The sequence below is a fragment of the Diceros bicornis genome, chromosome 16 (assembly GCF_020826845.1).
Source record: "Diceros bicornis minor isolate mBicDic1 chromosome 16, mDicBic1.mat.cur, whole genome shotgun sequence".
Classification (NCBI taxonomy): Eukaryota; Metazoa; Chordata; class Mammalia; order Perissodactyla; family Rhinocerotidae; genus Diceros; species Diceros bicornis.
Window position 1 is genome coordinate 12,462,054 of NC_080755.1, and position 72,089 is coordinate 12,534,142.

A 72,089-nucleotide genomic window follows, 5' to 3' on the forward strand; every position below is an offset into this window, starting at 1 on the left:
TATTTCCTTAATTTTGCTATCTTTGGGTTTAGTTTGCTCTTCTTTTTCTAGTTCCATAAGTTGCAAACTTAGGTTGTCGATTTGAGATTTTTCTTGTTTTTTATTAAAAAAAATTTTTTTTGGCATCAAGTTGGGGATCTGGACTTTCATCATATTTCTTTCTAGACAGTTTTTTGCAAGTATTCTGCAGCAAGTGAAGTTAAGTCAAGTAAATTAGAGTGTCTTTTACATTATTTTTCTCGTAGTATTAGCAATTCTTTACACTTGGTGGGCACTTGGCAGAGGTTTGTTGATTAGATTTCATTTGTTCATTCAGCAAATATTTTATTGAGCATCTACTGTGAGCCAGGCACTGTTTGTTTGTTTGTTTGTTTTTGGTATATTGAGGTATAATTGACATAAAACATTATATTAGTTTCAGGTGTATAACATAATGATTCAATTTTTGTATGTATTGTAAAATGAGCACCACAGTAAGTCTAGTTAACGTTCATAGCCGAACATAGTTACACATTTTTTTTCTTGTGATGAGAACTTTTAAGGTTTACTCTCTTAGCAACTTTCAAATATGCAATACAGTATTATTAACTATAGTGACCTGTACATTACATCCCCATGATTTGTTTATTTTATAACTGGATGTTTGAACATTTTGACCCCCTTCACCCATTTTGCCCACCCCCTGACTCTGGCAACCACTAATCTGTTCTCTGAATCTGTTAGCTCTGTATTTTTTGTTTTTGTTTTTAGATTCCACATATAAGTGAGATCATATAGTTTTTGTCTTTCTCTGTCTGACTTATTTCATTTAGCATAATGCCTTCAAGGTCCATCCCTGTTGTCGCAAATGTCAAGAGTTCATTCTTTTTTCTTTGCTGGGAAATCTTCACCCTGAGCATCTATTGCCAACCTTCCTCTCTTTCTCCACACCCCCAAAGCCCCAGTACATAGTGGTATATTCTAGTTGTAGGTTCTTGTAGTTCTTCTATGTGAGCTGTCGCCACGGCATGGCTACTGACAGACAAGTGGTGTGGTTCCGCCCCTGGGAACTGAACCCAGGCCACTGAAGCAAAGCGTGCTGAATTTTATCCACTAGGCCATTGGGGCTGGCTTGAATTCATTCTTTTTTTATGGCTGAATAATATCCCCTCGTACATGTATGCTTCATTTTCTTTATCCATTCATCTGTCGATGGACACTTAGGTTATTTCCATATCTTGGTTATTGTAAATAATGCTGCAATGAACATGGGGGTGCATATATCTTTTCAAGTTAGTATTTTCATTTTATTCAGATAAATAGCCAGAAGTGGAATTGCTGGATCATATGGTGGTTCCATTTTTAATTTTTTGAGGAACCTCTGTACTGTTTTCCATAGAGGCTGCACCGATTCACATTCCCACCAACAGTGCACAAGGGTTCCCTTTTCTCCACATCCTCATCAACACTTGTTATTTCTTGTCTTTTTGATAATAGCCACACTAAGAGGTATGAGCTGTTATCCCATTGTGGTTTGGATATGCATTTCTGATGGTTAGTGATGTTGAGCATTTTTTCATGTATCTGTTGGCCATTTGTATGTCTTCTTTGGAAAAGATGTCTATTTAGATCTTCTGCCCATTTTTTAATTGGGTTGTTTGTTTTTCTGTCTGTTGAGTTGTATGAGTGCTTTATATGTTTTGAATATTAACTCCTTATCAGATATATGATTTGCAAATATTTTCTCCCATTCAGTAGGTTGCCTTTGCATTTTGTTAATGGTTTCCTTTGCTGTATAGAAGCTTGTTAGTTTGACGTAGTCCCACTTGTTTATTTTTGCTTTTGTTGCCTTTGCTTTTGGTGTCAGATCCAAAAAATCACTGCCAAGGCCAATGTCAAGGAGTTTACCACCTATGTTTTCTTGTAGGAGTTTTATGGTTTCAGGTCTTACATTCAAGTCTTTAATCTATTTTGAGTTAATTTTTGTGTGTGATGTAAGATAGTGGTCCAATTTAATTCTTTTGCAGATGGCTGTCCAGTATTCCCAGCACCGTTTATTGAAAACACTCTCCTTTCCCCACAGTATTTTTTTGGCTCCTATGTGAAAAATTAATTGACCATATATGCATGGGTTTATTTCTGGGCTCTCTATTCTGTTCTGCTGGTCTATATGTCTGTCTTTATGCCAGTACCATACTGGTTTTGATTACTATAGCATTGTAATATAGTTTGAAATTAGGGAGTGTGATGCCTCCAGTTTTGTTTTTCTTTCTCAAGGTTGCTTTGGCTATTCAGGGTCTCTTGTGGTACCATGCAAATTTTAGGATTCTTTGTTCTATTTCTGTGAAAAATGCCATTAGAATTTTGATAGGGATTGCATTGAATCTGTAGATTGCTTTGGGTAATATGAACATTTTAACAATATTAATTCTTCCAATCCATGAGCATGGAATATCTTTCCATTTATTTGTGCTTTCTTCAATTTCTTTCTTTAACGTCTTATAATTTTCAGTGTACAAGTCTTTCACTGCCTTGGTTGAATTTATTCCTGAGTATTTTATTGTTTTGATGCAAATTTAGGTTGTTCATTTGAGATCTTTCTTGTTTTTTAATGTAAGCATTTATAGATATAAATTTCCCCCTCAGCACTGCCTTCACTTCATCCCATAAGTTTTGGTATGTTGTGTTTTCATTTTCATTTGTCTCTAAGTATTTTCTAATTTCCCTTGTGATTTCTTTTTTGATCCATTTGTTGTTTAGAAGTGCATTGTTGGGGCTGGCCCTGTGGCGTAGCAGTTAAGTGCTCCATTGCTGGTGGCCCGGGTTCGGATCCTGGGTGCATACCGATGCACCGCTTGTCAGGCCATGCTGTGGTGGCATCCCACATAAAGTAGAGGAAGATAGGCACAGATGTTAGCCCAGGGCCAGTCTTCCTCAGCACAAAGAGGAGGATTGGCATGGATGTTAGCTCAGGGCTGATCTTCCTCACAAAAAAAAAAAAGAATGTTGTTTAATTTCTGTAATATTGTGAATTTTCCAGTTTTCATTCTGTTATTGATTTCTAATTTCATCCCATTGTGGTCAGAGAAGATACTTTATGATATCTACCCTTTTAAATCTATTGAGACTTAATTTTTGGCCTCACGTATAGTCTATCCACATGCGCACTTGAAAAGAATGCGTATTTTGGTGTTGGGTAGAGTATTCTGTACATGTCTGTTAGATCTAGTTAGTCTATTGTGTTAAGTTCTCTATTTCCTTACTTATTTCTGTCTGGTTATTCTATCCATTATTGTGAGTGGAGTATTGAAGTCTTCAACTATTATTGTACAAGTATACATTTTTTTCTTTAAGTCTATCAGGTTTTGATTCATATATTTTGATGGTCTGTTATTAGGTGCATAAATGTTTATAATTATTACTTCTTCTTGCTATATTAAACTTTTAATTAATATATAATGTTCTTTTTTAGTTTCTTGTAAACTTTTTTGATTTAAAGTCTATTTTGTCTGATATTAGTATAGACACCCCTGCTTTTTTTGGTTGCTATTTGCGTGGAATATCATTTTCCATGCTTTTATTTTCAATCTATTTGTGTCTTTGGATCTCAAGTGAGTCTCTTGTAGACAGCATATTGTTGGATCATGTGCTTTTATCCATTATGCCAATCTCTGTCTTTTTTTTTTTTTTTTTTTTTTTTTTTGTGAGGAGATCAGCCCTGAGCTAACATCCGCCAATCCTCCTCTTTTTTTTTTTTTTTTTTTTTTTGCTGAGGAAGACGGCCCTGGGCTAACATCTGTGCCTATCTTCCTCCACTTTATATGGGACGCCGCCACAGCATGGCTTACCAAGCAGTGCGTCGGTGCGCGCCCGGGATCCGAACCAGCGAACCCCGGGCCGCCGCAGCGGAGCGCGCGCACTTAACCGCTTGCGCCACCGGGCCGGCCCCCAATCTCTGTCTTTTGATTGGAGAGTTTAATACATTTACATTTAAAGTAATTACTGATAAGGAGGGACTTATATCTGTCATTTTGCTGTTTGTTTTCTATATGCCTTATAGCTTTTTTGTCCCCCATTTCCAGAATTACTGTCTTCTTTTGTGTTTAGTTGACTTTTTATAGTGAAATATTTAAATTCTTTTCTCATTTGCTCTTGTGGATATTCTATAGCTATTTTCTTTGTAGTTACCATGATGTTACATTTAACATCTCTAAGTTATAACACTGTATTTTGAATTTATACCAGCTTAACTTCAATAACATACAAAAACTCTGTTCCATTATAGCTCTGTTCCCACCCCTTCGAGTTGTTGATATTACAAAATCACATCTTTACACACTGTGTGCTCAAAAACATAAACTAATAATTATTTTAAGTGCATTAGTGTCTTAAACTGAAGAAAACAATATTTGGAGTTACAAACCAAATTTACAATAATACTGACTTTTAGGCTAATAATTCTCTTTTTCCTTTATATGTATTAGTCTCTTAAATCATGTAGAAGACAAAAGTACAGTTACAAGCCATTGTTACAATAATACTAGCTTTTATAATTTTCCATATATTTACCTTTATTGAGATCTTTGTTTCTGCATTTGGCTTTGAGTTACTGTGTAGTGTCCTTTCAGTTCACCTTGCAGGACTCCCTTGAGCACTGCTTGCAGAGCAGGTCTAGTGGTAATGACTCCTTCAGCTTTTGTTTATCTAGAAATTTCTTCCTCACTTTTGAAGGACAGTTTTGCCAGATACAGAATTCTTGGTTGAGTATTTTTCTTTTAGCACTTTGACTATATCAGACCACTGTCTCCTGGCCTCCAAAGTTTCTGATTAGGAACCCACTGATAATCTTAGATGAAGATCCACTGATTGAGGATCCCTTGTATGTAATGTTTTGCTTCTCTCTTGCTGCTTTCATGATTTTCTCTTTGTCTTTTGAAAGTTTGATTGTAGTGTGTCTCAGTGTGGATCTCTTTGAGTTCATCTTACTTGTAGCTTGTTGAACATCTTGGATGTTTATTTATTTATTTATTTTTTGTGAGGAAGATTAGCCTAGAGCTAATATCCGATGCCAATCCTCCTCTCTTTTTTGCTGAGGAAGATTGGCCCTGGGCTAACATCTGTGCCCATCTTCCTCTACTTTATATGGGATGCCGCCACAGCATGGCTTGACAAGCTGTGCATCGGTGTGGTACCGGGATCTGAACCTGCAAACGCTGGGCTGTTGAAGTGGAGCGTGCGCACTTCACCGGGCCGGCCCCTCTTTGATGTTTATATTCGTGTCTTCAATAATATTCTCTCTGTCCCTTTCTCTCTCTCCTCCTTTTGGGAGTCCCAAAATGTGTATGTTGGTCTGCTTGATAGTGTACCACAAGTCCCTTGGGCTCTGCTCACATTTCTTCAATCTTTTTGTTTCTGTCACTCAGACTTGATCATTTCCATTGTCCTATCTTCAGGTTCACTGATTCTTTCTTCTGTCTGATCAAATCTGCCTTTGAATTCCTCTAGTGAATTTTTCATTTCAGTTATTATACTTTTCAGCTCCAGAATTTCTGTCTTTATTTTTTTAGTTTTTTTATCTATTGCTAGTCCCATTTTTTTGTAAGTCTTTTTGTTGACTTTCTCGACATCTTCCTTTAGTTTTTTTGAGCATCTTTAAGACAATTGTTTTAAAGTTTTTCTCTGGTATATCTGTCATCGGGGTTACAGGGACAGTTTCTGTTGACTTATTTTTTACCTTTAAATAGGCCATACTTTCCTGTTTCTTTGTATGACTTGTGATTTTTTTTGTTGAATACTGGACATTTGAATCTAATAATGTAGTAAGTCTGGAAATCAGATTCTTCCCCTTCCCGTGGGTTTGCTGTTGTTTTTGAACATCCTAGTCTTTAATGTCTGACTCCCAAAAGGGGAAAGAGAGAAAGGCAAAGGGATGAGAAAGGACACCAGCCCTTTAAATCCCCTTGAAGTCACTTTAGCCAGAAGGGGAGGGGCTTGCATCAATGCTAGGAGGTGCAACAACAATGGCTGCCCACGTCTTTGTCTGCACCTCTGTTCAGAAGCAGCAATCAGTAATTAGAGCACAGATCCTTGATGTTTGGAGGACAGGGTCCTTTTTGCCCACTCTGGCTCCTACAAGCTATGTGCAAGCTGCTCCAAGAACTGGTACATAGCTGTGTGCCACATGGCTAGGGGTGGGTAATAGATAGCTACTGCTGTGCTAGGAGCTGAGATTGACCAAAATTAACTGTAATTTACCATCCAAATCTTTTCCTGGAAGTTGCAAGTCTTCAGACTCCAAAATTCCAAAATAGCTGTATCAGACAGATTCTGCCAGTGCAGTTGTTTTATGGGTGAGGAGACAGATTCCTGGTGCCTCCTGCTCCGCCACCTTCCCAGAATCCTCTGGTATATATTTTTTTGTAATATTACTTCCAACCTTTCTCTCTCAGGTTTTAAATGCCTTTTGTTGACAGTGTATAGCTGGATTTAAGAAAGCACCAGTTTTGGAGTCTCTGTTTTGTATCTTGTGAGTTACCCCACTTAGTGATTATTGACATATTTAGAATCATTTTTATCATCTTATTTTGTGCTTCCATTTGCTCTGTTTTTTTTTTTTTCTGCTTTTCTCCTTTCTCACTTCCCCTCAAATGGTTTTAATTAGTTTTGTTTATTCTCTCCCCCTCTACTGGTTTGATACCTATATACTCTGTAATTTCAGTGGTTTTTCTTAAAATGTATAAATTTCTTAATAAATCTAAAGTTAATCAATATCTATCCTCCAGGTAAATAAGATAATTACTTTAATTCCATTATCCCCCTCCAATCTTAGAGAGAGAAAAGACAGATTGCTTATAAATGAATGACAGTCTGATGGAAGATTTCACATCAGCATCAACAGAATACAGCAATGAAATGATATCTTCTAAGAGCTGAGGTAAATTAACTGTTTACTTAAAAGTCAGTAACCATTTGAAATATAATTCAAGAGCAAAACTCAGATCCTTTCTGAAAGAACACTAAGTGGTGTACTTCAGTCAGAGGAAAACTGCAGAAGAAAGGAGTGGGGTGTCAGAAACAATGTAGATCAAAGAGATTGGTAAATTTTTATAAGCACTAACTATAAAATGTAATACTAAGAATAATTCTGTGAGATAGTTGGCTCCCCACTTTTACAGATGGAGAAAAGAAGAGTGGAGAAGTTAAGTTTCAAAGTGCGTGGAGTCATGCAGTTAAAGACTAGAGCTAGGAGAATGCCTTGTTGTTCAGAGATGGCACGAGACTCAAAAAGCAATACTAGCAGTCTATGTTCATTCTTTGAGCTAACTTTGACTCACAGAGGTCTATGTCTGTGAGTTTTAGAATGTATAAGAAAAATTCACTCAGTTATTATCCTTTGAATTAAGGAGAACATGGAGCAAGAAGACCCATTAAAGATAAATTGTGAAAGTTTATACTTGAAATCCCAATTGTACAGAATGATTTTTCAGTCACTTAGCAAGATTAAGTAAACTTTTATAAATATTAAATGACTGATGGTGATATGACCACGTTAAGAAACCAAAGGCAAAGAGAAAAGCCAAATTGAATCAACAAAATTACTCTTAGTAAATAACAAAGCTTAGAGTTCCTCTGTATTTGGGGATAAACTGTAAACAATAAAACACATGTGAGGGGCCGGCCCCCTGGCTTGGCGGTTAAGTGCGTGGGCTCCGCTACTGGCGGCCTGGGTTCGGATCCCCAGCGTGCACTGACGCACCGCCCCTGGCCGTGCTGGGGCCGAGTCCCACATGCAGCAACTAGGGGGAGGTGCAACTATGACACACAGCTATCTGCTGGGGCTTTGGGGAAAAAAAAGGAGGAGGATTGGTAATAGATGTTAGCTTAGGGCTGACCTTCCTCAAAAAAAACAAAAAAACCCCACACATGTGATGTTGTATTTTTTGTGTGTGTAATTTTATTTTATTTATTTATTTATTTTTTTGTGAGGAGATCAGCCCTGTGCTAACATCTGCCAATCCTCCTCTTTTTTTGCTGAGGAAGACTGGCCCTAGGCTAACATCTGTGCCCATCTTCCTCCACTTTATATGGGATGCCGTCACAGCATGGCTTGCCAAGCAGTGCATCGGTGCGCGGCCCGGATCCGAACTGGCGAACCCCGGGCCACTGCAGCAGAGCATGCGCACTTAACCGCTTGCGCCACCGGGCCGGCCTGATGTTGTATTTTTAAAAAACATCACCTGATTTGTTCTTTAACCAGGCTTACATGCTACAATGTAATCTTTTAAAATTATAGTTAATTATAAGAAGGCACGTTATACCTCAGTTAATCACAGTTGTTTCAAAAATATGTCCTTTCTCTTAACAAAGCAGTAACCCAGCCAAAGCTTGGATAAACTGGCATTTCCCTAGATCACATGTTTCATTCCTAAACACAATGCCCCTTGTGTTTCTTTCAGGTGTCCATACTTTCTCTGAAAAATAGATCTCCCTTTCCAAAGCTTGAGCATTATCTGCTCTTTGAAAATAAATGCACTGTTCATGTGTGGACTAGTAGTGCAGGTGTTTCACCTCTCTTTTCCCAGTCAGGCAGATTCTTAAGCCTTTCATGAAATCAATTCAGTTTAATAAATCTCTGACATCCACTTCTCATCGTCATTTCCCTTTGTGGCCATAATATATGCCCCCAATACAACCAGATCATCTTTTATTCCATTATGTTTACATTTTTTATTATCTCAGGAGTTGCCAGCACTCGATTTGTTTCTCAGTTCTTAAAGGCGTTATAACTCTAGGGCAAGGCCAAAGTTGTGATCAAGCATCAGCAATCCAGATTGCTTTCATTTTCCCTGAACTTTCGACTGCTGCCTTATAGTATAGGTTTGCTCCTGTCGCTGGAAAGCACTGTTCGAAAGCTTTGCATGAAATTAAACTCCCTCAGGTATAACCAAACTTAATAAAGCCACAGAAGCGTGTATTGAAACAACTCTTGTCCTGAGTGGGGCATGTGAAACACTGACATTCTTAATACAGCGAGGACTGGTATTGAATGTCAGATAACTGATTCTGTCTTCTGAAGTGTAGGGTTTCAATCCCTCATTTTATTTTCCAACAATCACTTTCATGTTATTCCCTAAAAAATGAGGACGATATGAATTGCGGATCACTGGGCAAACTATAGTTGAGAAGGGAGAAAGAGGAGCAGAATTACTTAAAGACTTCATTTCTTCAGTGCAAAAGATAGTCATTGATATTACTTTTCAAACTTTCTATTTTCTGTGTAACTTGAAGTTTGAAGCAATTTATTATTGTCATTCATGTCTCTAGATTTTTTTGTATAATCCCTGTTTTCTGTCATTTACTGTTACTGAAGTGAACCTCAGTAAAATATAGTACATATTTTAGGATTTCATTATTCCTGTTGCTTTCATGGCCAAGAGTTTTTAAAATTTATCTTCTATTGTAAATGTTGGAAAGTTTATATGAAGATAGTGAATAATCAATAAAGAATCTAGCTTCTTTACCTTTCTAATTGCAGTGTTTTGCTTAACACAATGTATTTAATGCTTTGTTGATTAAAAAGAAGAATGTAGCACACTGGTAGTGTGTATTATTGCTTTTTTATCCAATTTACCAAATGTAACTAATCTGAACTTAATTGTGAAACATTGTTCTGTTCTGAGGGTCTATTGAGTTCCTGTACAATGTTGCAAATTCATTTTAAAAACAAGTGTACATTTCTTCGGTTGTTTTAAAAACCTGTTTTGTAGAAATTAGCGATCAATTTCAAAATCAATTTTACTTTATATTTCAGGATTGATAATTCTATAACAGATTTTAGACCAGAATTTGATATTCATGTTACATGCTTGCAATTCTCTGTGACACTGTGGGCTACAATTCATATGGACTATAGAATGGAAGTCAGTATTATGGGGAGATATTAAGGAGATTTTACTCACAAGGAGGTGCCATGGTTCTGGACTTAAGGAAAGTGTTAATCAAGACATTTCAGTGTTTTGAGATTTTGTTGTCAATGGCTGAAGTGAATTTGCAAAACATAATCATAACATGGAATCTACATTCCTTTTATAGTTATGCTTGAGCATGGGTCCCTTGTTTATGCTTGAGCCAGCTGATTTCAAAACTCCGAATTCATATCCCTTTGGGACAGCTAAAGAAGGGTCTCCCCACTAGACATATAGGAAATAACATTCTGAAACTCTTTGAGATGCAGAAAGGGGAATACTCTATTTTTCAGCATCCTGGAGTAGAAATTTGCAAACACAATTTATCCAAAATTTTAAAGAGTTTTACTTAAGGTGTAAGCATCACTGGTAAATTGACTCAACAAATATTTTTTCTTTTTCAACTTTGAGGAGTAATTTATGTGCAGTAAGTATAATTTGTCTCTTCTCCCCATTTACTTTATTTATTCAACCATTTATTTATGTCAGTATGGACTCATATATTTATTTTGTAATTTGGGATTATAATGCAGTACTATGTTATTTATTTTGGTGCTCAAATTGTTACAGCTTTGGCCATTGGGTGCTTTTTCAGATTGGCTCCTGTGTTCTTTTGACATGCCCCACCCATCTGTTTTTTGTGAGCTTCCTTACTTTCTGATACTGTAAGACACTCCAGACTTATTTATTTATTTATTTATTTATTTTGTGAGGAAGATCAGCCCTGAGCTAACATCCATGCCAATCCTCCTCTTTTTGCTGAGGAAGACTGGCCCTGGGCTAACGTCTGTGCCCATCTTCCTCCACTTTATATGGGACACCGCCACACCATGGCCTGACAAGCGGTGCATCTGTGCGTGCCCGAGATCGAACCCGGGCCACTGGCAGCGGAGCGCGTGCGGTTAACTGCTACGCCACGGGGCCAGCCCCTCCAGACTTATTTCTTTATTTTCTTTCCCTGCCCCAACCCTAGAATCAACCATTTTCCCAAGGATCCTTGGTTTCTTTTATTGGAAAATGGTATGTAGAAACCAAGGTGTGGGTGCTGGGTTTACTCTTGGCTGCTGGGATGCGATTACTTCTAGGCCCTCTCAGGGGACAGAGCTAAGTAAATGTATGTATGTATACTAACCCATGTATGCACATACATCTATAATTGGTCTATATCTATCTGCATGTAAATTAAACTAAATATGAGTTCATACTGATGTCTCTGACTCTAATTCAGCACCACAGGATTCATTCTATCCTTCCCTTCTTATTTATCTGCAACTTTCATCTGTGACAGTGAGAAACCTGGCTCATCCACCATCTGTTCACTTAATTGTTCAAACTTAGTATACATGTAAAGCAGTTACTATAAACATTTTAAATACAATTCTGTGTCTAAGAATTTATCCTACCATACATTCACACTGCTCTGCAAAGATGTATGGACAAGCATTGTTCACTGAAGCCCTAGATTCTCCTCTTTCTTTCCCATTCCTTTTCTTTTAAACCTTATTAAATTATCTTTGATTTTTAAAAGACTTTTTATTATAGACTTTTTCAAGTATAGAAAATCATAGAAGAGAAAGTATTCTGAACCCCATGTGACCATAAGTCAACACAATAATTTTTAGTATTTTGCCTATCTTATTTCTCTTATTCTTTTAAAATGCATTTTAATGCAAATATCAGATATCATTTCACCTGTAAATAATTGAGTAAGCATCTCCAATAGATGGCCTACATTAAAAACATAACCACATGGGGTGGCCCCGTGGCTTAGTGGTTAAGTGCGTGCGCTCCGCTGCTGGCGGCCCGGGTTCGGATCCTGGGTGCGCACCAACGCACCGCTTCTCCGGCCGTGCTGAGGCCGCGTCCTACATACAGCAACTAGAAGGATGTGCAGCTATGACATACAACTATCTACTGGGGCTTTGGGGGAAAAAAATAAATAAAATTATAAAAAAAAAAAACCACAATGCCATGATCATACCTTAAAAAATTAATAACAATTTCTATATATGATACCCAATCTATGGTCAAATTTTCCCAATTCTGTGAAAAATGTCTTTTTACAGATGTTTTGTTTGAATCAGAATCTGTGGTAGACAGAATAATGCCCCTCTCTTCCCCCAACAAATGTCCACATCCTAATCCCTGGAACCTATGAATAAATATACCTTACATGGCAACAGGGACTTTGCAGATATCATTAATTTAAGGATCTTGAGATGGGAACATTATCCTGGATTATCTGGGTGTGCTCAATGTAATAACAAAGGTGTTTATATGAGAGAGGTAGGAGGGTCAGAGTCAGAGAGGGGGATAATGGCAGAAACAGATGTTGGAGTGATGCCATTGCTAGAAGGGGGCCACTTGCTAAGGAATGTGAACAGCCTCCAGAAGCTGGAAAAGGCAAGGAATGGATTCTCCCCTAAAACCTCCAAAAGGAGTACAATCCCAACACCTTGATTTTAGCACTGTAAGGCCTATTTTGGGACTTCTGACCTCCAGAAGATAATAAATTTATAAGATAATAAGTTTAGGGGGCTGGCCCCATGACGTAGCAGTTAAGTGCATGCGCTCTGCTGTGGCGACCCGGGTTCGGATCCCGGACGCCCACAGATGCACCACTTGTTAGGCCATGCTGTGGTGGCGTCCCATATAAAGTAGGGGAAGATACACACAGATGTGAGCCCAGGGCCAGTCTTCCTCAGCAAAAAGAGGAGGATTGGAGTGGATGTTAGCTCGGGGCTGATCTTCCTCACAAAAAAAAAAAAAAGGATAATAAGTTTATGTTGTTTTAAAACACTAAGTTTATACTAATTTGTTACAGCAGCAATTCGAAAATGCAGGACCCAAACGTAGTCTATATATTGCATTGGATTGTTATATTTCTCAAATTTCTTTTAATCTGTAATAGTCCTACCTCTTTTTCTTTTCTTATTTGTTGAAGCTGTGTCATTCATCTGTAGAATCTTCTGCATTCTGGACTTGGCTTCTTTTTACATCATGGTTTCATTTAATTTGTTCTTCTATATCCTGTATTTCCTAAAAATTGGCATTAAGTTATAAAGGCTTATTTATAATCAGATTTGATTTGGGAGGGGGGTGGGGAGTAGGATATTTCATAGATGGTACTTCCTATTACATCACATCAGGAGATAACTAACAATTGTCCCATTGTTAGTGCTGCTAGCCTGAGCCACCCACTAGAAAGCTTCCATTAACCTTTCACCTAGGGTTTTAGCATCCATTGATGATTGTTGCTTACATCCATTATTTCACTAGGGGTTCCAAAAGGGTGATGTATTAGCTGAAATTCTTTTTTTTTTTTTCTTTTTTGTGAGGAAGATTAGCCCTGAGCTAACATCCGATGCCAATCCTCCTCTTTTTGCTGAGGAAGATTGGCCCTAGGCTAACATCTGTGCCCATCTTCCTCTACTTTATATGAGATGCTGCCACAGCATTCCTTGACAAGCGGTGTGCCAGTGCATGCCTGGGATCCGAATCTGCGAACTCCAGGCTGCCAAAGCAGAACGCGCACACTTAACCGCTGTGCCACCAGGCCGGCCCTTAGCTGGAATTCTGTAAAGAAGAACTTTCCCTCCTCAACTATTTGGTTCCTCTGAAATATAGTTTGTATACAGAAGCAGCATAAATGCTTGATTCTTTCCCTTCGTTCATTAATTTTTCAAAATAATAAGTTTATGTGCCTTAGCAAACCTCTAATAGTGACTAATGAAGTTTTTAATTAGTTTAATTAAGAATTCATGAATTTATATGTATTGTGTTTTAATCAGTTGGAGTCGGTATTATTTTTCACACTCAAACTGCCCTTCTTTGGCCAGTGAAAACTCTTGAAGGTGACTCTTGTGTCTTTTGATGCTGTAAAGTAAGGTACATTCAGAGAAATTTTGTTCCCATGCCTTTTTCTTCCACTCTGTATTCACCCTCCCCCCACCAGAATATCATTTATATTTGTTTTTAGCTTAGCTTTTTGTTAATTTACTTTGAAAATAAAAGCAAATGCATATATATTTTAGTCTTCCTTCTTTGTTTTTACCCAAAAGTTAACATACTATATACACTGATCTGCACCTTGCTTTTTTAATTTAATGATATCTTTTGGAGATCCCTACACATAAGTATATATAGAGAGAAGCCTTATTCCTTTTTGCAGCTGCACAGTATTCCATGTTTGGAGGTACCACAGCTTGGGCCAACCAGTTCCATATTGATGAATATTTGTGCTGTTTCTAGTCTATGGGAAAGAACAGGAGAATCATTCCTGTATATACTTGCTGTGGTGTTTTAGGATTATTTCTCCTTGGGACTCTGGATTCTCTTCTAGTCAGTGAGTTCTGGGTCTGAGAACTGGCTCAGGTCTTGGAACCAAGCAAAGGATTGCATCTTTTTATTGGGGTTGTTACCTTCAGCCTCTTGTTTCATCCATCTTTGATTTCTTTTCCTCATGTAGATTGAGCAGTACCCTTGTTGGTTGCCCATTGATCTAGCCCCAAGGGTACTACTGTGCCCTATTAAAAAATCTCAGTATCTTTCTATGGTTCAGACTCCCATCCCCTACAACTGCCACGATGAACTTACTGTTCCTTGTAATAATTGTGACCACCTTGCTTCTAATGGCTTAACTTCATCACCTAGCATCTATAATTTGGGAGCCTCTCATAGTTCTATAACACTTTTTCTCCTACTCTCGGCTTTGGCCTACAGAGGATAGTCAACACTGAGCTTCTCAATGATTCTGGTGCTCCTCTCATCAGCTCATTTATCACTTTGGAAAACAGATTCTCCTCTAGGCTCTCTCATGGGACATATTAGTTCTGAGTTTCTGGTTTTATACAGTATTTCCATTCTGGCCTAACTCTCTGAGTCTTTTGATCACTTCTTACAACATTTTCCAAAGCAGTTCTGGCATTTCCACTTCGCTTAGTGTAAGCCATTGATTTTCCTACCTGTAAGAGTTATCCTGTTGTTTGGTAGCACTGTTTCCTGGGGTTCTGGCCAAGCTGCTAAATCCTATATCCTGGGAGACTACTCCCATACTGAAAAGTTGTCCCTTGTCCAACCTGATGTTCCATTTCCATTGATCCAGTACCCTTAGAATTCAATCCTATACGTACTTTCCTAGCTCATGTTTGTACGTAACAGCTAGATCCTCCAGTTCTTTCAGCATATAGTCCCTTTCCTCCCTTAACAAGCCTAGTACTTCCTCTTCTGGGTTATTTAAGGCTTGACCCTAGTTATTGGTAAAGGTCATGAGAAGACAGGTTTGATCTTGGAGATGGGGGTGGGGAGGGCATGGCATGTCTCTAGGAAAGAGTGGTCAATGGAATGCTAGCTTGTAACTCAAAGGAGAAGGCCATTTCTGTAGACCAAAGGGTTCAGGGGGATGATCAGAGGTTTCAAGGTTTTTGAATGAATTAACTCAGATATCCCCAGACCCAAACAGGGCTCTGACCATGACCTCCTTCCCCACCAGGGCACCAACTTTGACATATCAGACTTGTAGAACTGAGAATGCACCTTTTTCTGGAACTCTGCTGTCATAATTAAATCCTGACCCTGATGCTCAGATTTTTCTGTTCTCTGGCTACAGGAGATAAGAGTGTATTTATCTGCTACCAAGGAGGATCTCTGAGTTCCAAGTTTTGCATTTCACTTTAAATTAATAATTATCCTTAGCTTTTGATTGTCTTTTTCCAGTTTATCAATGGCACTCAGCAACAGTGATTTGATTCCATTGTCCTTATAATTAGTACTTCCACAAAAGCTTGAAGTATTACAACTGTCAGTACATTCCCTTCCACTGGTGTCCCATCCCAGTTCACCACATGTAAAAGTTTTAACAATTGCACTGCTACAGCATGCCAGGCACTATCAGTACTCCACCTACTGGCAGTGATGTGGTTCTCATTGTCAGCCAGCTGGCTGATGAGCCAGCTCTAAGATCCCATTTTCCAGTCTGCTTCCTTAGACCACTCTGACAACAACCAATTGAGTTCCCTGGGCAATAGATTCTGAGCAGAGATTTACATGCAGGAAGTTATTGGTGGTTGGTTTTGGGATCAAAACCTTTGAAGGAGTGAAGGAAGTAGGATTGGACATGGGAAAGAGTTGAACTGCAATAAATTTGCACCAAAGGCCTCAGCCAATCCTATGGAGAGCTCTGGGGCTAGATGATTCTTTCAAGTTGTTCTTTCTTGAGGCAGAGGGGGAGGGTCCTTACACCCTGAGTAGAATAGTCACAGGATGTGAATTGGGAGGCAGTGTTCTTCAGCAAAAGACAATTCTTAGAGAGGATCTCAGCTGAGAGCCATCTGCTGCCAAACTCATAAGATGGGGGTCACCCATAGCCTATGTCATAAAGAGGGCATGTGGGTAATCTACCACAGCATCCACTGTAGTATTATTGCAGTATATTTTTGGGATAAATTCCTAAAAATAGAATTGCTAGATTAATGGAAAATGTGTATGTAATTTTGCTAGATATTGCCAGATTCTTCTTCATAGAGGTTGTATTATTTTGCATTCCTGCCAGCAATGTATAAGAATGCCTGTTTCCCCGCTGCCTTGTCGATAGAGTATGCTTTTAAACTTTTGGATTGTCAATGTGATAGGTGAGAAATGGTATTTCAGTGTAGTTTTAATTGCAAAACCATAGAAACAGCTGAATGTCCATCAATAGGGAACTAGTTAATGAAATTATGGTAACTGTGTTCTATGTGGTACTATGTTCCAAGAGGTAGATCTATATGTACCACTATAGCAAAATCTCTAAGATGCATTAAATGAAAAAACAATTTACAGATCAATGTATAAAGTATGATCTTGAAGGGGAGGAAGACTATCCTCTACCCACTCTGGGTCCTTTCTGGCTGGGCTACAAATTAAATTGACCTGAGACCGAATAGCAGGAGAAAATCAAACAAAGTTTTATAACATGTATACATGGGAGAGACCCAGGAAACTGGGTAACTCGACAAAAGGCGGAGGTTCTCTTCTTAAATAGATTCAGATAAAGACAAAGGAGGATGTTGGGGTCGGGAGAGTCAGCTATGGGAGAATACCAGAAAAGCACAGTAAACAAGAGTAAGGTTATTATGCAGATTTAAGGCCTGCTTCCACATTGATAAGTTTCTAGAAATGAGGTCATCCCCCCTTCTTCCCGGTACAGAGAGGGAGATACATTTACAGATGGAGATTTCCCTTACAAATGTAAATGTTTGGTAAACAGAACTTTGATAAGAATGGGCTTAGCAAGGATCCTCCCAGTCTATCCATACCCAGAGTTATCTATGGTGATGGCCTCTCCTGGGGACAGGCCTTCTATCTTAAATCCTTTTAGACAGTTAGTGTGGGGGGGGGGGCGGTGGAGGTCAAAGTTTCCTTCAGAGTCTTCTGAGCCTTTATTGTCTTCAGCTCAAAATAATCCTCATACCAGTGACAAGAGATTTTCACATATTGAGGTATATGGGGTAACTATTCTGGTTTAAAACTGATTCGGCTTGAACCAAAAAGCCTGCCTTATGGCCTATCAAACATACATTGTACATCTGTTTAACCATTAAAGTAAAGAATACACTCTCTTAAGATAAGAGTGCATACTTCCCCTCCTACGCCCTATTGGTAACACCTGGATTAGTCCCTTTCCTGACGTCACGGTCACGGTTGATTTGCTAATTTGCAATTGAATACCTCTTTGAAATTTTGATAAAAATGTATCCTGGATATGTTTAATGTATGTTCTTTGTTTTAAAAAGATATGACTGTACTGAAAATCATACTTCTCCAGAATGCTTTTTAAGGCCTTCCTGGGTTATAATCCTCACTCTGGCTCAAGTAAACTCACCTTATTTCTCTTATCTATAGAATGGTCGTCAGTTATTTTGCGTCGACACCAGAGTAGCACATCTTGGGGCGGCCTGCCCTGAACCCCATCAATCTCATTTGTGTATAAACAAAGGATATTTATATTTATATTTTTGAATTTGCAGAAGAAAAACTATTCTGGGAAATGTGATTAGGAGCTGAAGAGGGGTGTATTAGTCAGGGTTGTCCAGAGAAACAGAACCAATAGGAAATGTGTATATATATATATATTTGGTATAAGGAGTTCACCCAGGTGATTGTGGAGGCTGAGCAATCCCATGATCTTCGTGTAATTCAGTCTGAGTTTGAAGGCCTGAGAACCAGGGGAGCCTACAGTGTAAATCCTAGTCCAAGGGCAGGAGAAGGCTGACACCCCAGCTCAAGTTCTCAGGCAGAAGGGGGGACTTTCTCCACCATTCTATTCTATTTGGGCCCTCAATGGATTGAATGATGCCCACTCACATTGGGAGAGGGTAATCTGCTTTACTCCGTCTTCTGATTCAAGTGCTAATCTCATCTGGAAACACCCTCACAGACACACCCATAGTATTTAACCAAATATCTGGACACCTCGTGACTAATCAAGTTGGTACGTAAAATTAACTATCATAAAGAGTAAGGGTACTTTTACTTTTCACTTTGTGCCCTCCACTATTGTTTAAAATTTTTATGGCATATAATATTTATTTTATTTTATTTTTAAAAGTGATATTGCTATTCAGCCATCTGATAACCATTTTTCTCCAGATGTTTTGCTCTTATTTCATGTCTCATCTACTTATTCAGCCCTCTTAGAAAACGATAACAGCCCAGAGTTAGCCCCTTGACCCCAGGCACTGTGGCTTAGACTGTTGACCAGACTCACAGCATCCATTTTGCCTCAGTTCTCTCTGGGCTTCCTTCCTCAGTGGAGGTCTCAATATGTCTAGGGGTCATAGTGGCCCAAACAATGGCTAGGGTCTTGCTATTTCTGAGCAATTAGAGCAAAGCAGCTATTTTCGGAGGAATAGACAAATAAAATTATAGGCAGAATGGCTTACAATCCTGCATCTTTGGACTGACTTCATTTCTATTTGGCCAAATAATCCAATTTAGTGTTTTCTTTAGTGGATATTGGTGCATCCATTTTTTCCCCAGTTTATACAGCATCATTTTGATCATAATTCAACTTTTGAAGAACACAATGTTAAGCCCAGTTTCATAGATGAACACTATGAATGCTAGAAATGCTGATAGAACTTAATGACCTTCTGGGTGGAATAATTGTTTGGTTTGATTCTTCTTCTTCTTCTTTTTTTTTTTTTTTTTGTGAGGAAGATTGGCCCTGAGCTAGCATCTGCCAATCCTCCTCTTTTTGCTGAGGAAGACCGGCCCTGGGCTAACATCCCTGCCCATCTTCTTCCACTTTATATGGGACACCGCCACAGCATGGCTTGCCAAGCGGTGCGTTGGTGCATGCCCGGGATCCGAGCGCGTGCGCGCACCTAACTGCTTGCGCCACGGGGCTGGCCCCTGGTTTGATTCTTAAATTGGTATTTGGAATTAAAGTGCTAAAGTGATTATAGCCTTAGAAATTTGCTTATAAATGAGTAAATAAATGGAGAATACACAGGTTAACATTACCACTTCCCTTCTCCCCAGTAATGCAGCAACTAGGATTCTGGTTTAAATAATTAATCTAAACCTAATCTATTTCTGACATCTCTTCAGCTTTTGCCCTGGTAAAGCAGGGAAAAAATGTGTACATCTTCCAAATTTTAATAAAAAGCCCACACAAAAAATTAACAAAAATACTGTGTATACTGAGTAGACAACTAAAAGCTAATGTTAAGCACCTGAAGGGATAAATAAAATAACTATGGCTTGGCGTGTTTCTTGAGAGCTTTTCATTTTTCATGTAAATTAGATGTTCTGAGATCTCTGTCGGAAATGGATACAAGCTTTCCACTATCAAAAACAGACAGATTAAACCCTTGGCTACAAGTTTTCCCAAGTAGGTCATTCATTAATCTGACATGCTCTACTTTGTTTACACAATACAGGGTAAAATTTTACCTTTTATTTTTACATTCTATTTCTTTTTTGCTAGGAAAGATTCTGTTGTCTTTAGCATAATCTCATTGTTGACTTTTAATAAAAACATGGTAAGGAGCAGTAATAGCCAACTCTGCGTTATAACTGATAGACCATCCACTTCAGCCTTTTATTTCAGTTACTACAAGTCTGTCTTTTTTTTTTCTGAAACGATCACCATGATAAGTCTAGTTACTGTCTGACACCGTACAAAGTTATCACAATGTTATTGACTATGTACCCTATACTGTACGTTACATCCCCGTGACATTAATTTTATAACTGGAATTTTGTACCTCTTAATCTCCCTCACCTATTTTGACCATCCCCCAACCTGTCTCCCCCCAACCACCAGTTTCCTGTATCAATGAGTCTGTCTGTGTTTTGTTTTGTTTGTTCATTTGCTTTGTTTTTAAAATTCCACATATAAGTGAAATAATATGGTATTTATCTTTCTCTGTCTGACTTATTTCACTTAGCATAATACCCTCTAGGTCCATCCATGTTGTGTAAATGGCAAGATTTCATTCTTTTTTATGGTGAGTAGTATTCCATTGTATATATACACCACATCTTCTTGATCCATTCATCTATTGATGGACACTTAGGTTGCTTCCATATCTTGGCTATTGTAAATAATGCTGCAGTGAACACAGGGGTGCATAAATCTCTTCAAATTAGTGTTTTCATTTTCTTCAGATAAATACCCAGAAGTGAAATTGCTAGATCATATAGTAGTTCTATTTTTAATTTTTTGAGGAACCTCCATACTGTTTTACATAGTGGCTACACCAATTTACATTCCCACTAACAGTGTACAAGGGTTCCCTTTTCTCCGCATCCTCATCAACACTTGTTATTTTTTGTCTTTTTGATAATAGCCATACTAACAGGTGAGAGGTTATATCTCATTGTGGTTTTGATTTATATTTCCCTGATGATTAGTGATATTGAGCATCTTTTCATGTGCCTGTTGGCCATCTATATGTCTTCTTTGGAAAAATGTCTATTCAAGTCCTTTGCCCATTTTTTAATCGAGTTGTTTGTTTTTTTGATATTAAGTTGCATAAGTTCTTTATATATTTTGGATATTAACCCTTTATCAGATGTATGATTTGCAAATATCTTCTCCCACTCAGTAGGTTCTCTTTTCGTTTTTGTTGATGGTTTACTTCACTGAGCAAAAGCTTTTTAGTTCGAAGTAATCTCATTTGTTTATTTTTTGCTTTTGTTGCCCTTGACTGTGGAGACTAGTCCAAAAAAATATTTCAAAAAAGACCGATTTCAGAGAGTTGACTGTGTTTTCTTCTAGAAGTTTTATAGTTTCAAGTCTTAGATTCAAGTACTTTATTCCATTTTGAATTTATTTTTGTATATAGTGTAAGATAGTGGTCCAGTTTCATTTTTGCATGTGGCTATCCGATTTTCCCAAAGCCGTTTATTGAAGAGACTATCTTTTCTCCATTGTATTTTCTTGCCTAAGACAAAGATGTCATTGATTAATTGACCATATATTCATGGCTTTGTTTCTGGGCTCTCTATTCTATTCCATTGATCTATGTGTCTGTTTTCGTGCCAGTACCATACTGTTTTGATTACTATAGCTTTGTAGTATAGTTTGAAGTCAGGGAGCATGATAACTCCAGCTTTGTTTTTCTTTCTCAAGATTGCTTTGGCTATTTGGGCTCTTTTGTAGTTCCATACAAATTTTAGGATTCTTTGTTCTAGTTCTATGCAGTTATTGCAAGTCTTGATTGATTATCCCACTCACCAAAAACTTAATAATGTTTTCTTTCTTTCTTGTTTTTTTTTTTTTGTGAGAAAGATCAGCCCTGAGCTGATCTGTCGCCAATCCTCCTCTTTTTACTGAGGAAGACCAGCCCTGGGCTAACATCAGTGTCCATCTTCCTCCACTTTATATGGGGCGCCGCCACAGGATGGCCCGACAAGTGGTGCATCGGTGCGTGCCGGATACGAACCCGGGCCGCCAGCGGCCGAGCGTGTGCACTTAACTGCCATGCCACAGGGCTGGCCCAATAATGTTTTCTTGTAGTCAGGAAATTCATAAGCATCTGTCATAGATTTAGCAATGAAGCTGTCAATTTTCTAGATTTTTGCTTTCTAGAGAGCACCCGAGGCTCTTGAACACAGTGGTGTAAGGAAAAATCAAGGCTCTTTACTGCTCTGCCTGTCAACACTCTCCTTGTAGGCACCAATTCTGGTTGGTGAGAAGCAGTCTAGTCCAGACATTGTCTGAAGTTTGGGGTCTTCAGAGGGGCTATTTGGGAGGTACATTGAAAATACTTCAAGCATCTCTTTGCTTGCACCAAGGCAACAAAATAAACCTTTTAGCATTCATGGAGGGAAAAAAAAAAAAGAACAAAAGAACTACCCTCAGAGGCAGCCGTTTTCTTGATAGTAAACAGATCTGTTGTCTTCAAACCAACTTCCAGCGTTCCTGTACTAGATGCCTTCCAGTTGCACAGTCCACCCTTCTCTACCCTGTTTTCTGTCCAAAGAGGTTGACCTGTTTAGATGAAATCAGTGGTTTTCCAAGTGTGGCCCAAGGACCACCAGTATCAGCATCACCTGGGAACTTATTAGAAATGCAAATTTTCAGGCCCCACCCAGAACTACTGTATCAGAAACTCTGGGGTTGGGCCCAGCAGCGTGTTTTAACAAGCCAATCCTCCAGGTGATTCTGATGCATGCTAAGGTTTGCAAACCACGGGACTACATGTTAAGGCCCCTTATCTTGTGGCCCCTCGTTGAATTTGGTCAGTGCGGAGCACCAATAGAAGATCTGAGGGAGGGAGGGGAGTGAGGTCTGGATGTTTATTTTCTCAGCTCCCTCCCTGGGAGGTCACCACCAGCTGGCTGTGTTCCTCTAACGGAATCCACAGCTCCTGTCAGGAGGCCTCTGTCCACTTCTACCCTTTGCAGGTCATAGTGACCTCTCCTCCCCTTGGGGTTCTTGCTGTTGCTAGCCTCACACGGTACTACATTCTCTAAAATCTGCCCACACTTTTGAAAATAGTCCTTTTAATAAACTCTTCTCAATTACCCTGTTTTAATGTTTGAGTATGCCTGGGCCATGACTGATAAAGTTCCTAAGCCAACGTTTTGTGATGTTCATTCAAGTGACTCACTTTGCTTTGGTGAATACCCTCTCTTCCCTTTCTTACTTCGTAGGGCAGTTAAGAGGACTAAAAGAGTTAATGTGCTTATCACAGTACCTGGCTCACAGACATTCAATATATAGTAGTTATTATTTGTGGAGATACTGTAGACTGAATGTTTGTGTCCCCACAAAATTCATATTGAAACCTAATCCCCAACGTGAGGGTTTTTGGAGGTGGGTTCTTTGGGAGGTGATTAGGTCATAAGGGTGGAACCCTCCTGATAGTATGAGTGCCCTTATAAAAATGACTCCAGAGAGTTCCCTTGACCCTTCTACTGTGTGAGGATACAGCAAAAAGATAGCCATCTATGAACCTGAAGCAAGTCCTTACCAGACACTCAATCTGCCAGCCTGATCTTGCACTTCCCACCCTCCAGAACCATGAGAAATAAATTTTTGTTGTTTATAAGCCACCCAGTCTAGGGTATCTTGTTATAGCAGTCCGAACTAAGACAAGAGGTGTTATAGTGTCTTTTCTGTATGCAGTCATTAGATACCAAAATGTTAATATCTTCAGCTCCATTGCCTTCTCTCACCTGTTCCACCTCTGCCCCTTGGCTTCCTAGTACTAAAGTTGATTTCAATATTGATTGATTTCATATGGAGGAATGATCAGAATCATAAAAGGGTTGAATAGTTTGGGGATTACTGATTAGTTAAACATTAAAACCCAATTTAAATCATCTGACCCAAAATATCATTAAACTCAATAATTAAATAATTATTATCTAATTTATATAATATATAGAAATGTTTTAATTTGCTTATCATAAATGGCTCTTTTTCTTCTTCCTTAATGGCACTGCTATGAACTTTGCATTGGTATTAAGACATCATAAAATGATGTGTGTGATCATCTGAATAGGTAAAAAATTTAGCAAAAGATGGCCGGCCCGTGGTGTAGCGGTTAAGTGCACGCACTCTGCTGCTGGCGGCCCGGGTTCAGATCCTGGGCGCGCACTGATGCACCGCTTGTCAGGCATGCTGTGGCAGTGTCCAATATAAAGCGGAGGAAGATGGGCACAAATGTTAGCCCAGGGTCAGTCTTCCTCAGCAAAAAGAGGAGGATTGCCATGGATGTTAGCTCAGAGCTGATCTTCCTCACAAAAAAAAAAAAAAAATTTAGCAAAAGAGTATGAATAGATCTTAACAGTGACTTTTGTCTCAATGTGTGTGTGACTTGTGCAGTCACAGAAGGCCCTGCACTCAAAAGGGCTTGTGCTTGGTTTAATGCTCTATTGTGAGATTTTTAAGCATTTTTGAACAAGGGCTCCACATTTTCATTTTGCACTGGATTTGGTAAATTATAGAGCTGGTTCTTGCTCTGCCGTATTCATATTTGTTCAAGATATCCAAGTAAGTATGAGCACGATCAAAAACAGGGTCTGATTGTTAGTATTAATATACCTATTAGTAATTGCTTTATTCATATTGGTTTCTGGATGAAAGACGCTAAATTCCAGCTCTCACAGTATTAAACAAATATGTCCTTCTCAAATACTGGAAAATAGTATCACTTGTATCACTATTTCTAATCTAATGCAACAGATAAGGAAACAAATGGGGTCCAGTACACAGAGGCTTCAAGATGATGTTGACAACACGGGGAGGCTAACTTCAGGCTCCAACAGGAAGTGGTGTTCTGTTTCATCAGGCAACCAAACCATGAAGACTGACTCAAAGCCAGAGACACAAAGGAAACATGTTTTTCTTTGGAAAGTTTCTCTTTGAGAAACAAGAGATATCCTTTGTAGCTCAACAACAGGTAAATATCATCTAAACATTAACAAAAAGTCAGACACTGTCTTCCCTGAATAAGCTAAAATTATTGCTGGAAACAGAAATATCTTGGGTTTGAGGAGAAACTTTTTCTACAGAGTTGACACTCGGCTATGAACTTAGAAGTAATTTCTGGTTAAAGATTTATTTCCTGGAGGAATAAATGTCTAATATCTCACATAAAGGTGACTCAGAATGTCACTATTTCAATTTTTGGCATCCAATGCACAAATCTTAGAAAAGGCTACATGTGCCAATTAACAGTCTTTTCCCAATGGTGAAGAAACAGTCTATTCAATTATGGTTTGCACTGCAGGCTCTGTCAGTGTCTTTACTCTGACCGGTCCTGGTGGGACATGGCATAGTATACAATTAGAACCATTCAAATAATTTTCCCCTCTGTATATTCATAATACACGGAACCTTGCCATGGCAAGTCAAGCAATCTCACTACCCAAAGCAGCTGTAGGCTACAGAAATGTCTGGGCTTGCAGGGACAGATATTTTAGAAGCTTACAATGTGTGCGTAGAGTTGTGAGGCCTCTCATGATGGTGCTCAGTTACAACATCTAGAATTAAATGCTGAAAGATTTACCTTTCAGTGCTTTCTTAAACCCAGAATTTTTCTCCTTGTACGCCTTGACTGGACTCCACTACAGGAAATTTATAACATTCAAACTTAGTATCTGTTTTCTTATTGGGTAAACCACCAAACAAGTGTTTTGAAGAAAAAAAAATCAGAGTAAATGAATGATATACCATTCCTTCCTCATAAATCACAAAGTGAACCCTTTGAGTGATGCCCTTTGAGAACACAGAGACTGAGATGAAATGGGCTCAGGGCATCCCCTAAACAGAAGATTTCTTGTCATTTACTAGACTTGAAAAGGTCTTGCTGGAGGTAGCTACCAATGTGCCTTAGGAGAAATTCCTATCTACTCTATAGAATTTATTAATATCCAAATTCCATGTTGTTCTGGCACAAGGGACTTTGCGAAAATTAACAAAACCACTATATCTATATCTATATCTATATCTATATCTATATCTATATCTATATCTATATCTATATCTATATCTATCTATCTATATAGGAAAAGACAGTCTTCCAACATGGACATCAGGTAGTGAAGCCCATTGATCCCTGACAGAAAGGAAACAAACACGGAAAGCCCGCAGAAGGGAAGAAGGCCATGTGCAGATGGAGGCAGAGGTTGGAGTGATGCATCTGCAAGTGAAGAAATGCTAAGGATTGCTGGCAACCGCCAGAATCTAGGAGAGAGACAGGGGACAGTTTCTCCCTTAGAGTCCAAAGGGAACCAACCATGCCAACACCTTGACTTTGGACTTCTGGCCTCCTGAACTGTGAGAGAATAAATTTTGGGGGTTTTTTTTTTTGGTGAGGAAGATTGGCCCTGAGCTAACATCTGTGCCAGTCTTCCTCTATTTTGTATGTGGGACGCCACCACAGCATGGCTGACGAGTGGTGTGTAGGTCCACACCCGGGATCCAAAGAACCCATGAACCCCGAGCCGCCAAAGCAGAACATGTGAACTTAACCATTACGCCACTGGGCCGGCCCTGAATTTTTGTTGTTGTAAGCCCCAATTTATGGTAATTTCTTAGGGCAGCCCTAGGAAACTAATACACACAGGTAGAAAAAAGTCTGAAAAAGAAAATCAACAGTGCATCAGTGAACTGTGGGAAACTTCAAGTTGCCTAATATATGTGTACTTAGAATCTTCAAAAGAAAGGAGTGAGAAGGAGGAATAAAAAAATTCTTTGAAGGAATAATAGTTGAGAACAGTAAACCTAGAGATCCAAGAAGCTCAACAAAGGCTAAGCACAAAAATTATGAAGAATGCACACCATAATAAAACAGTGATAAAGAGAAAATATTAAGAAGCAGTGATAAGGAGAAAATATTAAACCAGTAATAAAGAAAAAATATTAAAAGCATCCAGTAAAAAACAGGACACATGTCTAGAAGAATAAAGGTGTTCTTTATTGACATGAAGAATGTCAATGACGTTTTTTCTCCTTGTGACAATGACACAACACTTTTTGTTGAAATGATGAGAGACTTCTGGTTGGAAAAAATGCAAGCCTAAACATAGTGGAGCAGCATTTGCAGTGCTGGAAAAACTGTCAACTTATAATTCTATACCAAATGAAATTGTTTTTCAGAAATGAAGGCAAAATACATTTCAGACACACAAAACCTGAAATAATTCATCACTAACAAACCTACATTATAAGAAATTTGTTAAAGAGGAAAATGAAACCAGCTGGAAATCTGGATCTCCACAAAGGAGTGAAGAACACTAGAAATCTGACTAAATATAGAAGACATTTTTTCTTATTTTAAAAATCTCTTTAAAAGAAACTGACTGTTTAAAGCAAACATGATAACAACATATTGTGGGATTTATAACATATGCAGAAATAAAACGTATGAAAACAATAGCACAATGACTAGGAGGGGAGAAGTGGAAGTATACTGTTTTAAGAGTCTTGTATTATATGTAAAGTGATATAATATTACTTAATGGTAGGCTGTGATAAGTAAATCCTTTTTTTTTTTTTTTGTGAGGAGATCAGCCCTGAGCTAACATCCGCCAATCCTCCTCTTTTTTTGCTGAGGAAGAGGGCCCTGGGCTAACATCGGTGCCTATCTTCCTCCACTTTATATGGGACGCCGCCACAGCACAGCTTACCAAGCAGTGCGTCGGTGGGCGCCCGGGATCCGGGCCAGCGAACCCCGGGCCGCCGCAGCGGAGCGCGTGCACTTAACCGCTTGCGCCACCAGGCCAGCCCCAGTAAATCCTAAAATAACCACATACATACACACAAACTTACACATATACACAAATTGGAACAGAGAATTATAACTAATATGACATCAAGGAGATAAAAGGAAATCATAAAAATCAATCCAAAAATTGTAAAAGAAGAAAAAGTACAAAGAGCAAATGGGCCAAATAGAAATAAAACAAGATGGTAAAATTAAACCTAGCCATATTAATAGTCACATTAAATGTAAGTGGTCTACAAGAAGCCTACTTTAGACATAGAGACACAAAAAGGTTAAAAATGAAAAAATAGAAAAAGATATACCTTACTAACACTAATCAAAAGTAAGATATTGTGGCTATAATGGTATCACACAAAGTAGATCTCAAAGAATATTGCTAGGGATAAAGAAGGTCATTTCATAATGATAAAGAGGTCAATTACCAAGGGAACACAGCAATCCTAAATGTTTATATGCCTAGCAACAGACTTGAAAACACATGAAGCAAAAACTGATAGAACTGAAAGGAAAAATAAAGTCCATAATTTTAGCCAGAGATTTCAGCACTCTCTCCATAATGATAGAACAAGTAGAAAAAAATCAGTAAGGATATACAAGACTTGAAAATTGAAGCAGAGAGAATATTTTCCAATTCTATGAGGACAGCACTATTCAGATACCAAAACCATGCAAAGACATTACAAGAAAACTACAGATCGGGCCGGCCCCGTGGCATAGTGGTTAAGCACGCGTGCTCCACTGCTGGCGGCCTGGGTTCGGATCCCGGGCGTGCACCGATGCACCGCTTGTCAGGCCATGCTGTGGCGGTGTCCCATGCAAAGTGGAGGAAGATGGGCACAGATGTTAGCTCAGGGCCGGTCTTCCTCAGCAAAAAGAGGAGGATTGGCATGGATATTAGCTCAGGGCTGATCTTCCTTACAAAAAATAAATAAATAAACAAATAAATAAAACAAAAAACTACAGATCAGCATCCCTCATAGACATAGAATCAACAATTCTTAAAATTTTAGCAAATTGAATCCAACAGTGCATAAAAAGGATAATTAGTGACCAAGTTCCAGGAGTACAAAGTTGGTTTAAAATTTGAGGATTCATGGATACACTGTCCATTTTCCTAACTCAGATATAGCACACACCAATTTTCCTAGGTTATTTCCTCTAGAATCACTGTGTCCTTCTAAAAATCTGACTAAATCTGAAAAATTGTTTTTCTTGGGGTAGAACAGAAGTCCTTTCTAAAGATATTCTGACTTTAATCAGGCAAATCTTCTGGATTTGCTTTTTAAAAATACAAAACAAAAATAAAACGAGGCATAGCAGGATTCAATTGAATTCTTACATGTTACTGTTTTTAAATTTCTGCTGCATTAGTTTTCTATTACTTTGTAAAAAATTACCACCAACTTATTGGCTTAAAAAAGCACACATTTATTATCTCACAGTTTCCATCGTCAGGAGTCTGGGCATGGCTTAGCTGGGTCCTCTGCTCAGGGTCTCACCAAGCTGTAATGAAAGTGTTGGCTGGGCTGCATTTTTGTCTGGAGGATTGTCTGGGGAAGAATCTGCTGCTATGCTCACTCAATTTGTTGGCTGGATTAATTTCTTTGTGACTGTAGGACTGAGGGCCTCAGCTTTCTGCAGGCTGTCAGTTGGAGGGCACCTTCAGCTCCTAGTGGCTACTTGCAGGCCCTCAAGGCTTCCCACAGTTCCTAGCCATGCGGCCTTTTCCAACATAGCTGTATATTTCATAAAGCCAGTAAGGACAGTCTCTAGAGTGAGTCTACTAGCAAGCAGAGTAGAGTGGTATAAACATAATGTAATCTGAGGAGTGACAGGGTATCCCATTATCTTTGTTATATTGTATTGGTTAGAAAGCCACACTCAGGGGCCGGCCCCGTGGCTTAGTGGTTAAGTAGCGGTTAAGTGCGTGCACTCCACTGCTGGCGGCCCGGGTTCGGATCCCTGGCGCGCACCAACACACTGCTTCTCCGGCCATGCTGAGGCCGTGTCCCACATACAGCAACTAGAAGGATGTGCAGCTATGCCATACAGCTATCTACTGGGGCTTTAAGGGAAAAACATAAATAAATAAAATTATAAAAAAAAAAAAAAAGAAACCCACACTCAAGGGGAAGGGATTAGATAAATCATGAACACCAGGAGAGGGGATCATGTGGAGTCAATTCACAGTCTGCCTGCACATTAGCCTAAAGGACTTCAGGCATTAACAGACTCTTTAAAACAAAAGTGAAGCAGTAATAAAATAACAATAATTATCTCTGAAGTTAATAGAGAGATATAGGAATTTGGACTGAATAATAAATTGGTTAGGTTCAGTTTCGTTTAGAGATCATTTTTTAAAAAAACCAACTATTGATTTGATTATCATTGCATCTTAATTTATTGAGTATTCAGACTTTTATTATGCTGTAATTATGATTTCCTATGTAAACTCATCTTTCCAATCTGACTGTAAGTTCTCAAAGGCAGATAGCATTTTTGACTTTATTGGTATTTACAATATCTTTTAGCTTGTTAATGAGAGCATGTAGGAATTCAGTACAGTTCATTTGAATGTTTAGAAACATACACTGAATGAGTTTATTGCACATTTAAAAACAAAAGTGCTAAAAATAAAACTCCACCAAAAGTGCTTTGGCTTCATCTATTGGTGGATAAAACTTTGACTGATTGGGTTCAGCTCAGTTGGAGTTTAGAAAAATAGTGTAAGTTGCTTGATTTACTATTCCTTTTTTAAAAACCTTTTTTATTTGGAAAAAATTTAAATATATACAAAGTAAACTCTAGTATAAGGGTTTATGTTTAAAAATTTTAAGTTTTAGAAAATTTACTTATTTTATGAATTAGCAGAAGTTCAAGATTATTGCTATAAAAATGTAACTATTATTTATCTGTATTCTCGCATGGCTTTTTTTTTTTTTTTGAAAGGAGAGAAAATTGTTGTGTTACAGAAATTGCGCTTGAGTTATGGCTCATCCTACTTGTGCTAAAACCAATGGTGAATAATCATATTAATTTACTTAAACTTTTTTTTCATAATGGAAAATTTCAAACATGCAAAAGTGGGGGAAAATAGTATCATGAACCCTCATGTACCCATCACTGAGCTTCAGTAATCATTAACACATGGACAATCTTATTTCATTATACCCTCAACAACTTCTCCCAACCTTATACTGCATTGAAGCCAATCCTAGGCATTATATCATTTCATTTACAAATACTATAGTATGTATCTCTAAAATATGTTTATCGTTATTACACTTCAAAATTAATAGAAAATTTTTAATATTATCAAGTATTCAATTGGTGTTCAATTTCTCCAATTATTTCATTTTTTTTTAAACAATTGCTTTGAGTTAGATTTAAAATGAGGTCCACACATTGTACTTAGCTGGTATGGTTCTTAGATCTATAGATCCCTTCCTCTTTTTTGTTTGTTATGTTTTGGAATAGAATTCCTATCTTGAAGGTGGTTAGAGACCTTGGAAAGTTACCTAATCCATTCCCTCACTTTCACGTCGAGCAAGATCACACCTAAACTGTCTTGGTCAGAGAGGTACTGTCTGAGAAAGTTTCCATTCTGGTGAAATCAACTCTCTTGGGGTCTCTTCTACATTGAGATATCTGAGGCTGTGGAGATACTTTGCAAAAGGGAGCCATCAAAATGAATTTCATGTGCACAATGGACTAACTGCTGGAAAGATCTCTTACTTCCTTCATTTCCAATAGCTAGAATTCACTTTGGCCACTAAACTGACAAGAGGTTTTCTTTGTTAGATTTGAGAGGTTACTATGAAAGTACAAAGAACTCTTCTCAATGAAAGAATTTGTCTGGGGACGATGTGTCCCTTCTGTGGGTCTCTGAAATTCTTACCTTAGAGAAATTCAGTTAAACAGTGCTTATATGCTACTTTATATTATCAAAGAGTAATTGATGTTTTCCTTAGAATCCTGGCCAAATTCCAACTCTGATAAATACATTCTACTTCCCAAAATTTCCCCTGCAATTTCAAATGGATTCTGTATCCTTAATTACCTGTCCCAACCTGTTACTTGTGTTGAAGATCACCTATTTAGCAGCTGCTGCTTTTGGCCCCAGAGGCTTGTACCTTTTGGGATTAGAAGAAGGGATCCTGGTAATCTTGGTAAACAAGTATGAGTGTATGCAAGTATGAATGACTTTGAGGGTTCTAGAACTGAAACTTATCCTCTAATATGAAAAAATTGGAAACTTCCAGAGGGGGGGAGAGAGAGAGAGAAAAAAAAAAAAACTATACAGTCATTCCATAAATATGGGACCTTCCATTTGCTCAGTAAACTTTTATTAAGAAATTTGTATGTGTGAGACATTGTTCTAGGTATTCTGGGGGATACAAAGATGAAGCAGATAATAGTTCTTGCCTTAAAGGAATATATAGTATAGTAGGGTGGATGTTTTCACGATATTAGGCAGAGCTAATTACCCTTTTTAAAAAGTCTTCGTTTTATAGTGGATAAAAACTTGAGCAAGTTTCATACTTCTTTAATCCAAGGTTTTCTCATCTGTAAAATGGACATAAATATCTGCCTCAGGGTGTTCTGGGAAAATTTTGTGATGTAAAGCACTTAGGATATTGCCTGGCACATGGTAAGTGCTCAGTGAACATTAGTAACTGAATTTCTAAATATGCCACTTGGGTCAGCTGCTAGGGAATGTTAATGCCACTGAAGACTGTACTGGGTTATTCATATAGATTCAGATGTCTTGACTCTCTAGGATACAGAACCATTGATGGACAGCTTACTCATCTGATAAACGCCAAGATTAGAGGAGAATTCCACACCCAAGTGCCTAGCAGGCTCCAAGTCTTTCATTTGTAGTTTACTGGTAAAAAGCATAAAGGGAGGAGAAGGAATTGAGATCCTCCTGTTCTCTCCCCATTATCTAACTTAAAATCCTGAGTGGTGTTAGGGACTGAGATTTGGAGATTCAGACCTTTAAATCTGTTACAACAGAAGAAAATAAAAACTTTACTGTTTGACATTGGCACATATTCCGAAGTTCCTCCCTATTTAACAAGCTTTAAGCTTTCATATGAGACATAAGACACTTAAGGGAAAAACTATTGCCATGAGGCAAATGATGACAACAGCTGCCAGGGCACCTTCCATCAAAAGCAAGTGAAGACTTGAAACAAATCTGAGCTCCGGTTTGTTTTAGAAGCATCACTGTGACATGCCTGTGCCGGCAGAGGCTCAGAATGCATTCCTTAACACTAGGACTCTTAAAGACATGCTGGATGCCAGAAGCCCAGTAGTAATGAGGGAGCAATTGTGAAGCTTCATTCAGATAGTCTTCTTTCATTGTGGGCGTGCTGGCTCTGAAAGTTTGGTGCAGGAAGCCACAAGAAAGAATGGGCCAATTCCTTTCCTTCATCAGGGGTTATAGTCCGGCTAATTCACTCCTTTATACCTTTATCCTTCAGACAATTATTGAATGTCAACTATATTCAAAGGCACTGTGTTGGTGATTAAAGCAAGTGAAATAGTATATTTAGGACTGACTGTAAATTATAAACTTCATATTCTACTCTTTGGGAATATTGGAGAAAATCCACTGGGTACTTTAAATTGAATCAAATCAATAGATATACAGTCGTCCATCACTCGGTATCCCCAGGGGATTGGTTCCAGGACCCCCTGCGAATACCAAACTCCTCCGATGCTCAAGTCCCAAATCGGCCCTCCATATCTGTGGGTTCCAGTTGGTTGAATCTGCCGATGCGAAACCAACGGATACGGAGGGCCAACTGTACATAATATGGCTACAGAGAAATGAACTTGATTCTTATGTATTGAGAATTTACAACATGCAGAACAACATTCTAGGTACTGAGGAAATCCTAAAAAAATGGTTGGACTCTACTTAGACTGGTGTGGGAGCAGAGGTCTTCGTCAGCTTCACAAAGAGGAGTCTGTGTATATTTTTCTGGGAAACTTACTCTGCTTATAAACAGATGGTCCCTTTACTAAGTCTTAGTTTCCTACCTGTGTATCAGTTAACTAGCTCATTCTAAAAACTCCAGATTGGTAAGTTATGATCTCAAGCTTCATAGTTATTTGTGGGCTTTCCATATATATAAATATATTCTTGTTGTGATCACTTTTATACCTTCAGTTTTGGAAGCCCATCTTCTTCCTTTCAGCATTTTTTTAAGATTATAGTTCTATTAGGATAAGTAGTGTATATTTGGTGTCTCCATTTCAAACCATAGTTGTCTTTCACCTGTGGAGTGAGAGGGAGCTTTGGGAAAAGTTTGTACATTTTCTTTTAAAAATCTGTGCTATCCATCAAGGTTTTATTAGATAAGGATTTTTTTACATAGTAAAAATGTGCTGTATTTCTAACTTCTAAAAGTCTATGAACAGAGGTTTTATTAAACTATTATCATCAGGTTAACATGCTAAGACAGAATCCTAAATTTTTTTTTTTAATTTTTGTTTATTGCAGTAACGTTGGTTTATAACATTGTATAAATTTCAGGTGTACATCGTTATACTTCTATTTCTTCATAGATTACATCATGTTCACCACTCAAATAACCAATTACAACCCATCACCACACACATGTGCCGAATTATCCCTTTCGCCCTCCTCCCTCCCCCCGTCCCCTTTGGTAACCACCAGTCCAATCTCTGTCTCTATGTGTTTGTTTATTATTGTTATTATCTACTACTTAATGAAGGACATCATACGGTATTTGACCTTCTGCCTCTGACTTATTTCACTTTGCATAATACCCTCAATGTCCATCCATATTGTCAGAATCCTAAATTTTATTCTCATTATTATCTGTATTCTCATTATTATCTGAAAAGCCAGTTATATTCATTTGTAGCCACTCTTCTTTTCCTACCATATATCTTTAAGACGGTAGGTGAATTTCATTCAATGCTTCCTCCTCATTTCCAGCCAACTCCATTGTGCCTTGAAATATATGAAATCTACTCCTATCAACTCTTTCTGTATGGTCTTTCTTTATGTGTCTTCTGTAATGTCCAGGCTTGTAATCTGTATTCTTTTCTATCTTTGGCCGTTCCATTTGCCAAGCGTTATATTAGCCCTATAGCATATATCAACAAAGATGTGGTGTCTGCTCTCAAAGAGTTATCTCTCTTTTTGGGTATCCAGGACATATGCCTTTTGGGATAAGTAGCTCCTGTCTATACTTCTTTCATGAAATTTTTGTTTTATGAAAGACCACGGAGGTCTTAAGATTTGATAAGTATAAGTAGCATTGAAAAACTAGGCACATAAAGAGAAAAATCTCTTTAAATGATTCAGCATTGTGGAGTGATTCAAAATATTAGATGGTGGCACAAACTTAAAAATAGTTCTTTGTGTCACTGGCCATTCAATTGGCTAGTCTTTGGTAGGTTGAGATTTTTTTATGTTGCTGTTAGTTGCTTTAGATGGCACTATCAAATGGTCCAGCCATGAGGGATTCAAATTGCTATCAAGTCAAGCAATGCAATATTCTATTATTTTCTTCTCCTAAATACAAATTTTGTCTTCATTTAATTGAATGTATTGTAGTCTTTCAGCCTAGTGAAATAGAAAAGAGTAGAAGGAAATAGAGACATCATTGGCCAAATGTTTTTGGAAATTATCAATAAGAATGCTTCTGATTTCTGAAAATAAAATGGTACCTCTGGTGGGTCAATGGATAACAAACTTCACATGTAGTTGGACTAGGTTACTTACAGTTAGGCAAATGGGTAAAACAAATATCAGCTTAATGGAGGCAATACTGCAGTTTTAATCCTTTGAAAGTGCAGGCACAATCTTTACAAATGTCTATTAAGTTTCTGGTTCTAGGTAAGGTTGAGTAAGCATATTCCACCTTGTCTCTCCCACTGAATACAGCTGTAAAATCTGGGCAGAAAGCATGGAGCAGGTACTTAAGGACTCTGAGAAGTAAATAGTAGTAGGCAGATGGCAGAAGAAAACAATTCAAAATACCACCAAATAGGATGAGTTTACCATTTCTTGTCTTCTGAGAACCCCTAGCCTGAATTTAAGGTAGCCCCAAATCAAGAAGCAGGCATAGCATGGACAGAGAGAGCTCCAGGAGAAAACCTCTACTTGTGGCTTGAGGAACAGGAAAGGGATCAGTTAACACTCAGAGATGAAAGGGGAAATCTCTTCCTCCTCCTTCTCTTTTGAATCCCTTTTCCATTCTCTTGTGCCCTAGGCCTTAGGCAATTATGCTGTGGTGGTAGCAGTTGCAGCAAGAACAGCAGCAGCTGGGGCCCTCAGCACCTAAAACTGAGGGGAACATTTCTCCCTGATTGGAGGAGCTGTGGTCCCAAAAAGGTGAGGTGAATTCCTGTTGCTTTTTTTTCTTTCTCTCTCTGTTATCCTACTGCTTGGACCCACAGAAGGGTCAGTCTCAGGAAGTGTGGAAAGAAGTCCAGCTTCCTGATTAGAAAATTGAAAAGGGAGCCCCGGGACACCGGAAATACCAGAGAGATCATAGAGAAAGTGGGAGTGGGGGAAGAAAACCCAAAGTTGTCTATTAACTCTTGGGCTCTTCCTGAGCTGTGCATGTGTAGATCTGATCCAAAACAGCATTCCAAAGACTTTGAGAACTGAACTAGGGGATAGACCACAGCCCAAGTCTCAGACTGGTCATTGGGTGGCACACACATGGAACAGAACTGAACACTAGGAAAATGTCAACTTGCATAAGAATTGAGAGATGCTGGTGTATATCACAGCTGCTAGAATTATCTGACAAAACATGTTCAAAGAAGTAAGAGCATGCACTCCTTTTTTTAAAAAAAATTATTGTGGTAAGAACGCTTAACATGAGATATACCCTTTTAAGAAATTTTTAAAATGTACACTCCGTTATTGTTGTCTATAGGTACAATGTTGTATAGCAGATCTTTAGAGCTTATTTATCTTGCTTTACTGACACTTTGTGCCTGTTGATAAGTAACTCCCCATTTCCCCTGTGCCTAGCCCCTGGAAACTGCCATTGCATTCTTTGATTCTATGAATTTGACTATTAATTTCTATGAATTCAAATAAGTGGAATCATGCAGTATTTGTATTTCTGTGACTGGCTTATGTCACTTAGCATAATGTCCTCAAGTTTCATCCCTGTTGTTGCATATTGTAGAATTTCCTTCTTTTGAAAGATTGAATAGAATTTTGTGTGTATACCACACTTTCTTTATCCATTCATGTGTCGATGGATATGTAGGTTGTTTCCACAACTTGGCTATTGTGAAAAATGCTGCAATGAACATGGGAGGGCTAACATCTCTTTGAGACCCTGATTTCACTTTTTGGGGATAAATACCTAGACGTGAGATTGCTGGATCATATGGTAGTTCTATTTTTAATTTCTTGAGGAATCTCCATACTGTTTTTCATAGTGGCTACACCATTTTGCATTCCTACCAACAGTGTATAAGGGTTCCAGTTTCTCCACATCCTTGCCCATACTTGTTGTCTTGTTTTTTGGATAATAGCCATCTAGACACATGTGAGGTGATATCTCATTGTGGTTTTGATTTGCATTTCCGTGATGATTAGTGATGTACATTTTTTCGTATACCTGTTGGCCATTTGCATGTCTTCTTTGGAGAAATGTCTATCCAAGTCCTCAGCCTATTTTAAAATTGGGTTATTAGTGTTTTTTTGCTATTGAGTAGGAGTTTCTTATATATTTTGGAGATTAACTCCTTATCAAATATATAGTTTGCAAATATCTTCTCCCAATGTAGGTTGCCTTTTTGCTCTATAGATTGTTTCCTTTGCTGTGCAGAAGCACTTTAGGGGCCGGCCCCGTGGCTTAGTGGTTAAGTGTGTGCACTCCGCTACTGGCGGCCCGGGTTCGGATCCCAGGCGTGCACCGATGCACCGCTTCCCCAGCCATGCTGAGGTCGCGTCCCACATACAGCAACTAGAAGGGTGTGCAACTATGACATACAACTATCTACTGGGGCTTTGGGGAGAAAAAGGAGGAGGATTGGTGATGGATGTTAGCTCAGAGCCGGTCTTCCTCAGCAAAAAAAAAGAGGATTAGCACGGATGTTAGCTCAGGGCTGATCTTCCTCACACACACACACACACACAAAAAAGAAGCGCTTTAGTTTGAAACAGTCTCACTTGTTTTTGTTGCCTGTGCTTTTGGTGTCATATCCATGAAGTCATTGCCAATACCAATGTAGTGAAGCTTTCCCGTTATGTTTTCTGCTAGGAGGTTTAATAGTTTCAGGTCTTCCATTTAAATCTTTAATCCTTTTTGAGTTGATTTTTGTATATGCTGTAAGATAAGGGTTCAATTTCATTCTTTCACATTTGAATATCTAGTTTTCCTAACACGGTTTATTGAACAGACTATCCTTTCCCTATTGTGTATTCTTGGCACCCTTGTTGAAGATCGGTTGACCAAACATGCATGGATTTATTTCTGGGCTCTCTATTGTGTTCTGTTGGTCTATATGTCTCTCTCTATGCCAGTACCATACTGCTTTGATTACTGTAGCTTTGTAATATATTTTAAAATCAGAAAGTCTGATGTCTTTAGCTTTGTTCTTCATTTTCGGGATTGATTCAGCTATTTGGGGTCTTTTGACATTCCATATGAATTGTAGAATTATTTATTCTATTTTTGTAAAAAATGCCATTGGGATCTTGATAGGGATTGCATTGAATCTGTAGATTGCTTTTGGGTAGTATGGATATTTTACCAATATTAAGTCTTCTAATCCATGAACATGGATATGTTCCCATTTATTTGTGTCTTTTTAATTTCTTTCATCAATGTTTTATAGTTTTCAGTATACATGTCTTTCACTTCCTTAGTTAAGTTTATTCCTAGGTATTTTATTCTTTTGGTGCTATTATAAATGGGATTATTTTCCTAATTTCCTTTTCAGGTAGTTTGTTGTTAGTATATAGAATGCAAATGATTTTTGTATGTTGATTTTGTATCATACAACTTTACTTAATTTGTTTACTAGTTCTAACAGGTTTTTTTTATGGAGTCTTGAGGGTTTTCTCTATATAAGATCGTGTCATCTGCAACATACACTCTTGAAAATAATGAAAAGATGGTATGTAAATTGGTGCAGCCACTGAGGAAAACAGTATGGAGATTCCTCAAGAAATTAAAAATAGGGGCCGGCCCGGTGGCGCAAGCAGTTAAGTGCACACGCTCCACTGCGGTGGCCCGGGGTTTGCTGGTTCAGATCCCGGGCACGCACCGATGCACCACTTGTCAAGCCATGCTGTGGCGGCATCCCATATAAAGTGGAGGAAGAATAGAACTACCATACCATCCAACTATCCCATTTTTGGGTATTTGTCTGAAGAATACAAAAACACTAATTCAAAAAGATATATGCAACCCTATGTTCATTGCAGCGTTATTTATAATAGCCAAGATATGGAAACAACCTAAGAGTTCATCGATCAATGAATGGATAAAGAAGATGTGGTACATATATACAAAGGAATACTACACAGCCATAAAAAAGAGGGAAATCTTGCCATTTGCAACAACATAGATGGACCTGGAGGGCATTATTCTAAGTGAAGTAAGTCAGATGGAGAAAAACAAATACTGTATGATTTCACTTATATGTGAAATCTAAAAAACAAAACAAAACAAAATAATCCCATAGATACAGAGAACAGACTGATGGTTACCAGACAGGAAAGGGGTTGGGTGGTGGTGAAGTGGGTGAGGGCTCAATTGTGTGGTGATGAATGGTAACTAGTCTTATGGTGGTGATCACTTTGTACTGTATACATATATTGAATTATGATGTTGTACACCTAAAACTTATATAATGTTATATACCATTTTTACCTCAATAAAAAAAAAGAAAAGATAGAAAGTCTTAAAAAAGAAATAGAGAATATAAAGAAGAACCAAATGGAAAATTTAGAACTGAAAAATATAGTAAGTAAAATAAAAAATTTACTGAATGAGCTTAATAGCAGAATGGAGATGACAGAGGGAAGAGGCAGCGTATGTGAAGATAGAGCAATAGAAATTATCCAATCTGAAAAAAATTGACCAACAACAACAAAAAAGAGCTCGAGATCTGTGGGTTAATACCAAAAGGTTTAACATTCATGTAATTAGAGTCCCAGAAGGAGAGGAGAAAGAGCATGAGGAAGAAACATATTTCAATAAATAATGGCCAAAAGCTTCTAAATTTTGGTGAAAGACATAAACCTACAGATTCAAAAAGTTCAGTGAATCCTAACCAGACAAACCCAAAGAATCTATGCCTAGACACATCACAATTAAACTTCTGAAAATTGAAGACAAAGAAAGTATTTTGAAAGCAGCAAGAGAGAAATGATGTATTATTCAAATGACCAGTTTTTTCACTAGAAATTGTACAGGAAAGAAGAAAAGGGAATATTTCTAAAGTGCTGAAAGAAAAAATTGTCAAACCAGAATTGTATATTTAGTGAAAATATCTTTCAGAAATGAAGGTAAAATAAAGGCCTTCTCAGAGGAAGAAAAACTAATAGAATTTATCACCAACAGACTTGCTTTCAAAGAATTACTAGTTGAACTTCTTAAGATAGACAGGTAATGATACCAGAAGGATATTTGGAGCATCAGGAATGAAGGAAGAGCAATATAAATGGAAAATATCTGGGTAAATATAATAGACAATTTTTCTCCTTTTCAGTTCTTTAGAATATATTTGACAGTTAAAAGCAAAAGCTATAACATTGTCTGGTGGGGTTTTCAATGTATGCGGATATAATACACAAGACAATTACAACATGAAGTAGGGAGGGTGTAAGAATCTATATTGTGGAAAAATTTCTACATTGCATTTAAAGTGGCAAAGTATTGATTGTAGTTAGACTGAGAAAAGTTCAGTATGTGTACCATAATACCTATGGTAACCAACACTTCTCCCCACACAAACAGTACAAGAGAAATAGTAAAAAACACAATGGATAAATTAAAATAGAATAATAAAAATGCTCAAATAACCCAAAAGAAGGAAGGGAAAGGGTAGCAGAGAAAGGAAAGACATAGCAAAGAAAGAGTAAACAAATAATAAAAGGGTAGGACTAAATTCAAACATATCAATAATTACATTAAATGTAAATGATTTAAACACACCAATCAAAAGATAGAGATTATCAGAATGGGTAAAACAACATCGCCCAACTGTGTGCTAGCTACAAGACACTTACTTCAAGTATAATGATACAGGAAGGTTAAATGTAAAAGAATGGAAAAAAGCATATCATGCAAATACTAATTAAAAGAAAGCTGGAGTAGTTATGGAAATATCAGAAACACTAGACTTCAGAGCAAAGAAAATCACCAGGACAAAGTGAGACATTATATAATGATACAAGAGTCAATTCACTAAGAAGACATAAAAATCCTAAATGTGTAGGCACCTAACAACAGACTTTCAAAATACATGTAGCAAAAAATGGACAAAATTGAAAGAAGAAGAAATAGATAAATTCACAATTGTATTGGAGACTTCAATGTTTTTCTCTCAGTAATAGATAGACAGAAAATTATCAGGGTTACAGAAAAACCGAACAACACTATCAACTAACTGACATTTGTAGAACACCTTATCCAATAACAGTAGAATACATATTATTTTCAAATGCACATGGAATATTCACTAAATAGATCATATCCAGGGTCATAAGACAAACATTAATAAATTTAAAATAATTGAAATCATACAAAGTATATTCTTTGACCACAATAGAATTAAACCAGGATCAATAACAGAAAGATAACTGGAAAATCTCTGAACATTTGGAAATTAAATAACTTCTAAATAATCTTTGTGTCAAAGAAAAAGTCTCAAGGCAAATTAGAAAATATTTTGAACTAAATGTAACTGAAAATAAAACTTATTTGTGAGATGCAGTTAAAGCAGAGATAGAGGGAAAGTTAAAGTATTAAATATTTATGTGAGAAAAGAAGAAAGGTCTCATATGAATAATCTAAGCTTCCACTTTGAGAAACTAGAAAACAAAATAAACTAGCAAAATAAATCTTACACAAGCATAAGAAAAGAATTAATAAAAATAAGAGAAGAAATCAATGAAATTGAAACTAGAAAAACAGTAGAGAAAACCAATGAAATCAAAAGTTTGTTCTTTGAAAATATCAGTAAAATGAATACAACTATAATCAGAATGACAAAGAAGAGAAAAGACACAAATTACTAATACCAGGAATGGAAGAGGTAGTTAAAGAACCCTGCATACATTAAAAGCATAATTATGGAGACCTATGGACAACTCTACTCACATAAACTTGTCAACTTAGATGAAATGGACCCATACCTCAAAAACTGCAAATTACTGAAACATACCAAGATGAAATAGATAACCTGTATATATAGTCCTATGTCTATTAAAAAAAATTGAATTTTAGTTAAATGTCTTTTCAAAAAGAAATCTCCAGGCTCAAATGGTTTCACTGGCAAATTCTACCAAACATTTAAAGAAGAAGTAACTCCAATTCCACACAATCTCTTGCAGAAAATAGAAGAGGAAGGAACACTTCCCAGCTCATTTTATGAGACCGGCATTATCTTGATACAAACATAAGACAAATACAGTGCAAGAAAATATTCCCCCTCAACGTAGACACAAATGTCCTCAATAAAATAGTAGCAAATTAAATTCAACAACATATAAAAAGAGTAACATACCATGATCAAGTGGATTTTCTCTTACAAATGTAAGGCTAGTTCAATATTTGCTAATCAACCAATATAATCCACTATATTTACAGTCTAAAGAAGAAACAACACATGATCATATCAATTGATGTGGAAAAAGCATTTGAGATTATTATTATTTTTGGGGGGGGGGAGGAAGATCGGCCCTGAGCTAACATCTGCCAATCCTCCTCTTTTTGCTGAGGAAGACTGGCCCTAGGCTAACATCCATGCCCATCTTCCTCCACTTTATATGGGACGCCGCCAGGGTATGGCCTGACAAGCGGTGCGTCTGTGTGTGCCTGGGATCCAAAACGGCGAACCCTGGGATCCAAAGCGGCGAACCCCGGGCCGCAGCAGTGGAGCGCGGGTACTTAACTGCTTGCGCCGGAAAAAGCATTTGACAAAATTCAACATCTGTTCACAATAAAAACTCTCAGCAAACTAGGAAGAGAAGCAAACTTGCTCAATCTGATAAGGAAAAGTTACAAAAACCTACAGCTAGCATCATACTTAGTGGTGCAAGACTGAATATGTTCCCTCTAAGATCATGAAAAAGGCAAGAATATCCACTCTCACCACTCTTATTCAGCATCATACTAGAAGTTGTTCCTAGCGCAATAAGGCAAGAAAAAGTAGTAAAAGATGTATCAAATGGAAAAGAAGAAACGAAACTGCCCATATTCCCAGAAAACACGATTATTTACTTAGAAAAATCCCAAGGAATCTACAAAAAAACCCTCCTAGAACTAATGCATGAATTTAACAAGTCCACAGGATACAAGGCCAATACAAAACTCAATTCTATTTCTATATATAGCAATGAACAATTGGAAACTGAAGATTTATAAAAGTACCATTTACAATAGCTAAAAAAAGAGGAAATACTTAGGTATAAATCTTACAAAAGATGTACAAGATCTGAGTGTTGAAAATGACAAAACATTTGTGGAAGAAATAAAATAAATGGATCAACATACTGAGTTCAAGGATTGGAAGACATTGTAAAAATTTTAGTTCTCCCCAAATTGATTTATACATTTAATGTAATTTCAATCTAAATTTTCTAAAATTTATGTGGGGGGACAAAAAAACCAGAATAGCCAAAACAGTTTTGAAAAAGAAGAATAAAGTTGGAGGACTTAACACTATCTGATGTTAAGCCTTACTACAAAGCCACAGTAACCAAGATAGTGTGGTATTAGTGAATGTATAGACATGTAGATCAGTGATACCACATAAGAAAGTCCAGAAATTGGCCCACACACATATGGCCAATTGATTTTCGATAAAGCTGCAAAGACAAGTCAATGCAGAAAGGATCGTCTTTTCAAAAAATGCTGTTGGAACAATTGGATATAGACATGCCAAGAAAATAAACTTCCGCCTAAACCTCATACCTTATACAAAGGTAAAATCAAAATGGATCATAGCTCTAAGTATAAAATGTAAAACCATAAAACTTTTAGATGAAAATACAAGAAAGAATATTTATGACCTGGGGTTGGGCAAAGAGTTCTTAGATATAACACTGAAAGCATGATCCATAAAAGAAACAATTAATAAATTGGACTTAATCAAAATTCAAATTTTTTGCTATGAAAAACATACTGTTAAAAGAATGAAAAGATCTTGACATTATTCAAAATTTGCTGATCCACTTATGTAGGTTCCCATTTCTTTTTTCCTTTTTATTCCACTGTGCTAGAATTTAGTCCCGCGACCTTCAGATGCATCTTCACTCATCTCCTGGGCAACCATCTCTCATTTTTACTTAGCAGGATATAGGTAGACCCCCAGAGGCTCTCTCTCACTCAGGCTTGCCTTGGGCCATGAGAAACCTGTTCCTTTGACTCACAGTTGGTGAGAGTGCAGCTAATTTACTGTTTTCATTTGACCACCTCAGTCCTTCCATCCTAAATAGTTGTCTAATAACTAGAGTAGTACCACCAACCAGTTATCTGGTATCTAGAAATTGAGAATAAAATTTTATTTTTGTCATGTGTATAATACATTTGTGGATTATCTGTAGCAAATGCTATACTCTAGCTTGCTTGTGGCTTGCCTCTTACAGGGATGTTCCAGATAAGGAAAATAAATCTTAAAATTAATCTAAACAAAAACATAGGAAGATGGCACTGTTGCTGCAAAGAGTTACCTGAAAAATTCCAAATAAACTCTAAATTTTTGTTTCTCTACTGTTAGATTATCCCTGCAAACAGTTTCCTCTTACGTAGAAAATTAAGAATTAATATGTTGAGTTAATGTGATACTCAAGCAGGAGGACTGAAATGCCATATTGGAATTTTTTCCTCAGCCAGAACAAATATTCTTTGGGTATCCACTTTGTCATAAGAACTCTTCCAGAAGCCAAAAACTTGCTTTTTATCTCCCCAGCCTAAATAATTTTATGGTAATTAATGAGCAGATAATTATTTCTATGCTGTGACATAACAACTAACCAATTTGTTGAAAACAAAAATCAGTTAACCAATTGTTTTGGCATTATACAGTTTCAGATTGATCAATTTGTGAATAGCTAGAACTCAAGACTGAATGATACACATGGAGGATTTTAAGTTTCATGTGTTAGTCAGTGGTAGTGTAGCGTGTTTTAATCCATTCAGTTTAGTCCTTCCTCATCTCTTTTTCGTACTGTTAGAAGGGCCTTTTAGCTGATCTTAACGACTCCAGGTTACTCCATACCAAACTGTCATCCATACTGTCATTCAATAATCTTTCAAATTTTTCTAATTTGATCATGCTACTCTCCTTAAAGGCCCCTCAATGGTTTTTTTATTACATACAAAACAGTTCATATTCTTTAGCTGGCCTTTAGGACTTCGAAAGTTAGTCCCAATCTACCTTACCAGTCTTATTTCCTTTAACATCTTTTCCTCACACTCTATACCATATAGGTGTTCCCACCTGTTTCTGAATATAGAATATTCTTCCAGGTCTTCATATTTTGCACATTCTGTTGAATTAGCCTGAGTATCCATTACCTGCCCCACACCCCCAACCCCTACCACATGATGAACTCCTTATATCTTCAAATTCCGATTCAGATGTCACCTTCTTTGTGAATTAAGTGCTCCGCTGCCCCTCTCCTGCCACGTTATGTCATTATAGTACTTTGCACATACTTGTCACAAGGTAGTGTACTTGTTTACTTACCTGTTTTGTCTGATAGAATGTGAGCTCCTTGAAGAGAGGGACTGTTTATTTCTATATCTCAAATCCTAGCACAGTGCCTGACATAATAAACACCCAGGCAATGTTTGCAGAATGAATGATTGATTGCCTAAAAGAGTTAATGCACTTTAGTGGTTTATCGTTTATTCGTAAGAGTGAGCACCTGCCCCGGGAGAATCTGGCACATTCATAATTTCATAAGTTACCCTTTATAATGAAGTCAGTGCCCAAAAGAAGCTGTGAAACTCTTGTGGTGCAGCTTGTTCCTTCTCATTCATAAACTCAGCCGAGGGCTCCAGAGGGCATTGGAAGAAAATTATGACTGTAATTATTAAGCATTCCTCTTAGAATTCCTAAGCATGACCAAGCATTTGACATACCCAAAGTTAACCATGGTTTAAAGCTCAAAGATTTCAAGCCCCAAAAATATTTCCATAAATAGCTCAATAAGTTTTAGGATTTGCATATCATAAAAGTACCTATTTAATAGGGCCTTGCCCAAAGGAGATGTTCAATAAATACTTGTTAAATGAATTACTTTTTTCTTCTGTAGCAAAATTACAATAGTAAATGGCACCTATGCATATGTTGCCCTGTATATCTGTGTATGAACTTCATCCTGTAACTCTTAGAATCACAGAATATTCGACCTAGGATCTTTGAGCTCATCTTGTTGAACATCCTAAAGTTACAGATGAAGAGACTGAGGTCTGGAAAGATGAGACCTTGCTTGAGTTGAACCATGTGAAATTACTGTTTTAATAAGTCAAAAGTAGTCCAGAATTGGCAATTTTATTTGTTGCAACCTAAAAAATGTCAAAGTGTACATTCCATATCAGGATACAGAACTCTCCTTGAGAGTAATAAGAAGAAAGGAACTAATGTCTAAAGTGAAAATGAAACATCAAATGGGTTAGCCTCCAAGTTGTAGGAGAGGGATCATGTCTGCCCCTGAGGCTTTACCAGTTAGAGACACATTTGGATCACAGAGTAAAACGTAATGGTTTGCACTGAATGTCAGGTTGGGAGCCTTATGAAGAAGTAATTGACTGATTTTTTTTTTTTAAGCTCCTGAGCTATAAAAATTTCCTTGCTGAGTTTTTTAAAAACGAGATTTAAAAACCTTTGGTTAGGTTTAACTGGTGTGGCTGTATTTCAAAGGGCCAGAATTCTCAAAGGACTCCTATTTCCTGAACATTCTAGATCTTACCTAAAATAAGGATATGTAACTGAAAGTGAGGATTAGTTTGTTTACTCTGTCCTGCTTTAATGGGAAGCCAGGCTTACCACGGGACTGCATGTAATTTGCAGAATGAGCTTTCAACAGGAAGCATTCTGCTCATGCATGCATGACAGGAGAGGAATGGGCCCCGATATAATGATGTTTTTACCTAAGAAAGAGTTCTGGCTCAGGGATTTCTTTGGGAAATCTCCTTATGGTGTTTTTCCGCTTGATACATGTGGTCTAGTTGGCACTTTTCTTTATCAGCACATACAGTTCAACTGAAGCCCTCCTGTGGACCTTTCTCTCTTTGTTGTCTCTTGTTTCTGTAGCCTTCCATCAGAGGAAATGTGACGTTAGGCTTGGGACCAGAAAAGTCATCATGTTCTTAGAGTATTCAAAGGTTTCTAATCTTAGACTTTTGGGCCTGTGAAGACCCACAGGTGAAAAGGGAACGGAGATGCAATTTTCTAGACAATCAGAGTAAATGTATTTTGTTTGTTTTACTTTTGGATTAGAAAATTACTTCAGCTCATATCTTTACCTCAGAAGTTAAGGTAATTATTTCTGCTTTCTATTTTGCTTTATGTCTACTGAAAAAAATCAACAGTGAGAAATGGTTTAAAAATATTTGTCACACCCACACATCTATGAACAGTTAATCTTTGACAAAGGAGCCAAGAACATACAATGGGGAAAAGAAAGTCTCTTCAACAAATGATGTTGGGAAAACTGGATAGCCACATGCAAAAAAATGAAAGTAGACCCTTACCTTACACCATACACAAAAATTAACTCCAAATGGATTAAAGACTTGAATGTAAGACCTGAAACTGTGAAACTTCTAGAAGAAAACATTGGCAGTACGCTCTTCCACATCGGTCTTAGCAACATCTTTTCAAACACCACATCTGACTGGGCAAGAGAAACAATAGAAAAAATAAACAAATGGGACTACATCAAACTAAAAAGCTTCTGCACAGCAAAGGAAACCATCAACAAAACGAAAAGGCAACCTAACAATTGGGAGAAGATATTTGCAAACCATACTTCTGATAAGGGCTTAATCTCCAAAATATATAAAGAACTCATGCATCTCAACAACAAAAAAACTAACAACCCAAATAAAAAATGGGCAAAAGACGTGAACAGACATTTCTCCAAAAAAGATATACAGATGGCCAACAGACACATGAAAAGATGTTCAAAATCACTAACTATCAGGGAAATGCAAATCAAAACTACAATGAGATATCACCTCATGCCCGTCAGAATGGCTGTAATTAACAAGACAGGAAACAACATGTGTTGGAGAGGATGTGGAGAGAAGGGAAGTCTCATACACTGCTGGTGGGAGTGCAAACTGGTGCAGCCACTATGGAAAACAGTATGGAGATTCCTCAAAAAATCAAGGATAGAACTACCATATGATCCAGCTATTCCACTGCTGGGTATTTATCCAAAGAACTTGAAAACACCAATGCATAAAGATACATGCACCCCTGTGTTCATTGCAGCGTTATTCACAATAGCCAAGACTTGGAAGCAACCTAAGTGCCCATCAAGGGACGAATGGATAAAGAAGCTGTGGTATATATACACAATGGAATACTACTCAGCCATAAGAAACGATGAAATCCAGCCGTTTGTGACAACAGGGATGGACATTGAGGGTATAATGCAAAGTGAAATAAGTCAGAGGGAGAAGGTCAAATACCGTATGATTTCCTTCAGCAAGTAGTAGATAATAACAACAATAAACAAACACATAGGGACAGAGATTGGATTGGTGGTTGCCGGAGGGAGGGGGGAAGGAGGGGGGTGAAGGGGATGGTTCGGTACATGTGTGTGGTGATGGGTTGTAGTTGGCGTTTTGGTGGTGAACATGATGTAATCTGTGCAGAAGTGAAGGTGTAGTGATGTACACCTGAAATTTTTACAATGTTGTAAACCAATGTTACTGCAATAAACAAAAAATTAAAAAAAAAAAAAAAAAAAGAAACAATGAAATCCAGCCATTTGTGACAACAGGGATGGACATTGAGGGTATAATGCAAAGTGAAATAAGTCAGAGGGAGAAGGTCAAATACCATATGATTTCCTTCATTAAGTAGTAGATAATAACAACAATAAACAAACACATAGGGACAGAGACTGGATTGGTGGTTACCAGAGGGGAAGGGGGGAGGGAGGAGGGTGAAAGGGATAATTCGGTACGTGTGTGGTGATGGGTTGTAATTAGTATTTTGGTGGTGAACATGATGTATAATCTATGCAGAAATAGAAGTACAATGATGTACACCTGAAATTTATACAATGTTATAAACCAATGTTACTGCAATAAACAAAAAATTAAAAAAAAAAATCTTGCACTAATAACTATGCAGCTATTGTAGATGGACCGGATAGTGGTAAAGTGAAAATCTGCTACATAACTTTGGCGATTTGAGCCACTTGAGTGGAGCCAGTAAGCAGCCCATCCTCGCATCCTCTAGGAGCTGAGTCGCCGTCAAGACAAGACTCGTAGCCAAAGCTCAGTGAGAACCTAGACCTGATAGAAGGTCTAAAATTGAGAAAATAAAGATTTGAAAGAACCAAAACCATAGTATTAACATTTTTATATTGAGAGAATCTGTGCATATTTGGTATTGTATGTACTTGTAAAAGAAAATTTTGGCCTCTTAGAGTAAGCACCTCATGACTAATTTAAAATGTATAACTTATGACTTTAAGTTGAAATCTTACTAAGTTTATGCTTAGCAGCAAAACATCTAATAAACATCTAAGGTCACTATATTTATAAATTTACTTTATTAGACTGGTAATTATTTAGTACTTAGGAAAGGTACTTAAAAAGGAAATAGAATTTCAAATGTAGTTTAAAATGTTGTAAGGTGTTTAATAGTTTATAAATGGGATCTAAGGCCCCTTAAACATAAATGATAAAATTTGGTAGACTTAGAAGTTTTAATGGAATAATATTTATAAGCTATACTGAAAAGCTTAGGAAAGTGCCCCCAGTCCTTCACCACTCTTTTGCATCCACAGCCATTGAGACCTCATGAAGCCTCCAAGCACTGTATGGAGACTCGGCTTGTCACAGGAAACCCTTGTCCCCACCCACTGCAGAAGGACCTATCTTCCCCACCTCCCACCATACCCTGCCCCTCATCTTTCAGTGATGGAAAACATTTTAACGCCTGGACAGGCATATTAATAGCCTAATGAATATATAGGCATACATAAGGTGACCATATAATTTATTGTCTAAACCAGTACATATTTGAAAGTGAAAGGGAGTACCCTTAATGACTGTTCTGAGGCAATAGACTTAAACCAGGATTGTCCTGGGCAAATCAGGACAAGATCCCCCCAGGTATAAATGTGTGGCTTGTAAATACACGAGGGGAAGAAAGTGAACTTAGCTTCCATCATAAGATGGTACCAAGCGTCAACAACATGTTAAATCCCTTAATGTTTTACTGGAAAAGTACTAAGAGCCCTTTCAAATGTGTTATCAGCAACACTGTCAAATAGCCTTTATTAAATTAGGACTGTATCATGAGGTTTCTTCTCCATCCCTGGGGTGTCATGAGACTCTTCCTCCTCCACCAGCTACAAGGCAATTCTTAGTGTTAGGTTGTATCTGTATATAAAAGTCAACCTGTAATTCTGAGTGAAGAAATTGAGGGTGATGGTTGCCTAGCTGCTACCTGGTTCAGATTTCTTCAAATGCAGATTCTTATAAATGATCGAGCCTTATTTTAATAAAAAGAAAAAAAATATTAGTCACATATTTCTGATTTTTTTTTTTTTTTTCTGCTGGGAAAAATTTGCCCTAAGCTAACGTCTGTTGCCAATCTTCCTCTTTTTTTTGCTTGAGGAAGATTCACCCTCAGCTAACTTCTGTGCCAATCTTCCTCTATTTCGTATATGGGTTGTTGCCACAGCATGGCTGCCGATGGGGGGTATAAGTCCATGCCCAGGGACCGAACCCGGGCTGCTGAAGCAGAGCACATCAAACTTAACCACTAGACCACGGGGCTGGCCCCCTGATTTTCTTAATGAACATATTCAGTTACTGGACAGCCTATCCTATTAATTTTTCTTTTTTTTTTTTGTGAGGGAATCGGCCCTGAGCTAACATCTGATGCTAATCCTCCTCTTTTTTTTTTTCTTCACTGAGGAAGATTGGCCCTGAGCTAACATCCATGCCCATCTTCCTCTACCTTATATGGGACGCCGCCACCACATGGCTTGACAAGCAGTGCATTGGTGCATGCCCGGGATCCAAACCTGTGAACCCCGGGCTGCCGCAGTGGAGTGCGCGCATTTAACTGTTTGTGTCACCAGGCCGGCCCCTATCCGATTAATTTTATACTCAGTTAAAATAAATGTTCTATGGCTGCCTGCAAATATAGGCTATATTTACATGCACAATCTATAAATTCCACAAGAGCAGGAATTGTCTGTTTTGTTCACTGTCAGATCCCCAGCTAGTACTCGGCCTGGCACGTAGTAGAGGCTCAATAAATATTTGTTGAATAATTGAATAGAGATAGAAATATTAATTTTGAGCTCTGAAAGAGAAAGTTATCTCAACTTACAAAAATTAAAAATTAACCTAATGATGATTGACAAACAATAATGTACAACAAAAATTTCACAATAAAAAAAGAAACTAAAAAAAAAAAATTAACCTAATGAAGTATTCAAATATGAAGGATAGAGAAGACATAAAAATTGTCATTCTGACATGAAACCAAGTCTAGGGAGTCAAGTGCCTGTGGGAGAATTTAACCCCGATTTGTATCCTTCAAATCTGGGTGTTCTTGAGCCTTAGAACCTGAAGGAAACTTTAGAGGTCATCAGATCTAATTACTTATTTGACAAAAGGTCATGCAGCTTTCGATTGGTCACCATTTATAATGTAATGACTAGGTACTAACTAGTTAAGAAACAAGGCCTTTTTTTATGGGAAAATTCTGATGCTAGAAAGTTTTGTTCTTCTATTGAGTCAAAACTTATCTGTCTTTTATTTCCATACATTGGCACTAGTTCTGCTTTCCGGGACCACATGTGATATGCCTGATGGCGGACCAACCAGACCTGAATTAAGCGTATGTCCTTTATGTCAGCACTAGTCTAGATTTATTTTGAGGCAAGGGCCAGACTAAATAATAAGCCTCCCCAATTTTTGCCACATGGTACACCTGAATTAGCGTGCCTAGCATCACCTAGTGTTCTTATCTCACACATTATTTGGGGAATATAAATTGTTAACACTTCTTTGGAGAACAGTTTGGCTGTACTTATGAAATTGTACCATTTCATCCAGAAATTCCAGTTTACCTTAAAGAAATACCTTAAAGTTTACCTTAGAGAAGTTTACCTTAAAGAAATACTTCCAAAGTTGTACAAAAATAGATGAACAAAAATGCCTATGGATGATCCAGAATGTCTATTATGAAAATTTTAAAACAATTTAAATGTTCATCAATAGGAGATAAATAAATTGGATACATCCCTTCATTGGAAAAGAATCATGAAAAAGAATGAGATAGAGCTACATACACCCAATTGAAAGATGTTCATTATGTATTATTAAATGAAAAAATAAATATCATAAAAGTATGTATGACATGCTCTAATTTTTGTAAAATAACAGAAATAGTAATAATACATCTACAGAAGTATGTCAGAGAAAATTTGAAAGGTTGTATACCAAGCTGTTAACACTATTCTCTAAGGAATAGCATTATGATGGACTCTTAAATTTTTACTTAATATATTTCTGTAGTCTTTTAACATTTTTAAATGAACAGGTATTAGCGCTATAATCAGAAAAAAAAATGCAAACATTTAAAAATGCCACCTGGAGGCCGGCCCCGTGGCATAGCGGTTAAGTATGCGCGCTCCGCTGCTGGCGGCCTGGGTTTGGATGCCGGGCGCGCACTGAGGCACCACTTGTCAGGCCATGCTATGGTGGCGTCCCATATAAAATAGAGGAAGATAGGCACGGATGTTAGCCCAGGGCCAGTCTTCCTCAGCAAAAAGAGGAGGATTGGCATGGATGTTAGCTCAGGGCTGATCTTCCTCACCAAAAAAATAAATAAATAAAAAAATAAGTGCCACCTGGAAGAATTATAGAGTATTAGGACTGGGACAGACATTGGTCTTTAGAATTAATCTAACCTACCACCTTAATTTTACAGATAAGAAAACTGAGTCCTACAAATGTGAAATGAGTTACCCAAATCCCATAAGCAGTTAGTAGCAAATCCATTTTTAGAACACAAGTCTAGCACACTTTGAATTATACCACAGTGTCTTTTTTTTTTTTTTTTTGTGAGGAAGATCAGCCCTGTGCTAACATCCGTGCCCATCTTCCTCCATTTTTTGTGGGACGCCGCCACAGCATGGCTTGCCAAGCAGTGCGTCGGTGCTCGCCCGGGATCCGAACTGGCGAACCTGGGGCCACAGCAGCGGAAAGCGCACTTAACCGCTTGCGCCACCAGGCCGGCCCCAACCACAGTGTCTTTTAAAAAGCACTACAGATTTTGAGAAAAATACAATACAAAAATATTTATTTATAAATGTCTCCATATTTCTTTTTTTTAAAAAGTGGCTCATCATTAGAATAATATAAAAGAGTGACAAATTGTGATAGGCTTTTTTTTTTTAATCCTGAATCTTATTTAAGTGATGATTAACACCAATGTTCTCATTCTCAGAATAGAAAATTAAAGCCAAGTGATTTGCGGAAGATTCTATAGTACATTAGTAGTAAAGCTGGAACTTGAAACCTGGTCTTATGATTCTCAGTCAATGACTTCTCCACTTCTTCACTTTGCTACATTGCTTCCTACAGGTTGATGTGCATTTATTAGATATCCATCATGGTGCTTGGTACTGCTGCCAGAGATATACTAGGCACAGTCCACACCCTTGAAAAATAAAAATAAAATGTGCCGATAAAATGTTTATTCAAGAGACTTCAGCATAGCTAAGATCAATTAAGTTGAGAAAGCCTAATGAACTAAGCCTCAATGTTTGATCAAATTCTTTGTCCTTAGATCAAAAAAGGTGCACATGAGAACTTTTTTCCTTATCCCAATTAAGGATTTCAAGGCATTCCATACAGATATACAAAGCATCACAACCTTCTCAAACGGAAGGATTATTATATCCATTAGGAAATGAAGGCACAGAGACATTAAATGGTTTGTTCTTTAGTCACGAAGAAGAAGGATAACTATAGCATCTTTTAGTTCTGGGTGATTCCCAGAAAACCACACCTTTCATGGATCCAAATTAACTTTGGACCACTCCTAGAATCCTGGACATATCTGGAAAGTGAATAGATCATTGCACTTTATTTTGGGTTAAGTCAACCACAAACTTGGAAGAATCTGACTCGTCTGAGCAGAGTCCACCAAACTATGGCTTCTAATCTAGGTTTACTCCACCAGAACTGGGGAACCATTTATTATTCTGTGGGTGAGATTGCATGCATCAACAGCCAAGCCAATAGCAGATGAATGGAAACCACAAAATTAAAGGTGTTTTTGGCACCAAGACCCAAACTAAAAGTGCTGATCCAGGAATGACAATCTCTAAACCTTTTTGGACAAGTTAGGAACACAAGTAAGACCAGCTCTGGGCAGATCCCATTTGTGTGACTAGCACCAACAGTACAGTGCCTTTTTACTTCGGCGCTGAGGCTGCATCTGCCCCTTTGTGCTCTGGCTATGTTTTATGCAAATGTTAATATACAAAGCCATTTTTGTTCCAGGTTTATTTTCTTAATTATCTTTAACTTTGCTTCCCTTAACAGGTTACCTTTACGGTAGTAAACATAAAGAAATAGGTAAATCTCTGATCCCCTTGTACAATTTTAAAACATTCTGATTGCCAGTGGGAAGGCAGATCTCTTCTCCCGTAGTCCTTCAGGCTTTCAAGATGTGTTAGTTCAGGCCCACTAAGAAAGAGATTTATTGGGGGAGCGAGCAGGAGAAGGTGGAGGAGAGTCTGCAGATCGTGGTGGAGAGGGAAGGACAGAGGATTGGGTAGGAGGCATCTCAGGTTGCAGTGCAGTGCCAGGAAAGATTTGGCCAGGTTGATGGGGAGTCCTGGAGTCACAGTCACTGAGGAGTCCTGCATATTGCTGGAGTGGGTCTCCCTTAGTATCTCTGCCGTGCCCTGTCGTTGGCTGGGAGCAGTCCATGGAAGTGCGGCCTCGGGGCAAATGCAGTGGTGGATCCAGAGGGACAGGATCTGAGCTATCAGTCAATTATGCTCCCACAACAGGAGGTCTAAGAGGAGCGTTTTCATGACTGTGACACAGGGCAACCCAGCTGCTAATGATTTCTAGTCTTCTCTGTGTTAGACATAGTTGTGTTTTACTGTTGAAAACAGCTGAGAGGAAATAGGCTAAGTAGGTACTTCTGGGATAGTTATTTTAACATCATTCGGATGACCACTTTCCATTTTTAACTTCAAAGAAGAAGGCAAACTAAATAAATGTATCTAAACAGTTTACATCATAGTTAAGTGGAATAACAAATCCAGCCCAGGTTAGATAATTCACACCCAAAACTTCCATTCTTTCTGGTCTCATAGTGGCTTTTTGGACCTGATGTATGTGGGTGTCATTTAGCAGACAGATGTGCCATGGTATAACTGAATGTTTCAGCTCATCCAGATGGTCAGACTACTAATATCACTGTGCAATTTTGGACCTACTGAGGGGACTGTCAGAGGCAAAATCCTGCCCCCTGGTCTGTAGTGCAGTGCAATTGCTTCAGGCAGAGTGCTTCTGACTCCTGCATCATATAAGTGTTTTTATCCTCTAAGTAGCTATTTGCCCTGTTTTTTCTCTTGCCTATGTTTTTTTCCCTCTCTTTATCCACCTCAGTGGTATTATTAGAGTCCAGAGACCATATGAAAAAATTTGATAATTATCAATGAGATTGATAATAAAGATAATAAAGATTTGTCATTTGGCAATCCAGGAGGTTTCTTTGGCTCATGTCGGGTATCTTCAGCCGGCATCCTGTTAGGTAACTTTGCTATACTGCTGGAGTAAGTACTTTTTCCCTGTTATCTTGATAAATCATTATGTTTCTAATGTCTCTCCAAGTTCATTCCCTCTGTTGGTATCTCTGTTTTGTGTCTCTTTTGGTATTTTGGGAGTAGTGATAAATGTTGGGTAAAAAAAAAAGAATGGTGGAGCATACCTTTGCATATGTCCATTGTACTTTTGGGACTCCTTTGTTCGTATTGTATTATCAGGAGAAATTCCCCAGATGCTTGTATGACCAAGCTAAGTCAGATGACTTGGTAGCTATCCATCTCTAAAGATACCTTGCATTTATAATGGAGATAAGGCAGATAAAAAAGAGATTACAACTTCAGTGACCCCTGTTCAGGGATGTAGGAGTGCCTTGAGTCTAAACGAATAAACAGCTATGTGATCTTAGGGTCAAAACAGAAACTATGTGCTAGATTCATCAGTTGGGATAAGCAGGTAAGCTAATAGGCACTATTAAGTTTGAGTTCTCCAAGTGTAATGGATAGGGCTATAGACTATGTGTGGTTTTTGAAGCTTATTTATCTTTTGTGACATAGACTTTCCTGCCCTTTCTGTGATCTGATAGCATATCATAAAACATTTTTAATGCGCTTTCTTCATTACTCCTTTTTCTTGATTACTCAACCCAAATGGTGTAAGCAAGGAGGCCCGCTGAAGAAACTGAGTGAAAAGAGATTGAGAAGACTGCCTTAAAGAATTAACCACCTTAGCCCTGTAGGACAGTTTTGGCTCTCAGATGGTTTCATCTCATGAGCTTCTGTCCCACAATTCCTTTCTCCTCCTCCTTCCCCTGCCCCAAAGAAATACAATTTAATCCAACCAAAAAAAATCACAATAACATAAAAAGCAAATAAATTCCATGTGGAGGCTACATGCTTTTGGAATGTAAAGAGCAATTGTAACATCTTTTGTGTTGTTACAAAGGATGACAGATGTGGCAAGAGGTCTGATGGTCAGGAGTTAAGAGTAGAAGGTAAGAGCTGTGATGCCATTGGGGAAGGAGCTTTGATTTAAGAGCGACATTATCTTTATATTCAAATAGTGGTTTTGATCTCCATTGCTCCAGATGGACCTATTTATAACTTTTCTTTTTCTCTTTCCTTCTCTCCCTCCCACCCATTTAAAATCAAAGCGACTTTGTTTAAGGAATATTTCTTTTTCCTAAAGGAGTCCTCAGAGATCAAGTCAAATCATTACCTTCTAAATATCAGCATTTGGAATAAGTTTTTCTTTATGAAACCATTCTAATCCAGAGGAAGGAAAGCCAGTCAGCAAAAGAAGATTTTCAGTTTTAGCAGCTGAGGGCACACCGAGACATGGGCATATTCTCATACATCAGGAAGGGGCTAGGAATGAAACTTTCTTGAGCTCTTATAGTGTCATTACAAACAGAAAGTCATTTAATTCTTACAGTAGATTATGAGATAGGTGCACTCTTGCACACACAAGGAAACGGGGGCTGAGAGAAGTTAAGTACTTTGCCCAAGGCCGCACAACTAGTATGAAAGTGGTGGAGCTAGGAGTGGCTCCCAAGTCCATGATTTTCCCATTTTCCTTCTCAGTATTAGACTATAATGCCACACACACACACACACACACACACACACACACAGAGCATTAGACCTATGTGTAACCCATATGATTGTTTCTAATGGGCAAGCCTTTGGATTTAACAATAAACTACTTTCTGAGGAGAAAACACCAATTATGAGATGAAATGAGAGAATGTCCCAAACCAGACCTGGGAAGAAAAGACAGAAGAGTCTTGGACAAAGTTGATGCTTTCTCTTTAAAACACGTTCATCACTTGGCTTTCCTGATTTTCCTGCCTCATCAGCCACTATTTCTGTTTCCTATACTGATTCCTACTCTTCTTCCCAAACTGTTAATGTTGAAATGACTCAGAACTCAGTTTTTGGATCCGTTATCTACACACACTCTCTCTGTATATCTCATTTATTCCCAGAGCTTTAAATAACAAATCTATGATAATGACTTTAAATATTTATCTCCAGCTTGGACCTTTCCCCTAAACTTCAGACTCATATATTCAACCTCCTCAATATCTTCACTCGAGTGTCTAATAGACATCTCAGACCTAATGTGTTCCACATTGAACTCCTAATCTCCACCCTTCCCATGCTCCACATACCCACGTATAGTCTTTCCCATCTTAATTAATGACAACTATTTGCTTCTAATTCAGGACAAAACCTTCATCTTTGGATCTAAAGTGAGTCTCATATAGTCTCACAGGCAGCACGTAGTTGGATCATTTTTTCTTTTCTTTTAATTCATTCTGGCAGTATCTATCTTTTAATTGGCAAGTTTAACCCATTTATATTTAAGATGACTACTGATAAAGAAGAACTACTTCTGCCATTTTTCTATTTGTTTTCTGTATATCACCTTTTTTGTTTCTCAGTTTCTCTAATATTGCCTTCATTTGTGTTTGACTTTTTTTCTACTGTATCATATGATGCTCTCTTCATTTCCTCTTCTGTATAGACTTTTAGTTATTTTCATAGTGGTTACCATGGGAGTTATAATTAATAATCCTATATTTATAACAATCTAGTTTGAATTGATATTCACATACCGTATAAAAACTCTGCTTCTATGCAGCTTCACTTCCTTTATGTTTTATCATAAATTATATCTTTATACATTGTGTACCCATTTACATAGAATTATAATTATTTTTTATGTCTTTGGCTTTTAAATAATATAGGAAACAAAAAGAGGAGTTACAAACCAAAAATAAAACAATACTGCTGTTTGCATTTACCTATTTAGTTACCTTTACTGGAGTTTTTTGTTTCTTCATATGGCTTTGAGTTACTGTCTAGTGTGCTTTCATTTTATTATTTTTTTTTATAATTTTATTTGTTTATTTTTCCTCCAAAGCCCCAGTAGATAGTTGTATGTCATAGCTGCACATCCTTCTAGTTGCTGTATGTGGGACGCGGCCTCAGCATGGCCGGACAAGTGGTGCGTCGGTGCGCGCCCGGGATCCAAACCCGGGCCGCCAGTAGCGGAGTGTGCGCACTTAACCGCTAAGCCATGGGGCCGGCCCTAGTGTGCTTTCATTTTAGTCTGAAGGAGTCCCTTTAGCTTTTTTTTTTTGTGTGAGGAAGATTAGCCCTAAGCTAACATCCGTTGCCAATCTTCTTCTTTTTGCTGAGGAAGGTTGGCCCTGGGCTAACATCCGTGCCCGTCCTTCTCTGCTTTATATGGGACGTGGCCACAGCATGACTTGACAAGCGGTGCACTGATGCCCGCCCGGGATCCGAACCTGTGAACCCTGGACCACTGAAGCAGAGCATGCGAACTTAACCACTGCACCACTGGGCCAGCCCCCTTTAGCTTTTCTTTATAGGGAAAGTCTACTAGCAGTCAACTCCTTCAGCTTTTATTTATCTGGGAACGTCGTAATTTCTACTTCATTTTTGAAACTTGGTTGGCAGGTTTTTTCTTCCCAGGCCTTTAAATAAGCCATCCCAATGCCTTCTAGCCTCCCATGGTTTCTAATGAGAAATTAGCTGTTAATCTTTTTAAGGATCCCTTAGATATGACAAGTTACTTCTTTATTGCTGCTGTTAAGATTCTTCTGTGTCTTTGGCTTTCAACAGTTTGATTATAATGTGTCTCAGTGTGGATGTTATCCTATATGTGAAGTTTATCATACTTGGAGTTTGTTCAGCTTCTTGGATGTGAAGATTCATATCTTTCATTAAATTTGGGAAGTTTCCAGCTATTATTTCTTCAAATATTCTTTCCGCTCTTTTGTCTGTCTCCTTTCCTTCTGGAACTCATGTTATACGTATGTTGGCAGGCTTGATGGTGTCCCAAAGGTGTCTGAAATTGTGTATTTCTCTGGATTACTATTTGTTTTCTATTTGTTCCATATGTTGTTTGTTCCTTTTTTTCTTTTTTTTTTAAAGATTTTATTTATTTTTTTATTTTCCCCCCAAAGCCCCAGTAGATAGTTGTATGTCATAGCTGCACATCCTTCTGGTTGCTGTATGTGGGACGCTGCCTCAGCATGGCCGGAGAAGCAGTACGTCGGTGCGCGCCTGGGATCCGAACCCGGGCTGCCAGTACCGGAGTGCGCACACTTAACCGCTAAACCACGGGGCCGGCGCATGTTCCTTTTTTTTCTTCCTTCATTTGAATTAATTGCATATTTAAAAAAAATTCTGTTCTATCTCCATTTTGCTGTTCTTGTTATACATTTTACTTTTACATATGTTATACACGTGAAATATATGGTTATCACTGTTTGCTTTAGTTCAATTATCTTTTAAAGAAATTAATAAAAGAGAAAATATCTTTTCTATTTACCATTTTTGACATTCTTCATTCCTTTGTGTAGATCCAAGTTTTCATCAAATATTATTTTCCTTCAGCTTTAATGTTTCTTGTAGTGTAGATCTTCTGAATATGAATTATCTCAGCTTCTGTTTGAAGAACTCTTTATTTTACTTTCATTTTTTATGGACATTTTTGCTGGAAATAGAACATATGGTTGATCGTTTTCTTTCATCAATTTAAAGTTTAAAGGTGGCATTTCATTTTGTTATCTTCAGGTTTGCATAGTTTCTTTCAAGATGTCTGCTTCCATTCTTATTTTTATTCATCTGTATGTAATGTGTTCTTTTGTCTCTGATAGATTTTAAGATTTTCTTTAAATCACTTATTTTTAGCTATTTGCTTATGATGTGCCTTGGAATAGTTTTCTGTATGTTAATTTTGTTTGGTATTCCTTGAGCCTCTTGGGTCTGTAAGCTTCAAGATTTAATCAAATTTTGGCCATAATATCTTTAAATGTTTTTTCTATATCTTTGAACATTTACCCTTCTGGACTTCGATTACGCATAGGTTAGGTCATTCAGTATTGCCACAAAGGTCATTGAAGTGCCGTTCATTTTTTTTCAGTCTTTCTTTGTTCTGTACTTCAGTTTGGATAGTTTCTATTGCTCTATCTTTAAGTTTATTGGTCTTTTCTTCTGCAGTGTCTATTCTGCTCTTAATTCCACCCAGTGAATTTTTCATTTTAAAGTCTGTATTTTTATTCTTTAGAAGTTTTCATTTGTTTTTAATGTATTCATTTTCTCTCCTCATTAGGTTCCTTTCCTTTAAATATTTTCATGTGTTTATGACAGCTATTTAAAATTCCTTGTCTGCTAATTCTATCATTTCTAAGTCTATTTTAATTGATCCTTTTTTTTTCCTGGTTATGGGTCACATTTTCTTGCTTTTTGGCAGGTCTAGTAATTTTTGACTGGATTTTGGACATTGTAATTTTTACATCATGGTATGCTGTATTTTGTTGTGTTCTTTAAAGACTGTTGGGCTTTGTTCAGGCAACCGTTTAAGTTACTTGCATATCATACTTGGACTTGGATCCTTTTTGAGGATTCTTTATAAGTTTTTTTAGGGAGAGTTTAGAATGGGCTTTATTCTAAGCATCGTTTAGTTCTGCCATTACTGCATGACCTTTCTGGCATTTCTACTCAATACTCAGGTGTTTAACAAGGACTCTTCATCTGATGGTCAGAACACCAACTTCTCCCAGCCATTTTTGAGTTCTGAAACTTTTTCACCTTATTATTTTCTGGTCACTCTTTGGCTTGCTTCATGGAATTTAAGTTTAGGCATACATGACTTGGTATTCAGAAACGTACTCAAGGGCACCCCTGTGCATATTTCTGCAGATCCTTCTGTACACAGACTCTGTACACAAATTCCTTTCTGGTACTCTGTCCCTCAGATTCCCTGAATTCTGATTCTGTCTCAATTCAGAAAGACTCCTATGTTCTGCTTGGGATCTTACTCTCCACACCACAGTCAAAATTTTATTTTCCAGATAGAAATTCAAGATGATTTTAGGGCTGTCCTCATTTGTTTCCCTTTTCTTGCAGATCATAGCCTTGCATTGTCTGATGTCTAATAACTGAAAACATTCATTTAATGTGTTTTGTTTAGGTTGTGGTAGGGTAAATCTGATCTCAGTTACTTCACCATATCCTGAAGTAAAAGTCAACTATTGGACTCTTGGATACTCTTTTCTGTCTAAGATAGATCAAATAATATTTCCAAGGAGAGGGCCGGCCCCGTGGCTTAGTGGTTAAGTGCACGCCCTCCACTGTTGGCGGCCCGGGTTCAGATCCCGGGCACGCACCGACTCACTGCTTCTCCGGCCATGCTGAGGCCACGTCCCACATACAGCAACTAGAAGGATGTGCAGCTATGACATACAGCTATCTACTGGGGCTTTGAGGGAAAGAATAAATAAATAAAAATTAAAAACAAATATTTCCAAGAAGAAATAATAGCATGATGGTTAAGAGTGTGCACTTGGAAGTCTGACAGACTAACTTACTAGGCAAGCGACTTTGGGCAAATTAGAAAACTCTAAGCCTTACTTTCCTCAACTGTCACATAGGAATAGTAATATTATTTACCCCAGAATTGTTCCAAAGATTTATTTCTTTTTTTTTTTGTGAGGAGATCAGCCCTGTGCTAACATCTGCCAATCCTCCTCTTTTTTTGCTGAGGAAGACTGGCCCTGGGCTAACATCCATGCCCATCTTCCTCCACTTTATGTGGGACGCCACCACAGCATGGTCTGACAAGCGGTGCGTTGGTGCGCGCCCGGGATCTGAACCAGCGAACCTTGGGCCGCCGCAGCGGAGCGCGTGCACTTAACTGCTTGTGCCACTGGGCTGGCCCCTGTTCCAAAGATTTAATCAGGTAATAGATATCATGAACTTAGCACAATGCCTGCCACATATAAAGTGCTCGAAAACATTATTATTGTATGATGTAAAATTTAATTCTAAAACCATTTTTATTAGTTTTTTATTGCTGCTGGGACAATTTGCTGCAAACTTAATGGCTTAAAGAACACAAATTTATTATCTTGCAGTTCTGGAAGTCAGAACTCTGAAATGTGTTTCATTGGGCTAAAATAAAGATATGGTCAGGACTGTGTTCTTTTGAACATTCTAGGGGACAATTCATTTCCTTGCTTTTTGCAGTTTACAGAGGCTGCCTACATTCCTTGGCTCGTGTCTGCCTTCTATGTTCAAAGCCAGCCGTGGAAGATTGAGTCTTCACATCATATCACCCCAACATTATTTCTTTCTTCACATCTCCTTCTCTGGCTCTGACTTTCCTGCATCCCTCCTTCACATATAAGGACCCTTGTTATTACTTTGTTCTCACCCAGATAATCCAAGGTAATCTCCCCATCTCAAGATCCTTAATTTAATCACATCCCCAACGTTCCTTTTGCCATGGAAAGTAACATAATCATAGGCTCTGGTGATTGGGATGTGAACATCTTTGGGGGCCATAATTTTGCCTACCATAGTCCTAACAGTGGTCCTTAAAGACTCATATTTATCCAATTTGTAAAATGTATTCACTCCATTCCAAGGTCCCCAAAGGTGTCCCTCTTTACAGGATTAACTCAAGTCTAAAATCTCATCTAAATCTCATAACCTCAAAAGTCCCAAATTTCATTATCTAAATCTACTAAATCAGGTATGGATGGGACTCTGAGAATGATCCATCCCAGGGAAAAACTTCTTTCCAGTTGTGTTTGTGTGACACTAGTAAACAATTTATCTGCTTCCAAAATTGGGATAGGCATGGATAACTGATATTCAGGAATATAGACATTCCCTTTCAAAAAGGGAGAAAATGGAAAGAAAAAAAGAGTCACAGGTTCCAAATAATTTCAAAATCCAGCCAGGCAAACATTAGGTTTTAAGGCCTAGGAATAAGCCTCTCTAGTTCACAACTCTGCCTCTGGGCTCATGGCTATGTCCTCTGGGCTTGCATTGCTGCCTTTGGAGCCATCCTTCTTTTTTCAGGAAAGGTAGCACATATTTACAGCTGGATAATTTTATCAGCATGAGAATCTTCTTTTATTTCACATTGTCTTTGTTCCTTTCAGTCCAAGCTGGCAGCATTCCTGTTGGTACGGCATTCTCAAGAAACTTGTGGGTTTCCCATATGTGTTGTGGGACTTACTCCATTACACAAGAAGCTCCTTCAGATTTTTTTATGGATAACTCCATTTCTGTTCCTGGTTCCTCTATGTGACTGAACACTCTGATATTTTGACCCATCTAAGACACTAGCCGAAAGATGTCCAGCCACACCCTGGGATTTCTCTCCAGAGCACTTTCCCAGCAATGAAGCTCCTAATTTTAGTATCTTTTGCAATCCAGATAGACTGAGAATTTCCCAAGTCTTCAAGTGCTGGTTCCTTTGTGTTTAACAGTTCTTCACTCAATCTATCTTTGTTCCCTGAAATTTATTGTAGCAGCAAGAAGAAACCAGGCTGCCCCTTCAAAACTTTGTTTGGAAATCTCCAATTTGATTAAAGCAGGATATGAAATGTGCTCATTGTAGAGTGGAGTCAAGATTTATGATGTAGAGCCTCCTGTAGATTTTCAAGGAAGATCAGGTCTTTGGATAAGAGAGACCTACCCTCTACTTTTGCTACCAGAAAAGAACTGTACAAATCAATTGCAGATGAGGTAATATAGCTAAACAAAACAAAACAGGCTACTGAGGGAAGGCCCAGGAGTCAGAGCAAAGATGAGAAAAGAGACAAAGGGCTGGCACAGGCTCAGTACTCAGGAGAGGTACCTTCTAGCAGTGTTTCAAGGGGATCCCACCAAGTTGTGGGTAAAAGCCCATCATCAAACACTTGCAAAGCCCTTCCCTGAGGCTATGCAATGGAAAAACAGACAGACTATGACTCAGAGCCTTGACTGTGTGTGGGAGTCACTGAAATAAACTGTCAAAGGGGAAAAGTGGATTGCAACAGCTTCCACTAATGGTACCGGGGCAGTATACAAGTGAGGTATAGGTGGAGGCAGAAGTCTTAGTTAAAAGTATCGTCAGTGATCAAGGAAGTGCCTGCAGGTTACTAACCAGCAGATGAGTCTCCCTGCCTGAAAGCGGGTGGGGGAAGATAACTTCTCTGCTGGCACTTTGTCAGCTGTCCAGGTGCCACAGTGAGAAACAGATTTTGTTGTGGCAAGAGGGCCGGAAAAGCCTTCATTCTTGATCTGACCCATCACTTGAGAATTTTCACCATGTCCCTGGCTTAAATCTGATAGTGGGTAACAGGATGCATGTTGAAAGAAGTAGAGAGCATGCCAGCCACACTTCATATTGAGTTGAATGAAGAGGTCAAACTCATTTTCACAGAGTTCTGTCAGAGACCGTGAAGGAACACAGATGGATGGCAGAGCCAAGCAATGGATCATTAGAGATGGGACCAAATGTTTGCCTGGAATAATTTGAACAGAATTGCTGAGGTCAAATGTCCATGGAGAAGGAGAGGAAAATCGCCCATTCTCATGCTAAAGACGGAAGGGGTTATGGGATTGTTGATGTTTAATTCTACTGTAAGATTACAGAAAATTCTCCTTACTAGCTCTTTGGTAGGTATGTCACATATTATGTAAAATTCCTGGAACTTGTGACTAAAATAATTTTCTTTCGGGTGGTTCTAATCTTTAGCATGTGGGCATTGGTTTAGTAGGTTGTATGGACTATAAATTCCCTGAGGAATTTGGTGAAAAAAATTAGTAAAATCATTTGTAAGCCTGAATTGTTCTAACAGTTTGATCAAAATGGTATACTTGGTATGTCTGAGCAGAAATATTTATAGTACCTTTTGATATGAGAAAGACAGAAACAATGCCAGTGGCATAAATTAAACTCTAGACCCCAAGCAAAGAATGGGCCTCCTCATGGATTGCTCATTGGCAGAATAACAGACTTCTTTTGGTTGATCCTACTTCGTGGTTGGTTGTTTCTAAATTCCATTCTTAGACCAGAGTTGAATGGAATGTATGATTGGAGGCTTCCCCATTTTATGAGTATTATTGTAAGGCAGAACCTGTTTTCTTTTCTAGAATTTGAAAATCCCAGTGGGATGCAAAGGAGCTAGTGATACAAAGGAGAGGGGATCATAGAAAAATCTTTCTGGCTTTCTAGAAGCAAAATCAAGCTTCTGGCTTGGCAGTGGCAGCGGACTCATTTGCAGTGGTCATTACAACAAGACTGAATTACAGGATAGCAGTGGTAGCAATGCTACAGGTGATGGTGGTTGCCCCAAGATTGAGTTCCTGGGGGCAGTTGTGCAAGCCGTAGTGTTTAGTGTTCTTTGGCAGCATCAGTGACTGCTTCACTGGATGATTTGGCAGCATGATTTTGGGCTTCATTCCTCACTACGTAGCTCCAAGCCTGGCTTTCCAGCCCTCCTATTTATTTTGTAAGCTGCCTAATGTCCTTTTAGTGGATTCTTTTCACTTCGGTTCTGCTAGACTTTGGTTTGCTGCTTGCAACTCAGAACCTGACGGATACTTCTGGGAATCTTGTTAAAATACAGATTTCATGGCCTAGACATAATCAATCAGAATATCTGGCATTGAGGCACAGAAATATAATTTTTTAAAGATCCTGAATCAAACAAGAATTTTTTTCCGTAGCAAGTGACAAAAAAGTGAATTCAAACCAGTTTAAGCGAAAAAGGAAATGTATTGACTCATATAATTTAAAAGTCTAGGGAGTAGATATTCAGACAATACTGAATTCAGAGCTTAAACAATGCCTTCAGGATTTGGTTTCTCTATTTCCTGGTTCTGTCTTCTGTGGTATTTTCTTCAGTCTAAAATTTCATATGGTAACAAGATGGTGACAGCAACTCCAAGACCTGACATCCTCTCACCTTGTGTTCTAGTAGACAGAGCACTTGTCTTTGTCCTAGAAGCTGTGGTCTTGTGGAGATCAATGTCTGAAACCATTACCGTGGCCAAGGGAGTGTGAAGCTCCAATTAGTTGGCCTGAGTCTGTTGCCACCTCTGGAGCCCAGATTCTCTCAGGAGTACATTTTCTCTTTGCATTTGGCTAATAGTGTCAACTTTTTGTTAACTGTCTTTCCCGAGGACTATTAGACATCCTCACGCTTGCAGTTGAGTTATATACTCATTCACTCATTTATTCATGAATAGATTGAACACTTACTAGGCATTGTGCTAGGCAAAGGGGATTTAAAGTTGGTCCTTCTTTTAAAAGAGCATAGATTTTAGTGGGGGAGACACATAAGTAAACTAGTATTTAAATTCATTTGACTTATTCTTGAGCATCTGTTGAATGCTTGGCACTATTCTAGGGCTGGGAATACAGTAGTGAATAAAATAAAGTATTTGTCCTGATAGAGCTTACATTACAGTGGAGTAAGACAGAAGATAAACCAATAAACAAACAATTTAGGAGATAGTGATAAGTGCAATTGAAAATAGTCAGACAAGGCCTCTCTGAGAGGGTGGCAGAGATGTGAAAAAAGTAAGGGAGTGGGTATGCGGATATCCCCAGGGAAAAACATATTAGGCAGAGAAAGCATCAGGTGTAAGGTGCCTGAGGTGGGACCATGTTTGGCCAGTGTAGCTGGACCAGAGTGTTGGAGAGAGTGTTGGAAATGAGTTTAAGGAGGTGGTAGGGGGGCTAGATTATGTAGGGTCTTGTAAACCATTGTCATGCCTCTGAAATGGGAGTGATTTGGGGATTCTGAGCAGAGAAGAGACATGATACAACTTGTTTTCAAAGAATCACTCTGGCTGTTGTGTGAAAGGAGACAAGGATGGAAGCTGGGAGACCATTTAGGGGGCGGTTACATAATCCAGGTGAGAGAGAATGGGGCCGACCAGTGTGATGAGTAGGAAGTAGTTGGATTGTAGATTATGAAGGCAGAGCTCACAAGATTTTCTGGTGTATTAAATGTGAGGTGTGAAAGAGAGGAGTCAAGGATGACTCTAAGGCTTGTGGCTTTAGCAACTGGAAGAATAAAATTGCCATTTATCGAAAAGGGAAATATTGCTAAAGGAGTTTGGTAAGCTGCCTATTAGACATTCATTAAGTTGGCAATTGGGTATTCTAGTCTACAGTTCAGGGTAGAGGTTTGGGCTTGGATACATATTTGGGTGTGGTTATCCCTATAGGTGGTATTTAAAGCTGTGAAATTGATGATATCACCTAGAAAGTCAGTAGATAGAGCTTAGAAAAGAGCACTCCAGGTTTTAGGCCTCAGGCTGATCAGGAGAAGCAGCAAAGGGGATGGAATAATAGTTGCCAGCGAGATAAGAGGAGAACCAAGAAAATGCTGCCTAGAAGCCAAGAGAAGAAAGTCTTCCGAGAAGGAAGGAGTGATTAATTGTGTCAAATGCTGCAACTGTGATAGGTCAGTAAGATGAGGACTAAGGATTCACCATTGTTTATGGCCATGTTGAAGACATTTGTGACTTTGTCAAGAGTTATTTTGCTAGAATAGTCAAGGTGAAAAGACCAATTTAAATGTATTCCAGAGATAAAGGCAGGAGAGGAAGGAGTGACAGTGAGTATTGAAATTTCTTGATGGGGCTTTGCTACAAAGGAGAGCAGAGAAATGGAGAGGTAGCTGGAAGGGATGTGGGGTCAAGTGAGGTCAGTGTGATAAGTGAGTATACGTATAGTGTGCTCAGGGTTCTTTGGGAGTACATAAGAAGTTTGCCTGAAGTAGATGATAGGATGGAGTTTAGAGGAAGGTCCAGGAGCTAGTAGTAATAGCAGATGAGAAGATTTTTCAAATGAGGGATATGTTTGAAGGCACACGAGTGTGATACAATATGAGGTATGGCAAACTGCATGTAATTTGGAATGGCTCAAAGGAAAGGCCATGAGGCAAATTGGTAGGATATTATGCTAAAGGATAGTCAGCATCATATCTTGAACTGAATTTTAATTTTTGAGCTGAAGAGATTTGCATTTTCTAAAGAGAAGCCTGAAAGCAGTGTGGAAGATAGGTTAAAGTGGGGATAAACTGGCATCAAAGAGACAGGAGATGGTTGCAGGAACCCAGGAGAAAAGTGATGAAGGACTGAATTTAGGCAAATGGCAGTGAAATTGGAGGGAGAAGATATGCAAGATGTGAAGAAGGTAGGATCTACCAGATTCTCTGAAGGTTTGAAGTTCAAGGAGTGGAATGTGCAAGGAAGTAATGTAGTGGGGCTTTCACTTCTTCTTTTAGGTATTAGATGGATGGAGGATCATCAGCAGAGCTAAGGACTATAGGAGCAGTTTTTAAAATACTATTTTAGTTTTGGATATGTTGAATTTAAGAGATTTGTGGGAGATTTTAATTTAAGTTGAGAAATTTAGTAGACAGTAAGTTTGGAGTTCCAGAAAATGGTTTGTGCTGGAGATACAGATTTGGGAATCATGAGACACAAATGTTGGCTAAGTCATGGATTTGGATGAAGTCACTCAGAGAGAGGTTGTAGAGCAAAAGCTCTTAATCCAAAGTTCAACTGAACGTGGCAGGAGAAAAATGTCCATCTGTGCTAATTGGTCCCACTTTCAATCTATGACCATGTCGGGGGAAGAGGGAGAATCAGTACAAAGAATGGAAATATTTTGTTTGGAGGATTTTGGGGGTGGGGGAGTCAATTACAGGAGATTACCATTAAAGCACAGTAAACAAGAGTAAGGTTTATTATACAGATTTAAGTCATCACCTTCTACATTGATAAGTCACTAGAAATGAGCTCATCCCCCTCTCTTCTCTAAACAGAGAGGGAGATACCTTTACAAATGGAGATTTCCCTTATAAATGTAAATGTCTGTCTGGCAACTCTTTGTAGGGCCATCTAAAGAATGTGGCCAGAGACAGAACTTCTGATAAGAAGGGCTTGTTGGTGTTTTTTCTATTTTAACATCTATTTTACATTATATTACAGCCATCAGATGGAAGATCTGTTCCAGGAAGGAGCTACCATGTCAAATTTTTTAGGCAGTTAGTGGGGGAGGTCAAATGTCCTTCAGAGAAAACAATCAAGGTAAAGAGATATATTTTAGGGTGGCCAAATTTTGATCTCCTACAGTCCCGCCTTTGAAACTAAAAGTTTCACAGTCCTTTTGAAACTTAAAGAATTGTTTTATAGTCCAGAAGTTGAGTTGGTAGATTGTTTCATCTCACTGAACACATTTTTTAGTCCTGATAATAGATCAGTTCAATTAAGTTTTTGGAAGGTAGGTGGTGATGTAGGTGGGCTCTCAAGGTCACGCCTATATTGTGGAAGCAAGCAATCAAGTATTTAATAGAAGCATTTTTATAAAAGAAAAACAAGGTTAATGGTTGGAGCAAGTTGTAAAGCAGTTTTTGAGTTCAGAGGACAGCCAGTGAAGAAGAATTTTAGATGTCAGCGTCAAAGCATCTTTTGTAGTTTAAAATGTCTCGGATGGTGTCGTCAGGTCATCTCAAGTTTATATCAAGTCCATCAGCTTCAGTTTGTAAGGCTTCAGGAAAAAGGGCAGGTTCAGTTTTTAGTGATTTTAAATGAAAATGATGGAAAAAATCAAAAACGTTAGTTTGGATATCTGTAGCCAGATATTTCAGGAGACTAGAAGAAATCAGGATCTAGTCTAGTCAACAGATATAAAACAAAAACCTCAAAAGACAACAAAACTAGGATCTAATATCTACAAATGTATACTATAGTTTTTATTGAAATATAATTTTTTTCTCTGATAGCCAAATTAAAACTAACTAGTTTGTAAAATAAGTCTAGATCTAATAGAGTTGGCCCAATTATTTACATAAGTACAGCAAGAATAGCAATTGATCACATAGGCTCTTTTAAACCTGCTTTGCTGGAACTTTTTATAAGGAATCTCAGATTGAACTTGAAAGGTCTCTCGAGGCCAGAAAAGCCAAGCCAAGGATTTTATCATCAGACGTTGTCTGCAATACTTACAGATTTGGGTGAATTCTTCTCTTTTGAGGTTCTCTCAAAATATTTTGAGGTTCTTTGTACCTGCCAGATAAGTGACATTCTTTACTTATCCTGGTAAGTGTTGTTTGGAACATAAAGGTACCAGGCCAATATTTCCACGTGGCTTTATCCCATAAAGTCCAATCTTCATTCTTTAAAAGCTGTATGGTTATATTGCAAATATGATGTTCTAGTCACAACCTTGGTAATAGACCCAGTGTTTTTAATTGTGTCTTGTTATAAGGAGAACAGATTCTTATTGAACTTATGCAAATAACTATATTGCCATGAAAACAACAATATTTACTCACTAAGAGTTTTCAAATCCTGGAGGGATCAGATAGAGAGAAAAAGATAAATATTTTAATTTTACTTACAAAAATATCATTTATTAAATTGCTGTAAGTCATAGCTATCTCGGGAGAAAAGAGAAAAAGTTTTCTTTAAATCTGAAAAAACAAAACATTAAAAATTCAGCAATACTGGGCCGGCCCCGTGGCTTAGCGGTTGAGTGCGAGCGCTCCGCTGCTGGCGGCCCAGGTTCGGATCCCGGGCGCTCACCGACGCGCCGCTTCTCCGGCCATGCTGGGGCCGTGTCCCACATGCAGCAGCTGGAAGGATGTGCAGCTGTGACATACAACTATCTGCTGGGGCTTTGGGGGGGAAATAAATAAATAAATAAAATCTTTAAAAAAAAAAAAAAAAAAAAATTCAGCAATACTTTAAATGAAAAATCATAACATCTTTATCAGTTTATTCAGTCCTGTGTAATCCATTTTTGATACCACTCTTTTTGTTAGTGGCTTTATGAAGTCATCAGTTTCTCCATCGGATTTCTGTAATATTTTACCAAGTTCAGTTTTATGATCAGAAAGTTTGTCAGAAACCTGTATTCTAGTGTAAATGTCAGAGTCCTTTCCATGAATTTTTTTGAAGTCGAAACATTTTGTAAAAGCATTAGAGCAAAGAAATAAGTCTGTAAACAACAAGACCTCAAAATGGCAATTGACAAGGAAATTTGGTGAATTTTGTGACATACAACACTTTAAAATAATAATAACCAGAATTATGACTGATAACCAGGACAGATCAGAATTTCAGTAATGTTATACAATTTTAAAACACCTATGTCAATAACATTTGCCCACATAATAGCACCTAAGCAGGCTTATCACTTGTCTGACAATGCTTTTATAAGTCTAGTATCTTTCCCCTTATAGGAAGAGAGCAAATTTCTTTGAGAAGTTCCAGGGCCCTTTGAAAATTTTCAAAGAAATAAAAGTTAAAAAAAGACTTTAAGAT